This window comes from Excalfactoria chinensis, chromosome 4, assembly GCF_039878825.1.
Source record: "Excalfactoria chinensis isolate bCotChi1 chromosome 4, bCotChi1.hap2, whole genome shotgun sequence".
NCBI lineage: Eukaryota > Metazoa > Chordata > Aves > Galliformes > Phasianidae > Excalfactoria > Excalfactoria chinensis.
In genome coordinates, this window is record NC_092828.1 from 80317648 (window position 1) to 80370443 (window position 52796).

At 42.2% G+C, this 52796-nt stretch overlaps 2 protein-coding genes and 1 long non-coding RNA gene across 6 annotated transcripts; 2 read left to right on the forward strand and 1 right to left on the reverse strand.

Annotated features, from left to right (window-relative positions):
* Window positions 1-8520: 8520 nt before the first annotated feature.
* Window positions 8521-24360, reverse strand: ZC4H2 (zinc finger C4H2-type containing). Of its 4 annotated transcripts, none has more exons than XR_011903513.1 (6): window positions 24087-24355; window positions 15262-15433; window positions 14093-14265; window positions 13384-13546; window positions 12191-12432; window positions 8521-11484 (listed from the first exon to the last, which is right to left on the reverse strand). XR_011903513.1 is itself a non-coding variant. In XM_072336273.1 (6 exons), exons 3-6 carry the CDS (start codon window positions 15415-15417, stop codon window positions 12319-12321), a joined length of 606 nt encoding a protein of 201 aa, XP_072192374.1. In that variant the 5' UTR covers window positions 15418-15433; window positions 17713-17883; window positions 24087-24356; the 3' UTR covers window positions 8521-12318. The 4 variants fall into 4 exon arrangements, 3 of the variants coding, with proteins under 3 accessions (XP_072192374.1, XP_072192373.1, XP_072192375.1); XM_072336273.1 differs by adding an exon at window positions 17713-17883 and having other exon boundaries at window positions 8521-12432; window positions 24087-24356; XM_072336272.1 differs by having other exon boundaries at window positions 8521-12432.
* LOC140252013 (uncharacterized) lies at window positions 22447-24028 on the forward strand. Its single transcript, XR_011903514.1, has 3 exons — window positions 22447-22483; window positions 23245-23352; window positions 23432-24028. It is a non-coding gene; the product is annotated as an uncharacterized lncRNA (long non-coding RNA).
* A 15233-nt stretch (window positions 24361-39593) lies between the features above and the next one.
* ZC3H12B (zinc finger CCCH-type containing 12B) lies at window positions 39594-49654 on the forward strand. Its single transcript, XM_072335571.1, has 5 exons — window positions 39594-40353; window positions 43914-44053; window positions 45418-45652; window positions 45742-45848; window positions 46344-49654. The coding sequence occupies exons 1-5, from the start codon at window positions 39743-39745 to the stop codon at window positions 47759-47761; spliced, it is 2511 nt and encodes an 836-aa protein (XP_072191672.1). The 5' UTR covers window positions 39594-39742; the 3' UTR covers window positions 47762-49654.
* Window positions 49655-52796: the final 3142 nt, after the last annotated feature.

A 52796-nucleotide genomic window follows, 5' to 3' on the forward strand; every position in this document is an offset into this window, starting at 1 on the left:
AAAGGGAAACGAAAACTTCCTGCAGAGACAGAGGATGATTGGCTGGAAACACGTGGTGTGGGGGCACGCCGGATTCTGTTCCGTCTCTGATTTTCCGGGAGGGAGATTCACCCTTTTCCAGAGTTTTTCCTTATTTGGAGGGTTATTTTTCCACTTTTCCTCCTCATCTCCTGACCACCCCCAGTGTTCCCTGATGTCCCCAATAGCTCCTGATATCCCCCAGTCCCCCAGCATGTCCTCATCACAGCTTCAACGGTGACTGTGGTGACGTCCCCAGCACCTCCCCAGCGTCCCCAGTACTGTCCTGCCGTGTCCCCATGCAGGGGATAAAATGTTGTTTCTGCATTCAAAACTAACACACGATAAGTGTTGATGTTGGGGGGCCAGGGGTTGATATCGGGGAGTGAAGCTGGGCTGACACTGTTGGTGTGATGCTGCGGGAAAGCTGGGGTGACGTTTAGGGATGACATTGTTGGGCAGTAATGTTGGGGTATCACTGGGGGGTGACATTGAAGGGTGATACTGAGGTTACAGTGGGGTGATACTGGAAAGTGTCATTGGGCTATCAGTGGGAGGTGATATTAGTGTTGGCTGGTGACACTGGGGAGGTGATGCTGGAAGTCACTCAGCTGCCTGTCCCCACAACCCCAATGAAGTGCCAGAGGTGTTCCCATGTGCTACAGCATGGAAGTGGTGACCACCTGCTAAGGTGGGGGAATACCCCCAGGACTCTCCTGTGCTCCACAACCCCCAAAGGGGACCCTGGAATGGGAATACCCATGTGCCCCACATGGATCCAGGCAGGAGGACTCTACCCTGTTCCTTAAGAAGAGGACAGACCCACATTGCAGCACTGTGGCACTGCTATCAGATGCAGCCCCCCTGCTGCCCCATAGCCTGCTGATCTCACAAACATCTCTCACTAATCTCCCCCACAGCCCACAGCCCCACTGATCCTACTGGCCCCACAGCCCTGCCCCACAGTTTCCCCCCAGCCCCTCTTCCCCTCAGCTCTGTTCCAGGTGCAGAGAGTGTCACTCCTGCCACACGGTGCCCCCTCTCCCCAAACCTCACCACCTTCATTCTCCTCCCCCCCAGCCTGACCTGGCTACCCCGCATTTGTGCACTGAGCCCTACAGCTTCTCATGGAGCCCACTCCCACACTGTGAAGCAACACTGCGGGGCAGTGAAGAGGGCTTAGTGCTGACCCTTAGCTGTGGAGCTGAGGATCACTGTCCCTCCCCCAAAGGAGGATGGAGCAGAGTGTGATGAGATGGAATGGGGGAAGAGGACAAACTGGGGCTGCAGTGGGGCCTGGAGCAGGTGAAGGGTGGTGGGTGCTGTGAGGTTGATGGTGAGAGTTGGACTGGGGATCTGTGGGGCGCTCTGGGTCTTGCTATGGGTCTTTCTTGGTCTCACTATGTATCCCTATGGAGTGCTATGGGTCTTTCTGAGTCTCACTGTGTATCCCTAGGGGGCGATATGGGTGGCCATGCACACTGCTATGGTTGTATTATCAGGGTTCTATGAGGGGCCCTATGAGGCGGTCCCTGGGGGGGCGGATCCCCATGGTTCCTATCATGATGATGGAGGCACAATTTGTTGGTCACCACAAAGGGCAGTAATTAATTAAGTCGTTAATTAATCCCTCCCCAGGGTGTGACAGAAGTGAAGCTGCTGCCCACTCCCCTTACTGCTGATGGGTGGGGCAGCAGGGGGAGCACTGGTGCTACTGCTGGGGGCAGCCCTGCTCTGGGTAATTAGCAGTGGGATAATTAGGTGCTCGTTAGAGTGGGGGACTGGAGGTCATCAGTGGGGGAACTCGGGGGGGGGGGAGGTAGTAATTAACTAACTCATTAATTACACACCCTTTAGTGGGGGAGCGATTTGGAGCAGTAATTAAGAGAGTATTAATGAGTGCATAGTGAGTTTGGGGTTAATTAGTGGAAGAGTTAGCAGGAGAAATAATTATTGAGGAAAATAATGGGAGAGTGAAGGGGGGGGTCATTAAGGTCTTAATGGGGATTAACTGGAAGGTGGAATGGAATATTAATGGGGATAAATTGGGGATGCAATCCAGCACTGCACTCACCAGCCTGTGGGGTTGGAGTCACTATGGGGTGGGGAGAATTACTATGAGGATGTAGGGCATGGGAGTGCAAGGTGGAGCTGGGTATGACACAGGGCTGCTACAGGCTCCCTGTCAGGGCTGGAAATTGCTATGGGGCCCCACACTCATCAGTGCCACTGCAGCAGCCCTTGCCTGCTAAACACTGCTGCTGCCACGAGGACATGGAAACTGCTTGCCCAGTGCAATGTAGTCATGTTCTCCACCTCCTGCAGGAATGTGGAAGGCAGCTGAGAACCTGGCCCCAATCCCCTCATCTCAGCCCTACAGGTTTGCCCCTGTTCTCACACCTGGCCACATCTCTCAGCCCCAAACCCCAGGTATCTACCTCATACCTGGTCCCAAACCCAACATCTCATCCTCAAACCTGTCCCCAAATCCCAAATCCAGGACCCCGACATATCCCCTGCCCTATAGCCTGACGTCTGAGCTCCAGACCCAAAATCTCATCCCCAAACCTGTCCCCAAAACCCAAATCCAAGGCCCAGACATATGCCCCACCCTATAACCTGACATCTGAGCCCCAGACCCCAAATCCAGGCCCCAAACCCTCCATCTGCACCCCACACCCCGAGCCTCATAACGGGCACCTGGGTGCTATGTCACAAACCTGCGCCCCATATCCCACTCCTGAACTCTAAATCCTCCTATGGGTTCAGATTCCGGTTCCAGGAGAGATGTGGGGCAGAGGGGATGAGATGTGGAGTCTGGGTTTTGTGCTTGTAGGATCCCTTCCCCCGCCCCGCACTGACCATGTCCTACACGCTGAGTTCCCCGCCCCAGCCACTCCCGCCACGGCTCAGCTCCGACTCCGCCGTGGCGTTGTGTATTGCTGACAGCAGAAAACACAGTTAGACGGGAAGGGAAATACGGGGGGTTGGAACCCAAAAAACTCCAAGAGAAACAAGGAAAACTTCACAAGCACTTAGCACAGGTGTGCTGGTTTTGGAGAATATCCGTAAATAAATCAATCAGCATCGAATCGATGTTGTCATTTTTTCCCCCGTCCCCCCCAGGATGTGGGATGATGAACAAAGCTGGTATCAATTGGACCGATGCATGCAGTGAAGCCCAGGATGGTTTGGAATGGATTAAGAGAGCAACGCAAAACAGCTGAGCAACTTGTAGAACAAACGGAGCGGAAACAGCTCCCGTCCGTCCCCGGCCTCACCACGTGGGGTCACCCAAGGCTTGTAAACACCCTCTGGATCAGTTTTGTTACCAGGCAGTTTGTCACCAGCTCTTTCATTTGCAACTGTTGCCAGCCTCTGCCTCAGGGCGCTCTGACCACGGGCACCATTTGAATAACAGCGGGATTCCCAGGCACAGTTTCAAGGATTAGGTCTAATTCTGACCCAAGGAGGAACTGATACAAAGCACGAGGCTGATAAAAGTCATCATTAGGCGTGCCTCTCAGCATCACTTTTAGGAAACAGATTTGTAATAAAAATCTCAGTTCAGCAGCAACATACAACACTACCCAAGAATGATATGAGAACACTTCTCAAGGAGACAAGGAACTTTATGGCCTCCATCGGGGAAGTCCAGCACTGTTTGCCCATAGCCACCTCTTGAGCAACTTCTCCAGCTCCAGCTGTCTGTTCTGTTCGAGAGTACAACACACAAAAAAACAGCTTAACATAGACAGAAGAGAAAGATTGGTATGTTTCTATCAGTATTTAAAACAGGCAAGTAAGCAATCAGTGACTGAAGCCATTCCTATGTTCCGCCATGGGAAACAATAGCAGCAGAGAATGAAGCATCTACTTTTAGACACTGCCTGTTTGATGGCATCTTCCATCCTCATATTTTAAAAGTGTGGGTATAAAAAGGTGGCCAAGAAGGCCAATAGCATCCTGGCTTGCATCAGAAACAGTGTTGCCAGCAGGAGCAGAGAGGTGATTGTTCCCCTGTACTCAGGGTTCCCCTGTACTCACCCCTCACTGGTGAGGCCGCACCTCAAGTACTGTGTCCAGTTTTGGGCCCCTCACTGCAAGAAAGATATCAAGGCCCTGGAACGTGTTCAGAGGAGGGCAACAAAGCTGGTGAGGGGTCTGGAGCACAGGCCATATGAGGAGAGGCTGAAGGAGCTGGGAATGTTCAACCAGGAGAAGAGGAGGCTCAGGGGAGACTTCATTGCTCTCTATAACTTCCTGAAGGGAGGTTGTGGTGAGCTGGAGGTCAGCCTCTTTTCTCATGTCATTAGTGATAGGGGGAATGGTTTCAAGCTGCAGCAGGGGAGATTCAGGCTGGACATTAGGAAGTATTACTTCTCAGTGGTCAGGCACTGGAATGGACTGTGCAGGGAGGTGGTGGAGTCACCAACTCTGGGGGTGTTCAAGGAAAGACTGGATGTTGTGTTGAGGGACATAGTTTAGTGGGAGCTATTAGTAATAGGTGAATGGTTGGACTGGATGATCTTTTAGGTCTTTTCCAACCTTGGTGATTCTATGATTCTATGAAAAACAAAAAGCAGAGTCATCTCCTCCGACATTACATGTATTTGCTCCAGACAGCAGGTGGCGCAACTCGGTATCACGGAGAACTGAAGCCATGAGCACCAAGCACCCCAGCTCCAGCCAAAGTAAAGCCCGAGCTCACAGCCTGCTGGAAGTTCTTGTAACTGGACAGCAGAGACTGAGATTGTACAGAACTTTAGGAAGGTGTTGCACTGGATCAAAAATAGCACCTGAGTCACAAAGTATGGGGCTGAAGAAAAATGGCTTCATTCCTAAAGAACTGAAGAAGACTGAATCCACAAACCCCACAGATTTGCTTTGAGGCATCTGAAACATCTGCCTGCCCAACTACACCAGGCTGGTCAACGACAAGAAGAAAAACTTCTCGGTGCTCAAAGCTTTCACACCTTCCCCTTTTGCTTGCTCAGCATTGTCACGTCAGAGAGCTGCTTCTTGTTCTCCTTAGAAAGCTTTTTGCTGTGAGAAAGAACATCCTGCAAAGAACAGATCCCACACTTCAATATTCCTAAACAAACAGTGCTGGAAAAAGTTGCACCTGAGAGGCCGCTTTCTTGCATGTGGAAAAGTCAGAGGAGAGGTATGTCTGGGGCTGATGAAGGGAAACATCATTTGTTAGGGCTGTGAGTTCTCCATCCCATCCCCAAATTCCTGAGTTGGTTGAGAACCCCAGAAGTACTAATTGCTCTGAGCAGCAATTACTATCAGAGCTGGTAGCGTCCTGAAGATGCCTGAAAATGCCTTTCTTTCTAAGCTTCAAGCTTTCTTTCCAAACTTCAAGCCTCAGCCTGTTTTCTGTTTTGCTGCCTCACTTCCTTAGAGAGAGCAACGATGAGAACGATGAGAACGATCTGAGAACGATGGCACTTTTTGCTGCCAGCATCAGCGCAAGAGCTGAAGCCTCCTTCAGAACTGAGCTTCACTGCTGTCACTCTAAATGATCTTCCTTACTATCCTGATGCTATACCTCAAACTAGCATCATGTCTTGCAAAATAGAGATTCAAGACATATTGTATTCTTTCGGCATTACTTACTGAGGGTTTTGTAGTCTTCTCATGCATTGTTTGATCAAATTAAGGCTAGAATTCTTATTATGTTGTTTATCCGGGATAAACCACTTGTTTGTGTTGTCACTTGTGTGACCGCTTGTTAAGGCAGCTCCTTCTGGCAGGAGCCAATCGCAGTGGTGTAACTGACTGGATACAAAACTTTCCATCTACCCCTTGCCTTTTTCACCACTACCAGTCTGAGCATAGCACACCTTCCAGGCTTTTTCTGCTCAACCAATCAGAGCCTAGCACTACTTCCTACCTCTTGTCAGCCCAGCCAATAACAGCAGAGCACTACATCCAGCCCCATTTCAACTCAGCCATTCAAATCACAGTGCCACATCCCATCCCTCAGCATTGGAGATCCCACCCTGCCCCCCTTCAGCCCAACAATTCATTGTGCAGAATAGCTTTCTGCCCTTTTCAGCTCTACCAATCAGAGAGCACTGCCATATCACATTTCCCCCTCCCCCCTTCAGCCCAATCAGAGTACAGTGCTACATCCCACCTCTTTTTATCCCTGCCAATCAGAGAACATTATCAGATCTTACCATCTTTCAGCCCAACCAATCAGAGGACAGCAAGACTTTTTTCCCTTTCCATCCCAGTCAATCAGAGTGCAGCATTTCATCCTGGCCTTTTCAGGTACACCAATCGTAGCACTTTACCACCTCCCACCGTTGTCAGCCCAAGCAATCAGAGTGCACAGCAACATAGCGCTCTTTTCTGACCAACCAATCAGAGTGCAGCAGAGCTTCCTGCCAGTCTCAGCACAACAAATCAGAGCACGACTCCAGTTCCCTCCTTTTTTTAACCCCACCAATCAGAGGGCAGAACAGCCCAACCAATACTAGTGCAGTACAGCTTTATGCTGTTTTCAGCCCAACCAATCAGAGCACATTGCTGCATCCTGCCGTTTTCAGCCCAAATAATCAGAGCATTACATTGTTTTGGGGCTTTTTCAGACCAATCTACCAGAGAACAGACTTTTTTAGGCCAACCAATCAGAGCAAATTGCTGCAACCTGCTCTTTACAGCCCAACCAATCAGAGCAAAGCATAGCACGACACCCTTTTCAGCTCAGCCAGCCAGAGCCTGGCATAGCTTCCCAGACTTTATAACCAAACCAATCAGATCATGGCTCTGCTTCCAGGTCTTTTCAGCCCAATTAAACTGTGGGCATTGGTGCTTCCTGTCCTTTGCAGACCAACCAATCAGAACATGGCACTACTTCCTGCTTTTCGGCCCAACCAGTCAGAGTGTGGCTCTGCTTCCCGTTCATTACCACCTCATCCAATCAGAGCATCCACTGCTTCCCGGGCAGAGGGAAACCAGGATGTTGGGACTCCTCTGTCCCATAGCCAAAGTCTTGTCTAGCATCCTGGGGGCAGAGAGGGACCTGCAGGATCACCCCTGGAGCTCTGTGCGGGAGGGAAGGAAGCTGCAGGCAGTGTGCTCTGGGCTGGAGCGGTGCAGCTGGGCATAGCTACACAGCCCACAATCTGGGCACACAGAGAAAGCTTATCCAAATGAGGCCTGGGGGGCCGTCCTTACCAAGCACTCCCTGATCCGAAAGGTCTGAACGGACTGCACTAGTTCCTTGAGCTATCTACTCTGCAGAAGCTCAGAAGTCCTTCTGCCCTCCGTTCCTCCAACCTTCCTTCTTCCCGGTGCTCTTCCCCTTCCTTCCTCCTGCCATAGCCCGGCGTTCTGCTTCTACTGTAACCTTATCACACCTTGTAGCTATTAAAAAAACACTTTTCAAACACAGACTGCATGCTACCACAGATCAGAAAAGCAACTGCTGAAAAAGGAACATAGCATTAAGTATTAATAATAAACTCCTACCTGCTTGAAAACTATTGAATAATAGTTCCTCATCCTGGAGTAACTCCTGAATGCAACCTGGACTTGTGTTAATGGATTCAGCATCAGAAATTGCTCCAGCACTGTGGGGGGAAGATATATCTGTGATTGAGTCCCCCAGAGAGCTTATCAGACTCTTTGATGGACCTGTGAAACCCTGGAAGACCAGAGTGTGAGACCAAGAGCAAGCAGTGTCTGCTTGCTTCTAAGGGTGGACAGGAGTTTCCATTGATATGCGTTGTTAATCCTGTTATTCTTAAGGAACCTTTCATCCTTTATCACTTTGTTTGGGAGAAGCTGGGACCAATTAACTGATTAGAGAAACTGTTAGAGGAACAGGAATGTCTTGTTTGTAAGTGAATGGTATATAAGATTCATGCTGAACTCAATAAACAGACGATCCTGATGCAACAAGAGAGCTCTACCTGACTGAGCGCCGACACAGCACATTGGATGTGAGTCTTTGAAATCTACTTTGAGCTGCAGGGTAATTCAGAACACCGTTGGGGAACGTTGCTATGAGAGCACCGATCTCACAGAGGTTCCTACAGCTACACAAGACTGCTCCCAGAGCTCACCGGCCACACCGGAGCATTGTGGGGCACACTGAGAACCTCTGTGGTGCCATCACATACGGTGAGTGCTCACGTTTGCATGCGCTGCCCGCACCTCTCTGGGTATCCAACAGCCCGTCAACAAAGTCGGTTTCAGGCTATTGTGGGAAATGTGACTTTCCAACGCTGCGCAGCACGGGAGTAAGTGGAGGCGCGGGACGATGAAGCGGGGGTCTTTCCCACCGCTGCCACGGGGTCCGTTCCTCCGCCCGCTTCCCTTCCCTTCTGCATGTGCGGCAGCGCCTGCAGTACCGGATTCCGTTCAGCAGGGGGCAGCGGTGAGGACCGCAGCGCTAGCCACGCGCTGAGCGGTTAGGATGAGAGACGCTCCCTCCACTAATTCGCCCGTCATTGCTGAGGGCGGTGGGAGAAAGAAAGCGTGACGTGAAGGAAAATTTTATTAAAAAGCATCGTACAGAGAAGTTAACAGGTTAATCCCGGCCAGAGGAACAAATTAACACAGAAACCACTGAAACACTCCAGGTATCTTTAAAACACCTAAAAGCTAAAAGAAAACTCTACTTCGAGGGACGTAGCAAGCCATAAAATAAGCAAAAGCACTTTCTGTTCTTCATTTGAACTGCTCGTACAGCCCTGCCTTCTTAAATAGCCTGGTGACCAGAACAGCATGCCAGCAGCTATTCATTTAAAAGCAGGTAATGAAACTTGAAGCCACGTGCACTGTTTAGAAAGCCAAAGTTAAATTCATTAACTGCAATTATTAGAATTTGGCTTCCATTTTCTTTATACATCATGGAGTCCTTGGCAGTCAAGTTTTAGTAACTGAATATTTTTTATAGTAAAGCCATTTTACACAGTAAAATGTTTTCACCCTTTTCATGTGAACATTGGGTGGTGGGGATAGGGAGACGCTTGTGAACTCTTTCCCATTTGGCTGCAGAAGAACAGGACTGCACCATTCAGGGTAGATGAAAAACTGGGGAAGGACCCTGGAAACCAACTACAGCAAATCCTGGGATTCTGTTGCCACTTGTATATATGTGGAAAGGGAATGACGGGGGTCAAACCATGGGTTAGAAATATAAAAGTCTTCTAAAGGATTCAGGGTTAAAACAGCCTCTTGGCATATGTGGCAAGGGTTTCTTTGTGGCTATTAAGATAATTTAACCTGAATATGAATGAATTTAAGTGAAGAAATATCCTGAAAGAACTTTAGGTACAATGAAGTGGCCATTTTTGCTTCAGAGAGCAGAAATACCATAGTTTCATAGTAAAAACCGTTCTTCAGACAGCTGCCTCCTCTGACAGAGCAAGAAATCGATATTGTCTCTGAAGTCTCTGAAGAAAGCTGTCTGAGAGGAAAGCACCAAGGCTGTCACCAGAGGAGCTCTTCAGCTTTCCTTAGAGAACTGCCTGCCAGATAACAGATTACTACTTCCCCAAGAAGATGCTTCTCTCCATCCCTCTGCCCCGAACACCCTTTAACGTACAACATGGATTTTTGTCTCATTGGAAGAGTTTGACTCTTTCTCAACCAAAACTCACTTTTCGTATGACTGAACTTGAGAAAGGATGTGCAAACAGATTTATAAACTGAAATACGTGATTGACAGAAATACAAGATGTCATATACATATTATTTTGTTTTTTTTCCTTTTTTAAAAATAACAAAACCTTGTTCAACACAAGGGCACAAGAGACTAGTTTAAAACAAAAGCAATAATACTAAACTGTCATACAAAATTAGGAAATGGGGCATTCTTAAGCATGCTCCAGTCTAGACCTCTAGAGATCCCCAAGAAATAAAGAACCTGGCAAAGCAATAGTGAAATAAGAACAGCTAGGACTAACTCCCATCTATTTCAGGACTGTAAATCAGTCTACACTTCTACACACACTACTTCATTGCAAGCCATTCACTCATTCTTCAATGTCACTAGTTCTTAAATTTAAGAATATCTATCACAAAAGTATGCTGCTTTAATGCATGCAGATTGAAGAAGTCCATATGATAGTCTTCAACCCTTTGTATATCCTCCTTTAATCTCAACAGGAATTGCTCTGAGCAAGGTGTAGAGCATACAGTCTCTCTGACATATAAAACCAGAACACAGCTTGTGTTAGGAAATATGCATAGAGAGTTGGGGCACTACTGCCATGTGGTAAAGGAAGCATCAGGTCACACCATCTTCCATCATCACTAACTCCCAGTGAACAACCTTAGGTAACAGAGCTTTCAGAATTCATTCTTTACATCTTTTCAGTGGCATATAGTCCACATTCTGCCTGCCCTGCTTATAGATATTTATTTGGTTATGAAACATTAAAATGGGAGAATACTGACTGAGCTTGGCATAAATTATAGGACTACAGTCAATAAAATACTTGTGTATTTTATGTCAGAGTTCAGAAATTAATGGCAATATATGTGACTTGGACAGCAAAATCGTTTTGTGTGAATTTATACAGTTCCCACCATATGGAATAGTTCTGACCAGCGACTCAGGGCTTCATTCTTCTTTTTTAACAAGCAAATTTCCCCAATATCACAATGCTAGTATAGTAGTAGAAGAAAACTTGGTCTAAAATTAAAGGGAGGGAGGGGGGTAGGAGGGGGACACACAAATGCAAACAGGAACTCCCTGTCTCCTGAAGTTAGTGAAAATAATATAGAGTTCCAAAGATCAACTATGTTGGTGACAAAACTAGAATTAGAAATAGCTAAGTTGTGAAGTCCAAGCTCCATAGTTGGGTTGCTACTACTCTCCCTGTGGGAGAAACTGTTATGTGAGATGAAAACAGATACAGGCAGGTACCTACAGGATTCTGCAGTCAGGATTCTTCTGGTACACATGCAGAGAAAGTAGAAAACATGGGCTGAAATAAAACTAATTTCAAAATGGCTTATTAAAAGATAAAACAATACGAAGTTTTGGTTAGGGGAAAAAAAAGAACAAGACACAAAAACACAACAGCTCTGGTGAACTGCATGATTTTTAAGTTGGCACTGTTCTCAGTACATGTTATTGAACTTCCCTGTAATCCAGTCAAGGATATGTCTGCCAAAAGAGATTTTTGCTGTAGAATCCAGAAAGAGGAGCCGTGCAGAATGGCTGCTGTTGCAGTCTGTGGACATATTGGATTTATCTTAGAGCCTAGAAGGACCACTAGTGTATTCATTTCAGTTTTCCGACTGCTGAAAATAAGACCACCTTATCATGTGCGAAGCTTTATCATCTTGTCATTTTTAGTTAATTCATACACAGCCTATGACTGGATCCCTTTTCCAAACTTTAAGCCAAATTTGATTGAAAGTACAGTCAAACTCCAGTAAATCAAAATTCACTTGTGTCCTTAGTGCACTGATTTCTTGTATAAACAGTTTTTCCTGTGAATTAAAAAAGAAAAGGGAAAAACACACAATATTTGATACCTAAGGCTATGCTTGGAAAATAAATTGTTCGTTAGTAACACAAACCAACCATTTTTTTCTGCCTTTCAAATGGTCTCCTGTTATCAGAAGAAGACTGAATAATCTTTTAGTAACATCTACCTTTAAAAAGTCAACTATTTGAAAGGGTTGGTAATAGCAGGACAAGGGGAAATGGCTTTAAATTGAAGGAGGAAAGATTTAGTTTGAATGTCAGGGGGAAGTTCTTCACAGAGAGAGTGGTGAGGTGCTGGCACAGGCTGCCCAGAGAGGCTGTGGATGCCCTTTCCATCCCTGGAGGTGTTCATGGCCAGGTTGGATGGGGCCTGGGCAGCCTGGGCTGGTATTAAATGTGGAGGTTGGTGGCCCTGCATGTGGCAGGGAGGGTGGAGCTTCATAATCCTTGAGGTCCCTTCCAATCCAAGCCATTCTATAATTCTATGAAAAACAGGACATAAAAGTATCTGTGGTAATTGCATTTGGCCAATAAGCATAGCCTGATACCTAGGATAAGAATAAGAATTAAGAAAAATTCTATATTGCTTAGGAATCCAAAAAAATAGAATGATAGAAACATTAAACTGTAGCACCATTAATAATTATTTTCCTAAAACATCCTAAGAATCAGAACAAAATTAAAACAGAACAGGAACATTGTGCTTACGTTGCATTGATAGAAAACAATAGGTTGGTTGTACTTGTGTCTGTACTTCAGTAAAGTCTGGCCACATTTACAGTTCTACTGGAATGGTATTGGAAAAGGTCACACTTTGCTCAGCAGTCTTCTGAGTTTCATTCGTCCTGTTTCCTTTTGGGCTTTTTGGGATTCCGAGATCGACTTTTTGCTTTGCAAAGCGGGCATATTGGTGCATTCCGATGTATTTGTTGGTGACAGGACAAACAGGCCTGAAATGCAACATTGCAGCCTTTCGTTATAAACATTTAGAGTGGCACTGATAAATTAGTTATTGGGTATCATATTCTAAGATACAGTACAGAAAAAAAATAACACAGACTTCTTGCTTTCAAAGGCCAATTTGGATTTTCAGATCTCTGAAAAACAAAGCCAACTGAAAAAGAAGACATCTCATTGAAGTGAAGCTACAAGTCAGCAAACGTGCTTCAAGCTTGAATTTAAATTTTCAGCATGAAATTTTTTTATTATTACCATTATTTTTAAGCTTTTTACATGTTTTAAAGATGTCTATGTGAGTAACATCTCACTGAGTCAGAAGTTAAAGCTGACTGCAGTTCCACAGAATTCAAGGCAGAGAGGTGGTTAGATGAATTCTACATATTCAACACAAGATACAGCAGTCTACTGTTTTGTTTCATACTAAACCCTTTAACTTCCATTTGAATGCAGCATATTGCTCTCAGAAAGGTTTTTGCTAACCTAACCCTAAACTTGAAGTACCATGAAGTACATAACTATGAAATTTACTTACCTCAGTTTAACCCGTCAATCAGTGAATCTTTGAAACCTGATTGGGATAGATACCCCTATAGAATTACTTCTTTCTTTTTTTTTAACTGACCACAGATAGAGCTGAGCATAACTGTTGATGATAGTACACCTCCCTTAAGTGCTTATGGTTAGTTTGAATTAATCCATACATTAGTCTTTTATTGCTATGGAGTGTCTTGGGTCATAAACTAGTCAAATAAAGCAGAGCCTTGTCCCTAGTCCTCGATGAGTTTAAGTCAACTAGGGTTGCTACTGATTTGAGCCTCTACAGAAAGGATCAGAATCAGAGCACATTGTTTTTCCTTTTTGTAAATACTGATCAAGTTTACAAGCACTGCATATTCCAGTGACACAAAAGAAAAAAAAAACAGCACATTCAATTTCCTAACCTTCATTGGAGGTGGCTGTTGTCTGAACGTTGCTGTCTGTCTGGTATCTTGCTTCCTAGCCACCTGCAGTTGTTGGGCAGCTGCCGCAGCTGCAGCCAGAGACTCTGGGATGGGAGGCTCCTGTGGTTCTGTCTGCCATTCTGCTTTCTGCTTTTCAAAGTAGCTAGACCAATAAATAAATAAATAATTAAAAATAAGCACCTTCTGGACTACGCCATTATTATGGAAAGATTTGTGTTAAAGTACAATGGTTTGTATTTCCATGTTACGTTCTTCCAGTAGAGTCAAATTGCCTACATTTAGACACATTTAGTCTGCAAATATAATTGTTAGTATTTTCCTCTGCATTTGTACATATCAGAAAGATTTCAGAAGAATGGCAACGACTCTAAGTTTCTAATGCATCTTGATTTATAACTGAATATAAATCTAATAGGCTATAAAATGAATAATGCACATACTTAATGTTTAATAGTGTTAGATTCACTTCTGAAAACCTATGCTTATACTTCATTCTGTTGAAGTTAATATTTTAATATAATAGATGCATAAATACTTTGTAGTGTCTAGCTGCTTTCAATGGAAAACTATTTCTGAACAAATCCAATGCCTCTCAAGTCCTTTCTTCCATCTGCCAACAAAAATAAAATGGCAAAATAATCAGTAGAATCAAAAAATGGTGTAAAGTCTGACAGCTTTAGAGACTTACTCAAGGGACAGTTTCTCTTCTTCCTCACATAAATCTGGCAGCCTCTGCAAGCCCAGTGTCATTCGCAGAGCATCCACATGCTCCTTTAGAGGTTTGTACTCCTCATGCAGGCGACGAGTTGATTCCAAGAGTTTATTGAGATCATTCTCAGACTGCTTGATAGTATTCTCCATCTGAAACAGAAGGATAAATATGTTTTTAAAAGGACAATTCTTTCAATAGCTCTCTGAGCAAAGAAACTGTGTCAAAAAGAAAAGCTATTTCTCACCCAAGTTGGAAAAGACAGAAAACAACACAATAGCGAAGCAAAGAGTTTTGGTTAGGAGTTAATTAGCAAGCTAAAAAAAGTTTCCTGCTCCTCTTACTGCAGTAAATGGAAAAAGAGGCAGAAAAAGACCATGTTAGAGAAAAGAAAGAGAGGATGAAACTTACTGAGAAAAGTTACACAACTGGGTAGAGGAACAGAAACTTTCATGTGCATAGCTCGTACTTGCTTGTAATGTGAGAATGTTTTGTCTGTGGTGCAAAGCATAGATACCTTCAGAGCTAAAATTCATGGTACAGTCAGGTCAGTGCCCTAAAATAATGAACTTAGCCCTTCTAGTTGACCAATATTCCTTCTTTATAAGCTGTTTTTCTCTTATTTGTATTAACTCCTTTCAGACTGGTCCTTCTTACTGTACTGAGGTAATGTCTTGTGGTTCCACTCAGTGATGAAGATCAGCTCTTTTTGTAACAGCTTCACAAATATCACACATTTTCCCAAAATATCTTTTCTTCCAAAACAACAACAACAACAACATAAAAAAAAACAGTCAAAAATCCCAACTAGCTGCCTCTAGCTGATAAATGAGAAAAGACTAAAAGAATCATTTTCTGCCAGAAACTGCCAGAATGAAGTTACTTTGACTACTGGTGACATTCTACAATGGTCATCTTCATCCAAATACCTTCCATGCCAACATCGTAACATACCTCAGGCAAAGCAGACAGGGAACAAAAAAAAAGATTTCCTATATTAAATTTACTTTGTAGGATCCTAGAATGGCATTGTGTTCTAAAGTGCTGATAATTGTACCGGTAATTGTACACTGACATGTAATTCTACAACTTGCAGCCTTATTCACATACAACTGTCATAGACTGTCTGCACCTGGACTGCTGCATACCACATTAATATCAGCATGAATCAGACGCAGCTCCTCCACATGTGCCATCTTCTCTTGCAAAAGCAGGTCCATTTCTTGTTTGTATTCTTTCAGGTGCCTCTCCTCAGACTCCAGGGCTTCAAACTCTGCTTTTAGTCGTGCCTTTATTTTTTCCATCTGTAAAGTCTTATTCCTGGATCACAAAAATAATTACAAATACAGAGGGACAGCAGTAAGTAATGGTAAAATATTTTTGTGAGGCGTCATGTTGTAGGTGAATGAACATACAAAGCAGGCATCAGTAATAGACATGGGTGAAAAATAACACCTATCGAGTACCTCCCATATATTTGCAAATGTTTCTGCACACATCCTGCATTCTGGTTTGTTTTTTATTTATCCTTAAGAAGCAGAACAAAATACTGCTGTCATGATCCAGCAGTTGTCCAGTTTGCTGAGCAGAGCAAACAGCATGTTCTTGCTCTTGGTCACATTCACAACGTGTTAGTTATTTTTTCTGTACCAGAGGTCAGAATACAACATGCCATAACCAATAAGTCAACAACAGTTCAGCATTTATAAGAACAGCCTACAATATCACTTTTCAAACACGTAATAAAGACTTCTGGGATCCCTTGCTTCACCTTGTGTGAATCAAACAAGAATGCAGAATTCCTTTCTAGTCACATAACACCTACTACATCGATCTCCAGATTTGTTTTCAAGTTCACTACACAGCAGACTTCCTATGGACACAATGTAAGAAAGGGCAGGGGAAAAGGGAGTTTGTGTATTGTATTTCAGTTTCCTCATCCTCACGCAACGTGGAGCAAGTTTGATTCAATTTCAACATGAAGAGCAAAGATGACTAGAATGTACTCTGTAGATTACAAGGAGTGGACTTCCAGATGAGCAGTAAAAGCTAAGAACAAGGATTTCACACCAATCCTGTTTCTTCTCATTCCAACAAAATTTTAGAGCTAGTCTGAGTGCTAGTCTTTAAAGTACATGGCAGACATCTATAATAGATTATTTTCTTTGACCAGAGCTTCCCCTCTGTCACCCTTCTTCTTGGGAACACTCACATTGTGACTGTGAATCCTCTCAGTCCCCTTGCTCCTGTTTTCCCAATTAGCCTCAATTGGTGCAACATATGCTTATGCCCCAAGTTTTTGCAACCTTTTTATTGACTGCCTGAGACATCACTGAGACACCACAAGGAATCGGCACAACAGGCTTCCACCACTTGCTGAAGACCAAGGCAGAAAGCTTGGTCAGTCCCTGGGACAACCAGCTGTGGTCATCTATTCCAAGAATTACAGCTCCAGACGTTCCCTCTCTTACTTCAGGAGCTTATGAAGCTACAGTAGATAAAAACAGTATCATAAATAACTTTTTTATGGTGGATATCAGGAAGATTTTTTTCTCAGATAAAGTGGTTAGGTATTGGACTAGGTAGCCCAGGGAAGTGGTGTAGTCACCCACTCTGGAGGTGTTCAAGGAAAGGGTAGATGGTTTAGCAGGCAACATGGTGGGGTAGACAGCTGGACTAATTCCAACCTTCGAAACTTGATTAGGAATCAAAAGTAGGGTGAAGATGACATGTCACACAGCTAGAGGAGGAGATCACCTAAATATGTAAAGTTTCTTAAAATATACACAGTATGTTTTTAAAAAGAAACCTTTGAACAAAACCAAGCTGCACTTATACATACCCAATATTTACAGGGATTTATGGACAAAGATTTATTTAGCAAGTTGTTTTTTTTTGTTTTGTTTTTTTTTTTTCATTTGCTGTACAGCAATACTTACTATAAATATTGAAGTTATACTCATAAAAGAGGTCATTGCTTTCCTCCATTTTAAATGTGGAAATACCCCATTAAAAGTATAATCTAAACATTTACACTTGTTTTCACCAGACACCATTTATTTAAAACACTCATTTATTAGTGGCAGCTTTGATTGCTGAAACTAGGAGGATTTGTTTCGAGTTTCCACTCTTGTGTTTATGACACGCATTCACCTAACGGGATGGAAACAGATTACCTTCCACACTGTTACTAGGCATGGGCAGCTATCCTCTGCCAAACTGCTACACTAAATGAATTACAGGGGATTATTTCAGTTCAAATGATTAACTTTTAGTATTAGGAAAGAAAAAGTGCACATTATTAAAGCCCCTTATATTAGCATCAGGTAACAGGCAATGACACTCTGAAACAAAAACCAATATTGTGATTTCTATACTGCCTAATAAATTCTGCCCTCTTGTTCTTTGCCCTTTTATTTAAGTTCTTCGACTGCAAAGATAACAGTAGTAATTTGTGTCCCAATATGACATTAAGCAGTGAAGCTGGCATCTGCTGTGGATAAGTTCACACACACTCTCTGATCTTCTCCTGGTCAGAACACTAGGGTCCAGTCTTTACACATTTGCTTAATTTTACAGCTAGGATTAAGTTAACTTACTTAATGCATGTCAATAAGTATGTGCAGATACATCTGGACTGGGGGCTTACACTTTTACTGACAGCAGTAATTCCATGCTAATTGTATATATTTGTACACATCCAGGAAAGTAGGTTTTCAGAATCAGATTCCAGGATTCCATCAAACACATTTGGCGAGCCAGCCAGGAGCCTGTGGATACAGGAAAAAAGATGTCTTTCTTATGGAATATGTTTAATTGGTTCAAGGGGGAGAAGGTCACCCCCTTAGGAAAGGGGCAAATCCCTGGATTCACGGGATCCCCATATTTCCAAGTTGCAACTATTGTTGAACAATGGGGTCCTTTACAAGTGGTGGGCAATATCATGTTCGACAGCCCCGACATGGTAAAATTTTCTGCGGGGATGAGGGACCTAATATTGCAACAAGCTCCCTCACATATGTATGGAACATTAGTTTCCATATTAAATTCATTAGTGGCTTCGGAAGCAGCAGTTCCACAAGCTGCTCAATTGGTAGCGGATCTGGGGGAGACAGAGCGTTTACAAACTAAGTGCAATAGTAGGGTAATAGAAGATGCTGAGGTCTTTCCAGTAACTTGAACTAGGAGACCAGCCCTGCGAACCCCTCAGTTGGGACCCATAAGAGTGTCCCAAAAACAAATGTTTAATGATCTTCTTTGGGCAGGCGTTCAATTTACAAAAATTGATCGTCAGCCCAACCATATTCTCCTTCAGCTGTGGAAGCAGCTGAAGAATGAACAAAAATTCCAAAACTACCCTAAAAGACCAATGGTAAGAATTATAGAACGACAGCCAACAGTAACTTGGAACTTGGAGGATTTCATTGTTCCCAGTAGAAAAAAGAAACTGCCTCAAGTGTCTCGGGTCACGATACCTGAGACATCAGAGGTAAAAGATTTGAATCTAGCCCAGTTCATGGCATGATGAGGGATGTCAGTCCTCCTAGGACCTCCAGATGGGACCGGAGACCCTATGTAGAACTAACAATATATTGGTCCCGGAAGAATATACAAAAAGTTATGGCCCTAGTGGATACTGGGCCAGAAACATCTATAATATATGGAGACCCAACAAAATTCAAAGGCAATAGAGTGATGATTGGAGGCTTTGGGGGACAGACCATTCCAGTCACCCAAACCTGGGTAAAACTGGGGGTTGGGCGCCTCCCACCATGGGAGTATAAGGTATCCATTGCCCCAATTCCAGAGTATATATTGGGGATTGATATCTTGTGGGGCTTGGCTCTCCACACAACGGTGGGAGAATTTCAGCTCTGACAGAGATGCATTAGTATCCAAGCAATACAGACAATATTGAGAGGCCATGCAAAACATGAGCCTATTTGTCTGCCGAAGCCACGCCAGATTACTAATGTAAAACAATGCAGACTCCCAGGTGGGCAGGATGAAATAACAAAGATGGTGCAGGAGTTAGAGAAAGTAGGTATTATAAGACCTGCACATAGCCCACACAACTTCCCAATATGGCCAGTGCAAAAGCTGGATGAAACATGGAGAATGACAGTAGATTATAGAGAACTGAATAAGGTCACGCCGCCCATTCATGCGGCCGTACCCAATATTGCCTCCCTAATGGACACACTAAGCAGAGAAATTAAAACATACCACTGTGTCCTAGACTTAGCAAATGCATTCTTCAGTATTCCAATCAGTGAAGAATCATAAGATCAGTTTGCATTTACATGGGAAGGCAGGCAGTGGACTTTCCAGGTCCTACCACAACGGTATGTGCATTCTCCCACCTATTGTCATAATTTAGTGGTGTGTGATCTGGCTAATTGGGAAAAGCCGGATAATGTCAATTTATATCATTATATTGATGATCTCCTGTTAACATCCGATTCATTAGAGGCGGTGGGACAAGCAGCAGATTTGTTGACAGCTTATCTGCAGAAAAGAGGGTGGGCTATAAACCTACAGAAGGTGCAAGGTCCAGGGTTATCTGTGAAATTCCAGGAAGTAGTTTGGTCTGGGAAAATCAAAGTACTACCCAGCGCGGTAGTAGATAAGGTCCAGGCATTTCCAGTCCCTACGACACCGAAGCAGCTGCAAGAATTTTTGGGTATATTGGGGTATTGGCGCTCCTTTATACCTTATTTAGCACAGCTACTGAGGCCATTGTACAAACTTACTAAGAAGGGTCAGTCATGGGACTGGGGGAAGGTAGAACAGGATGCTTTCCAACAGGCAAAACTGGCAGTTAAACAAGCTCAAGCATTGGGTATATTTGACCCTACCCTCCCTGCTGAATTAGATGTTCATGTTACCCAGGATGGTTTTGACTGGGGCCTGTGGCAACGCCAGAGTTCTGTTCGAGCCCCCATTGGATTTTGGTCTCAGGTTTGGCACGGAGCAGAGGAAAGATACAGCATGATTGAGGAACGGTTATTGGCTGCCTATTCAGCGTTACAAGCAGTAGAGCCAATAACACAAACAGCAGAAGTCATAGTTAAAACTACGTTACCAATCCAGGGGTGGGTAAGGGATTTGACCCACCTTCCTAAGACAGGGGTGGCCCAAGCACAAATGGTAGCACGATGGGTTGCCTATCTGAGCCAGAGAAGTAGCCTGTCTTCATCTCCACTTAAAGAACTACAGAAAATCCTAGGCCCAGTGATGTATCACAGTGATGCACCAAAAGAACTGATGGTCACTCCACCAGAGAAGAGTCCCGTTCAGGAAGAAAGATATCCTATTCCTGAAGATGCCTGGTATACGGATGGATCCAGCAAAGGCAACCCAAGTAAGTGGCGAGCGATAGCATACCATCCCTCTACTGAGACAATCTGGTTTGATGAGGGGGATGGTCAGAGCAGCCAATGGGCAGAATTGCGAGCCGTGTGTATGGTTATAACTAAAGAACCTGGTGACAGTATTCTGAATATCTGTACAGATAGTTGGGCTGTGTACCAGGGGCTTACTCTGTGGATTACGCATTGGGCTACCCAGGAATGGACCATCCACGCCCGACCGATTTGGGGTAAAGACATGTGGGTAGACATTTGGAATACAGTCAAACACAGGACAGTACGTGTCTACCATGTCTCTGGTCATCAACCCCTGCAGTCACCAGGAAACGATGAAGCTGACACACTGGCCCAAATCCGATGGATTGAGAACTCACAATCCGAAAATGTTGCCCGTTGGTTACATCAGGAACTACAGCATGCTGAACAAAAGATAATGTGGCAGCCGCTAAAGCATGGGGGCTGCCTGTACAACTATCTGATATTGTCCGAGTGTGTCAGGATTGCGACGCTTGCTTAAAGATGAGACCAAGACCGTTGCCCGAAACAACATCCCACATTGTTAGAGGATACAGTCCTCTTCAAAGATGGCAGGTTGATTACATTGGGCCCCTCCCTCGGTCTGAGGGGGCAAGATATGCCCTGACCTGCGTCTACACCGTAAGTGGACTGCTGCAAGCCTATCCAGTGCCAAAAGCAAATCAGGTGTATACCATCAAGGCACTTACTAAATTGATGTCTACCTATGGGACACCTCAAGTTATCGAGAGTGACCAAGGGACTCATTTTACTGGTGCGATGATACAGCACTGGGCAGAAGAAAACAACATTGAATGGCGATTCCACCTACCATACAACACAACAGTGGCAGACCTTATTGAACATTACAGTGGTATCCTCAAGGCTTCCTGAAGACAGACTCCCAGTCTCTGCAGGGGTGGACAAAAAGACTATACGAAACCCTGCGGGACCTGAATGAAAGGCCTCGAGATGGCAGACCCAGTGCCCTAAAAATACTGCAAACTATATGGGCCTCCCCTCTTAGGATCCAAATTATGGGTACTGATAATCAGGTAAGACCACAGGTTGGTAATGAAAATAATCTTCTGCTCCCTGCCCCTGAGAATTCAGAATCAGGAATCCATAAGATAAATTGGCCCTGGAAGGTGCAGGTAGGACCCAAATGGTGTGGCCTACTTGCACCTTGGGGGAGATTATTGGAGGTGGGGGTTCAGTAACCCTCTTGGTGGTAGGTACATGGCGTACTGACATTGTGGTCAATACTCCGATCTTCATTGCTAAAGGGACACCTATCATGTCCCTATGGCAGATTAAGACTCCTCCTCTGGTGCCAGATAGTTATACAGCCACAGATATCTTGCCAGAGGGTATGGTATCAGCAGCTGGGGCATAATCTGGTACAAGCATAAGTACTGACCCAAGATAAGAATACGGCCTGTATCTTGCCTTGGAGGGTGGACCTTCCCCTCCTAGTACCCTTGAAACATTTGTATTACTCCCCTTAGACTCTAAGCCTCTAGAACCATCAGAGGATGTTTCGTTTGGACTGATGAAATGCAGATAGACTTGCACCTTAAGATGGCTTGTCTCCAGTAACATCTATCAAGCACTGGCCCATGGAAGATTGTGAACATCCATCCAATCATCATCCGAATTACATCAACATTCATTGCGATGGGAAATTGTATCAGTGTCACGTTGGGTCTCTGTAATAAGGGAAAACTCACCTAATTATTGGTTCATGCTGTGAAGGGGTGGAGCGTATGGGAAATCGGTAATCACAGCCTGAACCTCTGATTAATCAGCTGAGGCAAATGTTGGGTCAGCTGCGGGAGCACAGGTGAGAGTAATGTAGCTGTGCTCCCAGAAGGGATGGAGCTTGACTCCACCTCCTCTAAGACCTCATTTAAGGGCTGATCCCCACTGAGGCAGCTCCCCAGTGAAGGCTGCCCCAGCTTTTCCAGATGAGGCATCGACATAGGTGAGTTTTCCTTTGCATATAACCTTTGAATATTTACCATCATCTTTGTTAACATCTTTATACTAGCCACCCTTACAAATGTAAAAGAACATATCTGAGTAGAAAAGCACTGTTCTTACTCTGCAAAGCAGGTACTATCCCAGCTTTCCCTACATGTAGTCTTGGAATGCTAGACACATGAATATTTTTGCCTGATATTTGTTCATCTTCATGGTATAGCACGAAAACAGCGAAGGTCCATACACTGTTGCCTTCTTCACCTCATTACATGGGTAAAGAGTGCTTATTAGAGGTGCCAGGCAGAAGGACATCCCTAAAGCAACTTTCGTGCAGAGACAGGCAGCAGCTCCTTTGTCCACTGCCTATTCTGCAAACATACCCACCAACAGCCTCTCTTCAGCTGTCATGCTCCAAAACACTTCTTGCCATTTGGACGTTTACCCACCTTCAGCTCCCAGCTTCATTTCAGACTGCTGCCCACACTTTCTTTGTAAGATGTTCTGGCTTTGGATACATTAATTTCTGCTAAATATTGACAGCTTAGGCCTTACTTAGTCCCAAGTCCAAGAATGATTATGTCACACCTAAAGCTTAGAATAACATATCTCTGAGCAAATGATGCCATGAATTGTTGTGTATGATCCCTTCCTCTTTCAATGCATCCTGTTAGATATGCTGTATGGAGAGCACTATATACAAATTCCTGTTGTATCACATTGCACAGAACAGCAGAGCAAGCCAGCTGCCTGCCTTTATTGCAGATCCTCCAGATGATGACAGAAAAAGTCTAGTGCTGGTGTTTCCCTGTTCATCACCACCTCGGCACACAGCTCTGATCATCTCTTCGGAGTGGTAGCCAGAAACAGCAGGTAGGAAGGCTTCTGCTATCTTTCCCTGCCTGTCTTAAGCACTGACTGCTTCACAGGCTCAGACGCTTCCCTCTTCCAGCAGACACACACACTCCACGCTCCCCAACAGGCCGCAATCTTAGAGCAGTACAGCCTCCTCTGCCCTGGCAGCTGAGCAGCCCCACGACCACCCCCGAGTCTCAGCCTCACTGCACTCAGCCGTCCCAGTCCTGCTCAGACGCTTACTCCATGCCATTCCTTGGGGCACACCCATCCTCAGCTTTCCGTGACAACCCCTTCATTTCCCAGCCTGTTAAGGCTCCTGCCGGCGGAGGGAGAATGGTGAGATCGGATGAGGCAAAATAGTAAATTTACAACAGAGAGACCTGGGAAAGAGAAATTATAATCCGAAGAGTTTAAGAGAAAGCATCCACAGCCGAACACCTCTCCCCCAGCTGCACGGGGCTGAATCTGCCTTTCCCACCTACATGCTTTTCCTTGTTATGGTATTAACGAGCTAATTCTCTGGAAACCTACAACCATTGCTGCCGTTTGCTGCACATTCCACTACCATTTCCCAGCTCTAGATGTGCCTTTTCTAACTAGAAAAATGTATTTTTAGCTCTTATCATAAAGCCTGGGGTGGTTTTCTTTCCCTCAGTAGCACAATAGCTACTTTCAGATCGATGCAACTACTTCACTTCCCCGAGGAGAAAGCTGCTTCACGTAACTGATGCAGCACAAAGCAAACATACCTGATCTCCTTGATGCTCTCGAGTTTGCACATGATCTCTTGCTCATCTGCCATACTTTTCACTCCGGATTTAAATCTACTGTGGAATGTACAAAATGCCAGGGGGAAAATAAAAAACACATACAATAGACACAACGTATTCACCCCCTCCTAGCGTATGGTCTCTGAGCCTGTGCGGTAGGCTCTAGTGGGAGCTATGGGACTTAGAGTCCAGCTTCCTCAAACTGCCTAGGCAGACAGTCGGCAGAAAGACTACAACACCCACAATGCAAAGCAGAGCTTCTCCTCATCCTTCTTCCTGCAAGTGCATTTTAAATCAGCTTGTCTCTCCTCCTTACGTCAAAGGTTGTTAGGAGTGCAAAGAGGGAATGAGGTGCCCTCCTTGTCTGTACAATATTAGGCATTTCATTAAAATCATGGAATAAGCGTGAAGGGATTATTTGATGTGATGGTGATTTTGATGTACATTTCCTTCCCTCCTCCCGCTCCCCCCCCTCCCCCCCCCAACGCATGCTATAGCCATTATTACTACTATGCTGTGTTCTTCTAGGTGTTCTGATTTAGGAGAGAATCTGGAGTTCAGTAGAGTTATATCTTGTTCTTTAGAATTTTCTTTTGTATTTCTGCCACTATTTGAAGTATTTTTAGTTTTGAAAAGAAAAACAGTATATGAATGCCAGGATAAATTGATGATTCTTCACAAGTATACCCTAACAATTACCCAGTAGTTTCCCAGTTTTTATGGTCATGCTGGGTTGAAAGATCATTATAACAAGTGAAATCTCAAGGCCTACACAGCAGGGAAAAATGAAAAATGGATCATACAGTCTTCAGCTTAAGTGTGTTTATGTGTACAAGCATTAGTATCATAGTCTAATGAATACACTGGACCACTCATCAGTCAGTAGCATGAGGCCAATGAGTGGGATATATTACCAAACTGTTACATATGAAAGGCAAGTAAAAATGGACATAATGTAGAGGAAAGCAGCAAGACTGGTAAGAGCTTTGGGGAACATGAAATGCACCTATATGTGACAGTGTGGCCAAAGTAACATGGCACTTGCTTGATCTGCTTGAGTCAGGACTTGCGGTCACAGAACTAAATGTCTTGAGTCTGTTGCATACACAGTTGCAGACTAAAGGAAACCCGGTCCCCCTCCCATGTGAATATTTGTGCCTGGAATACTAGCAGACTAGAATATGAGGTAATAAGCAGAACGTGAGCCACAGTAGGGTCATGCTCTGACTCCAGCTCTGAGCAACTCTGGATGGAATAGATGGAGCCTGTAATAACAATAGCTTTCCCCCCTGTAAAAGCTGTTTAAAAAGTTATCATAGTAAATAATCCACTGGTCAGATGAGAAAGAAGTCTACAAATTATTTAATAAACCAAACAGAAAGGTTGGGACAGATTTCAGAAAAAATTTCTGACTACAGTTTTTCAGTAGGAAAGCACATCTGGACAGCAGAGGAGTTTCAGAGTCATTCTTAAGAACTATTTACATAACACTGTTCACATTAACCCAGGTACTGCAGATCCCTGCTTTGAGGCAGGGGTTTTGCAATGATCAGCAATGAGTTACCATTACAAATGTGGCATATAGCCTTCTACAACAGCCTGCTCTTTGTCATCTTTTTTAGTGTCCTTTCAGAGATGGCCAAAAGCCTGGGAACTGGATGAGCTCTCATACACGGACATGAATTCAAGCATCTGTAATAGGTTTTCGTGTTAGAGAAAGCACTCTTGAAAGGGCCAGAAAATTAAAGAATGTGTCACAGAGCAGGACAATCCATCACCAAGAATTACTGAGAATGAGCTAAGGCAGGCAGCCAGGATGGTTGTCTGGAGAAGAGATGAGGTGTGAGATTCATACGGCTTCTTGAAGGGCTGGAAAACAAATCTGAAAAAATACCTAATCTGTAATTTTTATTTGCTTGGGGCTTCAGAGAAGTAACTCCCATTTATCTGTAAATATTTATATACCCATTCATTTAATTTCAAGAAACTAAGCTGTATTCCCATTCAATTTCTTATGTATTTATATCAAATATTGTCAATAACAATTTGTCGTGAACTAAGTGTCATATTGAGGAATCATACAGTTTTCTCTTACATACTCAGCTGAGCTAAGATGAAAACTATGAAAGAAATATCACTTGTTTCCTTTGGAAATGACATACATTCTTCAAAACAAACACAAAGAACCTACTGAAAAACCAGGCACACAAATTAAAGCAAACGAGAATATTGTAAAACATTCTGTGTAAAAAAAGGGATTCAGGTTCGTAGAAGGGAAGGTGACAGGTTGCCATCAGGTCATTCATGCGCTGCTTGTGTATGATGACATCAGAAGCAGTGCACTGCAGCTCCCTGATTATTTTTTCCACTGACAGCAATATAGTCATTTGTGCAAAACTACAAAATATAGAATAACAAAAGGAAGAAACAATCCTTTGAAGGATTCAAAATAAATTAAGGCTTAAGGCAGACTATTTCATATCAACAGAGTAGCTAGCCATTGCTTTCAGCAGGCTTTGAATCAGTCTCTAAATAAATAGCAATATTTAGTAGCATGCAATTAGCTTTAGCTCTGCATCCACATGAAGTCAGGGCCTGCTGTGGTAACAAACATATCCCACTGTTCTCTCAGTTGTGAAATCATCACATCTGTCTTCCTGGACCCTCTACCCTATGCTGGCCATGAAGCACAGTGAATTTGCTTTGCATATTACAATCATAGAATCACAGAATCACAAGGTTGGAAAGGACCTACAAGATCATCCAGTCCAACCATCCTCCCATCACCGCTGCTACCACAAACCACTAAACCACATCTTCTAGCTCCTCATCCAGATGCCTCTTGAACACTCCACCACCTCCCTGGGCAGCCATTCCAGTGCCTGACCACTTTCTGAGAGAAAAACTTTTCCCTTATGACCAATCTAAACCTCTTCTGGTACAACTTGTGGCCATTTCCTTGGGTCCTGCTTGTTGCCTGGGAGAAGAGGCCAAGCCCCTTCTCATCACAACCTCCCTTCAGGTAGTTATAGGGAGCAATGATGTCTCCCCTGAGCCTCCTCCAGACTGAACAATCCCAGCTTCCTCAGCCAATTCTCATAAGACTTGTGCTACAGACCTCCCACCAGTTCTACTGCCCTTCTCTGGACATGTTCCAGGGCCTCGATGTCTTTCTTGTAGTGCAGGGCTCAAAACTGAACGCAATATTTGAGGTGTGGTATTCTTTCAACTCATGCCGATTTGGAAAATGGTGCTTTGTTCCCCCCCCCTTTCCTTATCGATGAGTAATATGGACTTTTATATGAGGTCTATTACAGTCAAATTTCTGAACACTTTTTCAGAGTAACTTATAGCAAACTGACAGAGGAGAAAGAGAGGAGTACTTGCACCACTGCTATCAGTTGAGGTGACCATGTGAGGAAGAGCCTGGAGAGATCTGTCTGTATCCTGGTGTTTGTACACTCTGGGATCCCTAGTGTCACTAGAGATAGAAAAACATTTTCCAAATTGCAAAGTAAAATCTGGACGTCGTGAGGCATGTTGCTCTAAAGGCAGAGCAGAGGGCCAGGGATCTGTACATCCAGATTACTCTTTCAGCTCTGATGTTACTACTTGCAGTTCAAACACTGGTGGTCCATAGCTTTTGTTTCACAGCTCGGGACAAGTGCCTTCACATGTCTGTGTTTCACATTTCACTGTTGTTATGGTTTTGTAATTTGGTTGGTGTCGCTATTCCACATCAGAACATCATGTAGGATAATGGGAGTTAAGGGGACAAGTTTTTTGTTTTTTTGTGTTTTTTTTGCTGTGGACTGCCTTAAATGGGCATGTGGGGAGCGGCACCGAAGGGGACAGGGTTTCTGGCCCAGCTCCCTGTGAGGAGACAGCGTGGTCGGAGCTTCCCGCCTCCCGCAGCCCGTCGGTGAGATGGGGACTTGGTTTTCTCCTTGTTGAAACTCTCTCGTTGTTGTTTAGTGTTACTGGGTTTATTAAAATGCCGTTCGCTCTCAGATCATCCTTTCTTTCTTCATTTTTTTTCCTCCTAGTCCCATTCGTGGTCTCCCTTCCCCTCTCCCGGAGCGCACGTGGCCGGGCCGCGCCGCACTATTAGGGAAGGGAGGTACTTTTGTTCCTGCTCCCCTGGGTTTGTCCCTCTGTCATGAGGGACCTCTAGAGAGAACTCCGTGACAACTGTATATAAAACAGGTCTGACAGTTCTTTGTATGTTCTGAAATCACTGCACTGATGTATTGTGCCTATTCTGGTGCTATCTACAAACTTAGATATAGGAAAATAAATAATGGTTCTCTCCAAACATACATTGATTCATTTTCCAACAGAAACTAAAGGACTTATACACACAACTGCTATTAAAAAAAAAAACACAAACCAACAACAAAAAACAACAAACAAACAAACAAACAAACAAAAAATCCTCTTGATTTTCTGGTCCTGAAAACTTCAACCTTGCTTCCATTTGAACCTTTAAAACCAGGCACTAATAGACATACGCTACAGACAAAAATCAGTGCCACCATACTAGCAAACTGAGCACAAGTTTGCAAGAATAACTTATTTTCCCCACATGTAATACTGTAACACAATGCAAAGCACAGCAATAACAGCAGAGCATCAGAGTCCTTTGCTGCAGTAAGCAACCACTTGCTCAAATGCAACAGCACAGAAACAAAGGAAAGAACTTGTTACCTTCAGAAGACCTCAAGTACAAAGGGACCTCCACTGCCAGCCCTTAAATGAGGTCTGGAAGGGGTGCATCCTGGCTCTGCACCTTCCATCACTTGGGTACACTGCATGCACCTGAGCTGGCCCTGTCTTCCCATCAGGTGCTCCATCACTGCTCCAGGCCATGACTGAGCATTGCCACTACACCACTTTGTAATCAACCTCACTAGAGTAATCAACTGTACAGTGCTGGACGCAATGGTGACTTTTTTTCTCCCCCCAGTATGTTCTGGATTTAACATGTTACCGCATATCTTTTTATTTATTCACTATTTTCTTTAAAAAAATACCATTACATTCTTACCCCATTACAGAAAGCTCATAACAACATAAAGAATATCCTGATAACCTATTATAATTTCTTTAAAATTAGTTTGTATGACTGAATAATGTATACAAGTGAAATATATATAATAATGTAGTACATTTTGTCTATACTTTCATCTGAAACATCCTTCTAGATAATATCAGAGAGTTAAAACAGACTGTATTGTTTCTTTTTTGATGATAAAACAGACATTTAGTAGTTCATAATGTTGCCCAGCTGACAGTAGGAATTTGGAGACAGGAAGGAATGTGAAACTTTGTATGGACTGCGTGCAACATGCTTTATGAAAGAAGTAGCATGTATAGAAGTAGCAAATGCATTGGAAGAAAGCCCAATACCATCATGGAACATGAATGGAAAAGATCCCTTGTTAAAACATACAACAGGACTGAATTTTGGTAACATACAGCTGGATTGCAATGTGTAGAATGAGTAGCAGTGTTGCCAAATTTAAACATCAAAAAACAGACAAGTCAAAATTGCGCATCCTAAGTCATCAAATATACTTCCAGTTCCCGAGTTTTTAAAATATAACTTGATTTTTGCTGTACCACATATGTTTTTTGAGCCTTCAAAATATAATCACATCTGCTGGACTTTTTCCCCAAAAGCGGAGGGGAAATATCTTAAACAAAATGTTGTTTTCAGGAAGATTTAGGAAGCCAAAGACAGTCACCAGCAGTGCTGACAGGTGTGAACAGCATACCAGCTCTGAGATCTTAAGTTCATTTTGTCAGCTCTTGAAGCATCGGTGATTTCTTTGGTTAATCCTTCAATGTATCCTGTGAAAGCATCCATCAATAGCTTAGATTTGCCAGTTCACAATCCTGCAATATGTTACTCTTGGCACATTACAAAGGTGGGCTTAAATGTTTGACAAAATCACAGAGTTGCAGGGATTGGGACCTCAAGAGATCATAGCGTCCAAACCCTCTGCTAAAGAAGATACTCTACAATAGATGGCACAGGTAGGCATCCAGCTGCGTCTCCAATATCTCCACTGAAGGAGACTACAACTTTACAAGAGTTGCTCTACAACTTTACAAGGAGACTCTACAAGCAGAGCAGAGGAGGAGGATCACTTCCCTTGATCTGCTGGCAGCTGTCTTAGTAACACACCCGAGTTCAGTCTTTTATTTCATCCTCCATCCCACTAACCTGCACAACTCGGAAAATGCCCCTAATACTGCACGTCACCCTTCCTCCAACCAGACTCATGTCAATAAAAGCACCAGATAACCTTTTTCCCATTCTTTTGCGTAACTCGAGCACATCACCCGCTCGAGGACTTATTTCCAAGGGACTCTTGAGCTGTAAGACGTCGGTAACGCGCAAGATTACAACTTAATAGCGGCCTTCCTGGGCAAAACGCGCCGGAGAAGCCCCGGAGCAGGCGTAGTAGCGCCGCGCGTGACTGGGATAGGCGGGATGGGATAGGCTGGATGGGATAGGCGCCTGCACCGCCCTTGCGCAGGGCAGGAGCGGAAGGCCGTGCGCGCTCCTACGGCCGGGCGACGCGCGCGCCGCTTACGGGAGCGCGCGGGTGCCGCGAGGAATCGGGCGCCTGCAGCAGAGGGGGCTGGGCGCGGTTGCTAAGCGACGGCGCCCGGGCAGCAGCGTTGGCCCGGCAGAGGCGCGGGCAGGGATGAGGCGGAGGCAGCGGCCTCCGCGCTCCCGCCGGCGCTGAGCCCTACCGCCGTACCTTTCCCCGTCTTTCCCTTAACCCGTCCCGCCCGGGCTTTGCCTCCCTCTTCCTCTGACCCTCTTCCCTCTCCCCTCACTCCGGACTCTCCTTCCCCCTCCATGCGGCGGGAGCGGTCGGCGTGGGGCCCGTGCCGCGGCCTCGCCGAGCCGCGCCGTCCCTCGCCGTTCCACCGCCAGATTCCGCAAGGATCCACGGGCGGCGTCTGCAGCGACAACAGCGGGTGAGGCCCCGGCTGAGGAGAGGGGTGGCGAGGGAAGCCGTTGGGCGGCCGGAGGAGCGGCGGCGCCCCGGCGGTGGCGGATGCCCTTTGCCGGCACGGCGGAGGGGCTCTGCGTGTCGCGAGAGGACGGCGGGGCGCCCCCTGCTGCCCGCCGGCAGTTCTCTGGGCTGCCGCGGTTGAGGCGCGGCCTTCCGCCGCCCGCACGCCCGGCCTGATCCGGGTGAGCCGCTGCTCTGCCGTGCCCCTGGGCGTGCCCTTCCGCGCTGTGGGCTCCGGACGGCCGCTTGGCCTAATGCCGCGTCCTCCCGACAGCAGCGCCGGTTTCTGCGAGTTCCGACTCGCTCCGCGGGTGCTTTGCGTAGCAGACCGGCGCGAGGTCGCGTGGGGAGCTAACGTGGTTATCCCAGCGGGGTTTGGATCCGGGGGTCTCTTATCTAGGCCATTTCAGACGCCGTTTGACCAGCTGGGTGCAGAAACGGGGTTATTTTCTTGGTTTCATTTAATAAGGGCAAAGTAGGGATTGTGAAGGCTTCAGTAGCGTGATGTTAAGAAGGTGTTCTGTCTCTGAACATAGGTAGCAAGATGGGTAGCAAGAAATTTGTATTAATAGAAGCATCGTGCTTAAATAAGGAAATTACTTTTACAGGGGGTACCTGATGATCGCTGCTCACATCCTTCCATTTTGCTTTATACTGCGAATGGGAATTAAATACTGATCATTTACTACAATACAGAGGAAGTTTATGACCATATTTCTAATCAGTTCATTCAAAAGTGTTATTTTGCATAGCTCTTTTCCAATTATTTAAACCTTTGGAGACCGTATTTCACAAGACTCATGTAATTCTTTCCCAAGCCACTAAACAATAAAATGGAATGCAAAAGCTGTATTGTGTCTTCGTAAGTTGATAAATGTGGATCTATGTTAATTCTGTTTGCTTAATACATGCGTTATCGTTTTTTGTTTTAAGTCTTCTAGTGTGTTTTTTTTTTTTTATATGTGCTGTCATAAGTGGAAAGGAAGAGTAGAAAGAGAATGAAAATCCTGCTTGTTCATGGATGTATGTTCAGCACATCGGCAGTACTGTGTGCCTGGGAACATGCAGCATTAGCATGCCAGAGCCATCTGATTTCATATGCTTGGTGTGTTCATTGAAGTGGATGACTGTGAAGTCATTGCTTTTGTACAGGAAGTACCCTTAATTATAGAAATACATCTTTTAATTGCTACATACTATAAATGCCACTGTGGTACATAGAGTTGAAAGGTAAATTTTACAAGTGTTGCAAATGAGTCTAGCTGGAAAACTCTGTTAGTGGGGATGTGGAGGTAATTCTCAAACAGAACAGTTTAACTGCTGTTGGAATGTGTTATTTCTTTGTCATGTTTTCTGTATGTTGGTTCTGTAACTGCTGATGTTTTCTGGACCTGTCCTCAGGTGGTCTTCTAAAATGATGCTTACTGAGTTTTAATGGAAGCCCTCTGTAAAGCTTCCTCAGTCAATTTCATTTGAAAAATCTCTTTAAAATGTATTTTAAAGTAAAAAATAAAAAATCTTAACAGCAACTGAAGTCACTAATGAGAAAGACTGGGAACAAAAGATGTTAAGAGGATGAGCGGATGCCAATGACAGTTTATGTGCAGATGAACTAGTAAGAGTCAATCCTTACTGTCAGCTGCAGTGAATGTTTCAACTTTCTGTTCTTTGATCTTTTAGGATGCCTTTTAACAGTGCAAATTATTCCACTGTAGACATCTATGACTTTCCTAGCCAACTGGGCTGTCATTTTGTTAAACGTTTATAGTTGTACTATAGATCTGTGCGTAGTAGTCGTAAGACAAATTGCTTCCATCACTTGCACTCCGTTACTGTTTACTTCGAGAGCAGAAGCACTAGAGCTCTTTGGAATAAGGAAGGCAGCAGGATGTAAGTTCAGTTATAGAAGCAAGGCTTGGAAAAGTGAAGAAAAATAATGTATAAACCCAGGAAAATTTTCTGGGTGTTGCAAGATTATAAACTGGTTTGATATATTGATTCATTCGTTCTCTTGTTGTAAGAAAATAAAATAGAAAGGCTGATACCTTGAGCTCACAAACAACCCTGAGGTTGCTACCTCTTGGTTATGAAAGCTGCTAGATGTAAAGGACTTTGAAGAGCCACATGTACACGACAGGACTAGTATGCATGTGTCTGTATGTTGTATGTATGCTTTTGTTTGTAAGTTTAATTTATAATACTATTTTCCCTGGCACTACAAATGAGAAGTATATTTGAATAGTAATAGTTTACATCTGTTACTGTGTTTAGTTTTGTTTTGATAGGCTGTATTTGATGTATTTATGATAACGCAGAAGGTTCATCTGGAAGTAAGAAAAACCACCCTTACAAGTATAAGATTTCTGACACCATGACATGATATATTTCATGGTTATATGGTTTGATATATATATAGGGAAGAAACAGGGAAGTGTGAAGCTAAGCAATATAGGATCTCTTAAGATTTAGCTTTATAGTTCTGAGATGAGCTGTTTGGTCATAACAGCTAAAACTTCATTTGCTATCAGACTCTGTGCAAATATATACATTCTTTCTATATTTAAAGTCTTTTGCTAAATGTCTTTTTGTTTTAAGGGTGGCTGCTTGTAATGCTATAATGTGATGGAAAGTATAGCAGAAGTAGCGGGGTGGCACAGTCTTTCTTTGGCTGCAGTAAATGAGGATAAGCCCAAACAAAGCAGCAGTGGGCGCAGAATTAAAGGGGGAAAAAAAAGCCTGCTTACTTTTGGAAGGCCTCATGTACACAAGGAACACCAGTGAAATACCCTCATTGCCACTGCCAACTCTTAAATGAGGTCTGTGCAGGAGTTGATCCTGGCTCCATCCCTTCCAGTCACTCAGATACACTGCATGCACCTGATCTCCCCTGGCTTGGCCCTGCCTTCCCACCACGTGCTCCATCACTGCTTCAGGCTGTGATTTAACATTCCTGCTACAATGCTATATTTAATTTTCATAAATGAGTTACTTTTGACTGTGTTTTCTAGCATCATGCCAGAAGAAAATCTAGTCTTTACATTGTTTGCTGTGTGACGCTTTCAGAATTTCATGAGGATATAGTGGACAGTGGCTTAATGTCCAGATGGAAATCAGTGATGAGTGGCATCTCTCAGGGAGGTGTGCCGGGGCTGATACTCTTTTTTATCTTCATCAATGACATTGAGAGTGGGATTGAGTTGCACCTTCAGAAAGTTTCTGGATGACACCATTCCTGATGTGGTTGACATGCCTGAGGGATGGGATGCCATTCAGAGAGACTTTGACAGGCTGAGCAGTAAGCACAGGAGAACCTCATGAGGTTCAACAAAGCCAGCTACAAAGACATGCACCTAGGTCATGGCAACCCCCACTACCATAACAAGCTGGGATCAAAAAATTTATCACAGCCCTGCCAAAAAGGACTTGGGGGTAGTGGTGGATGGTAAGCTGCACATTAATCAGCAGTGTACCCTCACAGCCCAGAAAGCCAACCATATCCTGGGCTGCATAAAAGGAAGCATGGTTGGCAGGTCGAGGCAGATGATCCTGCCCCTCTTCTCTGTGCTGGTGATTCCTCAGCTGGAGTACTGTGTTCAGATGCAGAGTCCTCAGCACAGGAAAGACATAGACATGGAGTGCTAATAACAGGGTCAGAATATCAACCTTATGGTAAAAAGTTTAAACTTTTGAGTTTTTTTTAGTAAGAGCATCCACAAGAAATTTAATGTATTTACCCCTTTAACAAGCCCACAGACACCTCAGCCAACTCATATAAAAGTGATTGTCTAAGACTTTTTAACTATGAACCACATGAAACCCTAATACTCCCCTCCTCCCCCATTTTTAGATTCTTTGCAGTGTCTTTCCTAATTGATACTTTGTCCTGGCCCATATGTAGGTCATCTGTCTTTAAAGAGTGAAATGTATGCTATAGCATAAGGATTTACTATTTCATTTTTGAAAGCAAAAGTTTATTTTTCTGTACTCTTCTTGGAGATGAACAGTGCTGTCACCACAGGAATGAAACAATCTGAGATCAAAGAATAACTTAGATTGGAATGGACTTCAGGTGGTCATCTAGTACAATGTGCTGCTTAAAGCAGATGAGTTAGTGACCCGACATTGTTTTTACAATACCAACAGACCTGAAAACCTCCAGATATAAGACACCGTTAAAACCTTATTTCTGTAAAGATATTGCTTGATGCTAACTCAGTGGGATGCCTTTTTCTGCTTCTAACACTTTGTTTAGTAGCTTCAGAAGTGGTTGGTTGTGTATCAGAAAGCACAAGACCTAGATGCTGAGTTCATCCTCCCACTTGGTGAGTGGCATAGCATGCTCATTAGGGTCCAGTCAATATATTATATTGAGAACTCTAGAACTGAATATCCTTTGTTTTCAGATTTACGAAAGATTGTTTTATTACGGGGTGAAATTTTTGGTTAAAGGAGGATTTGGTTTAGTCTAGCAAAGTAGAGTTCTAAATATTTAATTTGAAAATTATGGTCAAATTGGTGTGAGTTAAGATGTGTCATATTTGATGTGTCTTTGACTTAGCCACAAACACCACATTGTTCTTGCCTGGGGCATTAGTGAGTCATTTCAGACCTGCAGAGTGAACAGTAGAAAACAGCCTCCTGTCAGAATGTGAATTAGGAGAACAAGTGTCTGGCTTCTTTTGTTTTTGTTTTTAGGTCTCCATACATTATCTCACTTTATAAGGAACTGCCAACAGGTAATGTTTGTAGGGGTTATACTTATTGTATTTTACATATCAGCTAAAGTGTAAATGTTGCCTTGGTAGTGACAGCAGAATTTCAGCAGCAGTTGCACTAAACATGATTACGTAAGATTACTAGAAAGAAAAGATTGGTGGAAAGAGTCACCATATATTGCTATGATGCCTTTTTTTTTTTTTTTCTTTTAAATGTGTGTTTACTGTACAGGGTGTTTTGTTTTCTGTCTTAAGAAGTCAAGTTTAATAACTGATGCAATAGAAATAATGCCTTCCCTATCCAAGTCAGGCCTGTAATTGCTGTTTTTCTTGTGTTCAGCACTGCTTGTTTTTTCTAGGTCAAGAAGTTGGTTGATTCAATGCACAGATCATGTATCTTAAGAAACAGCTAAAGTATCACTTCCTGTATTTGTGATTTACATTATGTCCATTCTGCTCCTTTGAATTCCAGCTTGTGAATGTGACAAAATGAATGAAGTCTGGAATAAGATGATTGAGTTTTACACTACCTTTCTGTCTCTTTTCAGTTCAGACTTTATTGGTAGTGTATTCCTTCAGAAGAATATTTCAGGTACTCTATGTGACATGCTACACACAGTTTGCTTTTGTGTATAATCTCAACTGATATCGATGTTCATTTGAAGTACTTTATAGAAAGAAATTTGAATTACCTTGAACGCTGAGGTGAGGCATTATTTATAGTGACATTAGAGTTTCTTGCTACAATATTAAAGTTTAACAAAATTCTACGATATGGCAGCAATGAAAAAAGCATAACAGCTTTTCTATTCTTCTATGTTCTTTCTATCCTCTTTTGAATTAAATCCTGCAGTCTCCACCAAAGCAAAATAACTTCATTGGCAAGGCCGTAGATTTGGCCCTGGGGTTTCATAGCTTATCAGTGCAGCATTGGTTTGTTTAGTGTTCCATATCTACTGTGACCATATTACTTAAGGAATTGCACTTCAGGTTTTCAGAACTGGCCATGTTTTCTCAAAATTCTAGCTAATCAAAATGCTTTCACTCTTTTACCTGTTTTCTGTTAATTGGATCACGTTTTTCTTATTCTGGCATTGTCTGAAATAGTCTCTAGGTTAATTTCTGATTTTTTTATGAAAGCTTTGCTATGGAAAAGTGCCATAGGTATTCAGTCATGCATTTTAAAATTGTCAGGAAAACTTGAAGGGCAAATACATAATCAGCAGTAGAAAAATGAAGCTCTGAAGCACCTTCTATGAGATCTGATTTCTGTTGCAATGGAGAGTTCTGCTTTTTCTGTCTACTGCCTTTCTCATTATGGAGAAGTTGAGCCCAATTACCTACTGACTTAGTACCATTTTCTCTAAGTCAAATGAGGAGGTTTTCGTCAAGGTCAGCAAAAAAAAGATCTGAAACTTTATAACCTGCCATAACCCAATAATAGATATGAGAAATTAATTTTAGTCTTGATCACTAGGATTGTTGTGATATACTGCTTATTTATGTCTCTAAATGTGTAAAAGGGATGAAGATCTCAGGTCTGCAGCTTAGGTAATCTCTTCCAGCATGGAAAAATGAGTTGGTTTTGTTTGTAATACTAAAAAAGTACAAAAACTATTTGAATATATCTTCAGTTTAAGTATTGCAAAATAAGGGTATCCCTTCTAAATCAAGAAGGCTTACATTTCTCACTGCTTAGTGAAGAAGGTACTATAAATAATGCTAATGCCAGTTATCTTCATCAAAAGCCAGCTGCTCTGTAGGCCTTGCACTCTCTCAAATAGTTTTTGAGATAAGGAGCTGTGGGTTTCAATGTCTAAATATCTAAAATATAAAACTTAGAATGAATAAGCTTTGACTTCTGTGTGTGCTGCTGATTCTTTCATTTTCTTTTGTATCTTACAACACTTTGTAAAATGTTCTTGCTGTTTTTCAGGTAAAAGTACAAACTGATTTTTCATTTTCAGTACTTCTAGTATACAAGATTGTGTTTTCATGTTAAATTTGTCTTACATCTATATATTAATATATTCATGTCAGCATTTCTAATATTCTCTTGATTTCAGTGTTTACTTAATTTTGTTCCATGGGAAACATTTAAGATTATATTTTTAGGAAAAAAAAAAAAAAAAAAGATGCACCTTTCCCTTCCCCCTCACAAAAGTCTAATAACTATTTTCAGACCTTGAACTTAACAGTGCTGCACAGTAGAAGTGATTACAAAGTGAGGTGTTTAGGAGAGCCTATTAGGAAAGGACATATTTGGCTACTTTCATTCTGATGTCAAGGTCTTGCCTATTTTGTGTCACAAAAATTCTCATAGCAGTCTTGAGTAAGAGCTTTTTGTGCATCCAAAGCTTATATCAATCTACAGCATTTTTCAGAACACAAAGGTAACAAGCAAAAGTATATTCAAGAATAGGTGTCAGTACTAGGGCTTCTTTTGTGATAGCTTTTTAAATCCAGATCGTGTTTCTCACGCTTCTTCAGACTAATATTTGCTGATGAAAATATCCAATAGAGATGTAACTTTAGAAGAGTTGATTCTCTTTGATTGGATATGTTTGCCTTTTTATCTCTTTCACTCTCTTGTTTTTGTCTGTAGCTACATCTAAAGAAGGTGACTTTAACAAAAGCAAAATTTGCTAAAAAGAGAGATTGGATTTGAAATAAATAGCTTCATCATGAAATTACATTGTTTTTTGTTACTCTCAATGAATGCTCCATTCTCATTCTGCTATTTTATAAAGGAAAGCAGGACTTGAAACTTTCTGGAAGTAGGCCTCTTGTTAATTACTTTGGTTAGATTTTCAACTCTTTTGTCAAATAGTTGAACTACAATTGTGCCTTAAATGCTGACTTAGAAATTCCTTCTATTCTCCAAATATGTCAAGTAATTTTATTTAGTTGTCTATATTTATATATAGGTACAAATTGGCAATTTCCTCTATAACATGCGCTGCTACTGCTTTTAAAAACTGTTTTTCCAAGGCTCCCATGTGTCAGTTCAGCCTTTCGTAGGTCACCTTGACTTTTACTTTGTCAGAATTCTCAATGGGATTCCTTGAACACTTCTGGTGTAAGACTGAATCTGCAAACGTGTATCCTGGCTTTCTAACAAAATGTGGTAGAATCCATCCTTGATTTTAGAATGTTCAGTGCAATAGATATAGTAATTGAAAAGCACAAGATGATCACTGCTTAGAAACTTTCTGCATCTTTGTATTGACCTTTTTTTGCATGTCTTGCTGCCACTTTGCACTAAACTTAAGGAGGTTTCGCTTATTGACTCTGGTAGTAAAAATGTTTCTGGAAGAGACTGTTGTATTAGATTTTGTATGTACAGGAACTCCACATTGTGTTGCTGAAGTAGACAGGCTGTTCATGCAGTGGAAGGCTATAAAAGACAGCGTTCTAGAGAATGTTTTGGGTCACTCTTTACTTTTTAAATCCCACCTAAATATTAGTGAGATATTCTGTTAATTACAGCTGTGAGTGTATAGTGCAGGAGGTAATTTTTTTCATGTGTGGAGATATTGTGGGTGGGAAAAATAATCTAATTTGTGACTAAAGATTCAACAAAATTACATGCTTTACTATGATCAGTCTTAACATGGAAATATAAATGACTAGAGAACTCTCTTTACTTGTAAACAGAATTACTGTAGTCAAGTATTGCAGAATTTTACAAAAGCTCTTTTTTTTTTTTTTTAAAGGAACTTCATGTTGGTGTTTTTTATGCCAGAACATGGTAAGCAAGGCAAATTAGCTCCGGCCTTGCGTAAGGTTTGTGTAACTAGCAAACACAATGCAATTGAGTATGAAATCCAGGTGACTTTGGAAATGAAGGAAAATTTCTGAGCTCTCCAGCTGGAAGCTGAACGTGATGACGGCCTGGTCTATGGTAGGGAAACTGAAAATGGAGAAGAGGCGCTCCAGAGAAGACAGAAATGTGGAACAAAATGTTGGGGAATGCAGTGCTGAATCTGAGGAATGGACGAGCTCAGAAAGTGAACCTGAGCAACCGTACTTCCAAAGCAGCTGTAGCAATATTCCATGGAGAGAAAAAGAGGTTTCCACTAAACCACATCGGCCACTCTGTCGCTCCCCATGCTTGGATTGCCCAAGTTTTTCACAGAGCAGTATCACACAAGACTTGAAACTAGAGGAATGCAAAACAAATTTGGACAAGGAATACCAAGCTAAAATGGATTTTGCTTTAAAGCTTGGGTATGCAGGAGATCAGATCCAGGCTGTACTGAATAAACTGGGAGCAGATGCGCTCATCAATGATGTTCTGGCGGAACTTGTGAGACTTGGTAACAAATGTGAATCAGAGGGACAGAACAGTGCCAGCAGTACCACTAATACTCTGGTGCCAAGAAATCCTTGCCCAAAGGAAATAGCAAGCCCTGAATTGTCACTTGAAGATGAAGTTGTGGATAACAGTGATAACTTGAGGCCAATTGTCATTGATGGAAGCAATGTGGCTATGAGGTGGGTTTCCCTCTTGCAACATATGAAAAGAAGAAAATGACAAAAAATATTGATGTGAAAAACCTGTATTGGTGCTGGGGAATTTAACTGTGCTGTGTTTTGTTTTATTTAAGTCCTTGAACAATATTGAAAAATATTAATATCCAAAGGTGATCAAACAGGGGAGTTAAAATAGTCAAAAATGACAATATATGCTGATAGTGTGTGCTGGACTTGAGGAAAGTTGAACTACTGCTGACCAAGCCTATTCAGTCAAAGCAATTTAGCAGTGTCTGTACATGGCTGTGCATGAGCTTAACCTACTGACTCACACAGCTGAGGTACTTGTGAATTCAGATGCACTTATGCACAAGGCTACCTGAGTCTATACTAACTCAAGCTGTGGTTAACATGGATCTATACTGAATCTTGTATGGGAAGGATTTAACTTCCCCCAGAGCAGCCCATGCCATGTTGTGATTTGCCCTTATAACTAGAACAGCATTGATATCACACCAAAGTTTTGACTGTTGCAGAGCACTGCTGGCACAGCATCAATTCCTTCTCTCCAGCCCCCACCTCTCTTGGCCAGTAGCCTGAGGGTGGACAAGAGGTGCGGAAGGGACATTGTCATTAAGCTGACATGAGTAGACCGAACATATATTCCAGACTATGACATCATGCTCAGCAGTAAGAGCTCTGGGGAAGAAGGAGAAAGCCAACTGTATCCTGGGCTCCATAAAAAGCAGCATGTCCAACAGGGAAGTGATTCTCCCTTGCTAGTCCACCATTATGAAAGACAGCCTAGAGTACTGCATTCAGCCCTGGGTTCCCCAGCACAAGAAAGATGTGAACTTTAAGGTGGTTCTAGAGGAAGGCCACAAAATGGCAGACCTAGAACACCTGTTCTACAAAGAAAGACTGAGAGAACTGGAGTTGTTTAATTTGTAGAAGGCTCCAAGAAAGCCTTTCAGTACTTAAAGTGGGTTTATAAGAAAGAGACGACAGACTTTTTTTTTTTTTTTTTAATTTTTTACAAGGATATGTAGTGATAGGACAAGGGTTAATGGTGGTTTCATACTGAAATAGAGTAAATTTAGATTAGGTATTAAGAAGAAATTCTGCATTGTGGGGCTGGTGAAAAACTGGCACAGGCTGCCTAGATGGCCCATTCCTGAAAGTGTTCAAGGTAAGGCTGGATGGGCCTCTGTGCAACCTGATATAATGAGAGACATCCCTGCTCATGTCAGTATAGTTAGACTAGATGATCTTTAAAGGTCCCTTCTTCTCTTCTTCTCTGATTCTAATTACATGCGCATTTGTCTTCCCAAGCAACAGCTGTATGTATTCAGATCCTGCTTCCCAGTAAGCAGAGGAACATTGCATGCTGATGAGAAGTAGAGAACAATGCTTTTTTCTGTGTTTGCTTCTGTGCAGCCTTTGCTTTTATTTCATTAAACTCCTGTCTCAAACCCGCTAGGATTTATTTGTTTCCTACATCTCATTTTCTCCCACCTCTGAGTACGGTGAGTGAGGGAACAGCTTTGGTACTTGCCTACCTGTTATCATTAAGCTACACCACAATAAAGATATTTCCGTAAATCAACATCACCAATATTGATTTTACTATCTTTTTAATTTTTTTTACTGTAGTTTCTGTCTCTGCCTGAGTAACTCCTGACAGCAGCTGGCAGAAATTGTATACTCTTATTACCTGTGAACTAATACTCTGCTTATGAAATAAATTGTGTATGCATTTGAAAATCTAAAATATTAGTATATTCTGTAAAATCTGAAAAGGGTACAGAAAATCACTTTAGCAATGCTTTTTCATTAATGATTTAAGTTGCAAGGATTTGGAATATCCGTGTTATCCATAGGCCTTAGTTATACTTCTGATATTAGATACCTGACTGCCATAGATTTGTTTCAGTGTTACCTCCTCCAGTGTTTAGGAGGTTGCTCAACCACTCTTTGAAAGCAAGGACACTGTTCCTCAATACAGCAGCACTGATCTGATTGAGTTAACACCTTTTGCGGCAAATGAAATTATCAGAATAAATTACTGTAGAAGTCCTGGAAATTACTATAAAAGTACTATAAAACTATATAAAATTACTATAGAAGTACTGGAAATTACTATAAATTACTATAGAATATTGAGCTCCACTTCTTTCTCATGGTTGACAAAGAACTGCTGCTGCCTTGAGGAAGTAGACAATTTTGAATGAAGGCATTCTGAGAAAAGCATGTCAAGGAGAATAACATTGGCTTATCAGTCTGCTCTTTCCAATGCAATTTTAAAAGTAGTTCACATTGCTAACTAAAGTGTGACAAAGGGGGGGTTATTCTTTCCAGTAAGAGAGTCAACCTTGTTTTTTTCTTCCCCCTTGGTATTTTTTCTTCCTCAATGTCACCATGTAGCAACAATATATACACTCTTTTTCAGACAAAAAAAAGTACTAGCTTGAATCTAAATGTGAAATCCATCCATAATGCAGCCTATATGTCTTTCTTAGATATGTAGAATAAATACCAAGAACATAATATTTAATAGACATCCTCATACATTATTCAGGCACTCCTTAACTATTTCCTGAGAAGATTTATGATAAAATTGAAGAATTGTGTTCCATATTTAATGAATCAACCTGTAAGGTAGACTGAATGAGATCTATAATTAAGATTCTAACTAGTGTCTATTTTTCCTTTGCAAAAACTTTTAATGCCACTGTATGAATGGAAGTGGTATCATAGAGCTGTTTCAAACGCTCTCAGTTTTGTACAATTGTAGAGACCCCAGTATGTTGCAGCAAACAAGTTTTTGGTTAGTTGGAGAAGGGAAGGAGGAACTTGGAGAACTTTTAAAGAGTCGTTTCTCTCTAAATGATGTTTTAAAAGCATCTGTTCCTCATAATAGCCAGCATCACTAGCTCTTGTCTTTTTATTATTGCTAACTTTTTTACGGCACTATTTCAGGTGAGCTCAATTTTTTGCACATGGTGACATTTTTCAGTAGATGAGCTAAAAAAAATGAAAAAGACAAAAAAGCTTTTTGTAGTGTGATGGAAGGTGCAACAATGACAGCAGAGATACCTCCACTGCCAGCCCTTAAGTGAGGTCTGGAAGGGGTGGATCTTGGCCCCATGCCTTCTGGTAACCCAGGTACATCGCATACACCTGAGCTCTCCTGGGCTGGCTCTGCCTTCTCACCAGGTGTTCCATCACTGCTTCAGGCCATGACCTAGCATTTCCACAACACTTTTGCATTAGGATTATTCTATAACTGTTTTGTATTTGCCTGCTTGTTTATTTTAAATTTTACTGAACTACTATGACTGAAGTAGTAGTTTTGTAATCTGATGATTAAACAGCTTTGTCCAACTGTCATTTTTCAGTTAAGTAAGCTGGTCTGACAAAACAGTTTACCTTTGTCTACAAATCCTGCTTCCCTTATTTACCCACATCATGACAGCTTTAAAAGGAAAAACAACAAAACCCAGACCCAAAACTTTTATATTTGCTGTTTCTAAGTCTTCTGGTTGTTTTTTTTCTTGTTTCTTTGGTTCTTTTTTCTTCAGCCATGGAAATAAAGAAGGATTTTCCTGTCGGGGAATTCAACTAGCTGTTGATTGGTTTCTGGAAAAAGGACATAAAGATATCACTGTGTTCGTACCTGCATGGAGAAAAGAACAGTCTAGACCAGATGCACCAATTACAGGTAACAGGCCAAGATTTTGTTTGATGTTTTGGTTCAAGTAAATAAGTGTGTTATATTAAGACAGAACGGTGTCATTTGTTCTAATGACATTCTACATACTAAGCTGTGGTCATAGTGTTGCTTGCACTAAGCTGTTTAGGAACAACACAGTTTCACTGGTGAGGAACAGTTAAGTATTTGAATCTGAAAAAAAAAAAAATGTTTTTTTTTTTTTAAATATAACTGGATCATGTCAATGCTCTTGAGAGGAGATACAGTTTTCCACCAATGGCAAACTTTGTTAAGGGGACAGAAAATCATTCTCAGTTGCTGGGTGTTACTGTCGGTGTTACAGTTGGCGTGAAGCAAACAGGGAAGGAATATTCACCTGTATCTAAAGATCTAGGTTGACAGGGAATATTCCACAGAAAAAAGATCTCCAGAAAGAGACCCTTTCCATGTGGCAGTCAGTCAGCCCTTAAATGGGGTCTAGGATTGCCTTCACCTGTTCTCCCACGGCTGACTCACTCCTTTCCTCAGGTGATCAATCAGTGGTTCAGGCTGTGACTCAACAGTTCCCATACACTGGGCTAATAGAAAATAATAAGAATAGAAAACTGCCTGGCCAGGGACTCATTTAGCAGTGTTATCTTGAAGAAGCAGAATACCTTTTAACCCCAATTTTCAGTAGTTACAATTTACTAAGCTACTACAAGGCAGTAATAATTGAGTTATAGAATCATAGAATGGCCAATGTTGAAAAGGACCTCAAAGATCACATAGTTTGAACCCCCTGCTATGTGCAGGGTTGTCAGCCACCAGACCAGACTGCCTAGAGCCACATCCAGCCTGGCCTTGAATGCCTCCAGGGATGGGGCATGCACAGCCTCCTTGGGCAGCCTGTTCCAGTGTGTCACCAACCTCTGGGTGAAAAACTTCCTCCTAATAACAAAACCTCCCCTGCCTCAGGTTAAAACCATTCCCCCTTGTTCCATCACTGTCCACCCTCACAAACAGCTGTTCCACCCTCCTGTTTATATACTCCCTTCAAGTACTGGAAGGCCACAGTGAGGTCTCCCCAGAGCCTTCTCTAAGCTAAACAAGGCCAGTTCTTGACATGCACCTTTCCTAACTGTTCCTAAACATGGTTACTTACAGAGGACTACAGTAGTTATGAAGCTTAAATACAGGATATTTACTTAGTTCTTTGAAAGCTCAGAAATGTCATTCTCCTTCTAGGTCTTTGTTGTTGTTTTAAATGGGGATCATATATGCACATAATAAGAAAATTATTTCTCAGAAAAGAGAATTTAAGTTTAATATTTCAAGGGCTGCATTTCTTTACAAACATTTAAAGAAGTTGCTTAAGTAAACTTATTTTACAGATCAAGAAATCTTACGGAAATTGGAGAAAGAAAAAATTCTTGTTTTCACCCCATCTCGAAGAGTTCAGGGAAGAAGAGTAGTTTGCTATGATGATCGATTCATAGTAAAGCTTGCTTTTGACTCAGATGGCATCATTGTATCAAATGACAACTACCGAGATCTTCAAAATGAAAAACCAGAATGGAAGAAGTTCATAGAGGAGCGGCTGCTGATGTATTCGTTTGTGAATGACAAGTATGTTTTTTCTTCAAAAATTAAGAGAATTTGCCAATTCCAAACCCTTGGTAAAAACTGCAATTCAAATTTCATTTCTTTACCATTAGGTTTATGCCTCCTGATGATCCTTTAGGACGCCATGGTCCAAGCCTTGAAAATTTCTTAAGGAAAAGGCCAGTTATTCCTGAACATAAAAAACAACCGTGTCCTTATGGTAAGTGCTTAAGCCATATTGATATGCTCTATTCAAAGGTAGGTGAGGTGAGCGATTAACTAACATTTTGTCATTACTATCTGTCCTAGCAGCATATCTCTTTCTATGTCCATCATGCACATATTAATAAGAACAATATAGCAAAAAATTAAAGCTATCACAGCTTTTTGCTTTTTTTTTTTTTCTGGTTTGTATTCAATAAAAGAGATTTATAACTACACTAACTGTGTTAGGAATGTTGTGTTTTATATAGCATTGAGTATGTTGTCAGTATTGAACTTTTGATTGGTAGGAAGAAAAGTGATGTGCCTTGCCCTGCATGTGGTGATATACCTGGTTACAGGTAGTCACAGAGTCTGTGACTTCCTGCATATGTTATTATTCTTTACGGTGATAATACAGAAACATTAAAATTAAGAAACAGTGGAAGGTGTGAAGAAAAAGGTAGCAGGTGGTAGTATCAATTTATTTAACTTGAAATCACTTTTCTTACAGGTAAAAAGTGCACCTATGGGCACAAATGTAAATATTACCACCCAGAACGGGCAAACCAGCCTCAAAGGTCAGTAGCGGATGAGCTTCGAATAAGTGCCAAATTATCTGCTGTGAAAACAATGAGTGAGGGAGCCTTGGCTAAATGTGGCACAGGGCCCTCCAGCTCCAAAGGAGAGATCAGTTCTGAAGTGAAACGCATTGCCCCAAAGCGTCAGTCAGATCCAAGCATTAGATCAGTAGCTGTGGAGCCTGAGGAAAAGTTAACAGTAGCCCGGAAGTCCGAGGCCAACTCTGTCCCATCTCTGGTTTCTGCGTTAAGTGTACCAACGCTCCCTCCACCAAAAAGCCATGCAGCTGGTGCATTAAATACTCGTTCTGCAAGCAGTCCAGTGCCAGGTTCCTCACAGTTCACACATCAGAAATCCTCACTGGAACACATGTCCAGTGTGCAATATCCTCCAATACTAGTCACCAATAGCCATGGCACCTCAGTTAGCTACACTGACCATTATCCCAAATATGAATCATTAGGGGACCACGGCTATTATTCCTTACTCAGTGATTTCTCCAACTTGAGCATAAGTAGTATGCATAACACAGATTATTACGGGGCTGATATGGACCAGGGGATGTATTCTAGAAACTCAAGCCCCTGTCCTGATAATTGCTTAAGCCATACAAGTAATGATTCTTATTCCTCTTACAATGACTTGTATCTGGGTGTAGCAGATGCCAGTCCAGAAGATAATGTGAAGATCCACAGACTGACATCGCAAAATCGTCTTCAGCCTTTTCCCCATGGTTACCATGAAGCCTTAAATAGAGTTCAGAGTTTCGGAACTGAAGAGCCTAAATCCCTTCGCAAACAGTCTGTTTCCCACTTAGGCCTGCATGCCCAGCATCCAGTTGTTGGAGCACGGTCCAGTTGTCCGGGAGAATACCCTGTGCCTCAAAATATTCATCCATCAACTGCACAACCAAGCCGTGCCTTGGTCATGACAAGAATGGACAGTATTTCTGACTCACGGCTTTATGAAAGTAATCCTACAAGGCAGAGAAGACCACCTCTGTGTCGAGAACAGCATGCTAGTTGGGATCCGTTACCATGTGCATCAGACCCTTATACTTACCATTCATATCCATTGAGTAACAACCTTATGCAGCCATGTTATGAGCCTGTAATGGTAAGAAGCATGCCTGAGAAGATGGAGCAGCTGTGGAGGAATCCATGGATTGGGATATGTGGTGAGCCACGGGAGCCACATATTATCCCAGAGCACCAGTATCAAACATACAAGAACCTCTGCAATATCTTCCCGCCAAGCATTGTCCTTTCTGTGATGGAAAAGAATCCCCACATGACAGATGCACAACAGCTGGCAGCTATGATTGTTGCCAAACTAAGAACAGGGCGTTGAGATATTATAACCTCTTTTGTATAAATGAAACCATACAGCACATAGGAGCTGGCAGAAAAATTATAAAAAGAAGGAGGTAGGCAAATCTATTGTAAATATTTTCTAATAAGGTAAGATAAACTTCTGTACACAGTAGTTGTTGTATATGTATTGAGGCGCTATTTAAGAGTTGATTGTATTGTAAATTTTAAGATTTTTAAAATAGGGATTTTTAATAGCATTTTACAGGAAATGCATACCTTGCTGCATGGATATTTCCTTAAGAACTACAATGTCACATTCAGTGTCTCAAAGCTCTTAATACACAACTATTATTAGCAGTTATATTGCATGTATTAACGTACACTTTCAATTCGATTATAAATAACCAATTGGCCTTTCAAAGCATGCTGTATACAATCCCAGATGACCTCTAGGGTTTCAGCTTTGTCATCTGACCACCACCTATTAGTACCTCAAATATTGAAGAAAAGTAACTTGACAAAAATGATTTTTTTCTTAATGGTCTTTCTTAAATTTCAAAACTGATCCCCACAGGTTTATCTGTTACTGTTGCTTCGGTCCAACAGAAGCCAAATATTTCATTAAATTAGGACCAAAACATTAAGGAATATGAAGGCGTGCTAAAACTAAAAGGTGTTTTAACTGTAGCTTCCCTCTTCAGAATTGCCTATCAGAGGTACAGTAAGCAGCTGCTGCTCCAGACGATTTGAGAAGATGAAAGGACATTGTCAGTTGTGTATGAATTGGATTACTCAGACTCAAGTAGTGGGAAATGAATGTTAATGCAGGAACTTGTCAGTAACTACAGCCCTTCTGTGGGCAAGGATGGCATTTAGCATGCAAGATGGCCATCCAAGATGAACCCATGACAGAAGCAGGAGCGGCTGTTTCCTGAAAAGAGATGCTACAGTTGGGGTCAGTGGTGAAGCTTGCTTGGTTTTGCTCTCCAGATCCATGCAGAGGTGTGGCATTGTTTGCTCAACTGGTATTTTGCTCAGGGTGGGAACCTTTGTAGCTAAATGTCTCCAAAAGAGGCGTTTCTTGTTTTTTAAGCTGCACAGACTGAACGCCCTTTTTTGACTCCATTGTATATTTCAACATTTGGAACCATGACTAACTCGATATGTCTCGAGCTAGGACTTAATGACTTCTACTGTAGTTTTTTTCATGAAAGCTGAGAAGGCCTGGTTTACGGCCTCTTGTTTCTTCATGAGAAGGTGTGACACTGCCTAAATGTTTCTTACTGTGAAACACATGGAACGTGAGGCTGCAGTCAGGGTTGTTTCTGGTGTTTTGATAATGGCTTGCATGCTGCTTTCTCATTCTCTGTTTGTCTAAGGAACAAAATGACACCATTTTCACATTTGCATTACTGTATAAACGATTGATTGATTTGATTCACAATACTCTTCAGGCTATTTATCATGGGCAAAATGTGTTCCTGCAGGTCAAAAGCAACAAAGAAAACCATTATAGGTGCAATAACAGTTAACATACTAATAATGGATATCATTTCACACATGACCAATATTCTTCTGTTGTTACAGGGAACATATACAATGACCATGCCATTACATATTTAAATAAGGTGATTTGTATTTACACCCGGTGTTTAAAAATAACTGAGTTTGAATTAGTTGGTTATTACCTCTGTTAGTAGTAAAAAATAAATCTTTGGACACCTACAGTAGCTGGAGGAAACAGGTTGAACTCCTAAGCAATATCCCAAACCATTTCTTACTAACCAACCCATTGGATATTTAATTTGCGATTAATTCTTCTCTCGCATGGTATTAAGCAGCTGAGAGCAATGCCTCAAATAGCCAGAAATGACCTTTTGTTTGTTGATACAAATTGTATCTCTTTTTCTTGATTGTATAAAAACTGTTTAAAAAAATAAAATAAAATAAAAAAAAAAAAAAAAAAACACCCCAACCCCCCCCCCCCCCCCACCCTAACAACCCATAAACCTCCCCATTAACTTCAGGATTCCACCTTCTCTGTGACGTTTGTGACACTGTGTGTCACATGGAAGTAGCCCACGAGTAATGATGATTTCCTGTTATTTAAACTGGGCACTCATAGTTTCTAGAGGAGCAAGACAACTTATCAGCGCACAGATACTGTGTGTGCACCTCAAGGCATCACGTGGTCATCTTCAGTCTATGGAGCAGACTCATCCTTGCACTAAACCTTATGTAAAAATATTGCCGTTCACTCCTCTGCATGTGTTTGAAGTGTAACGGTAATTACAGTAAAGCCTGCTTTACTCTAAATGCATTAATTTATAACTTATTTTGGCTTAAAATGAAGTTTATATTGCACTCACATTTTCCATCTTGTATGGAATGTTGGTATGTAAAAACACGTTTGTCCCCTCTTCCTCCCATTACAAAGACAGGCTGTCTTGGGAGGCTTGGTGGGTGTTTTTGATACTTTAACATGTGGAAGCCTGAGCGGAAGGAAGTTGCTGTGTGAAGCTGTGTGTGGTTTATGGAGCCAGTCATTTCTGCAGGACTTGTCTGTTCTCATGTTTACCAAATGTCGGCTTCCTGATAAACAAGAAGAAGAGGGATTAATCTAACTGGAAAAGCTATGGTACTGCAAACATGGCATACCAACTGCGTGAGGCACTCTGAAAGCTGATCGATTGCCTATGTATAAAAAGCTCTTTGCATCCATCCCATGCGGAGTCGCTGAGCGGGCAGCGTAGCCTTGTGGAAATTAACTCACAAACGTTGTGCTTGTTTAGTCCACCTTAGAGGAAACGAAACTTTTGTATGTGCTGTAGTCTTTCCTCATCCACCAGTTAAAGTGACAGTTCAGATATCCACATCTGTTCTCAGACGTGTTTACAAGCCAGCTCAAAACACTGACACATGAATTAATCTTGAGCGCATAAGCTTAGATTTCTTCTTACATGGAAGAGTTGATCTTATTAACACATGATCACAAATGTCTATATTGTAAATATAAGACTTTGTATAAATGCTCTTTCTGAGAGCATGGTATTTAAATGTTTTTAAAACTGTTAAGTAAGCAGTTCTAGAAACTATATTTTAATAAAACCCATAAGATTCTAGCTGAGAAACTGCAAAGAAGGGGGAAAAAAAAGCGCTGAGATGCAATCTTGCAAGAAGATGGGATAAGGTAAGCAGAGCCAGTGCTTGCTCCAGGCATTCTGAATTACTGACCTTCAGTCTCCAGCTATATTACTTTCACATCAGTTATCACTTAAGAATGCACAATGTTAAACTCCTGATTGAAAACTCAGATGCTTTATTGGAAGTCAGCCTAATTTTATGTGTTTTTAATTACATGTTAGTAAGATATTAAGTTGCACATATGGAACATTTGACTACTGTTAGGCCTGTTGTTGTCTTATTCAGCTACAGTAGTGGGCTTTATTCATCTGTAGAATTAAACGTTACGGTTTAATTGTTGTAAAATTTTATAAATCTCTTTGGGTTATTTTGGTTGACCCAAATATAATGTAAGTCTCAATGACAAAATGAGTGGGGAAATAAAAATGGATGTTAGGCCAATACACGGTACTTATAAAACACTGTAGTAAGTGTGCAAATGCTCGAGGTGCAGCTGCATGGACATCATTCACTAGCATGAGGCTGTTTAGCTTTCAGTAATAAACGTTTTAAGTTTAAACTCTTACAAAGAGGAAGTGAACTATACAGTTGCTTAGAACAGAAGAATCCCCATTAAAAAAATAACAAACCAAAACCCCAAAGTTTTCCATACACGCTGGTAAGGCCAGTTTGCCTTAAACTCTGGATTTTGGAATTCTTACTGATAAAGCCAGAACATGCAAAGCATAAACGTGAGCTGGTGAGCCTGTTTAAAACTCGGTTGGTTGGTGGTGTGCATGCATACCTGTGACATCCACCAGGCCACAATCAAGAATGTTTTGGGGAGCATGTTTTGAGTGCAGCCATTCTGAAAATCCCACGCTAAAAAGGAGGTAGGAGCTTCATTTCTCTGCAGGTTTGGCCCACAGAAATACCTGCTTTTTCTTGACTTAGAAGAAGTGAACATGAAATGTCTCCTATTGACCAGATCATAAGATCTGCCACTATTACTGCTACAGTTAAGCATTTGGCAGTGTCCCTTTTTATGCACCCCCATGGCAGGCTGTGTGACAGTGCCAGAGCCATATTAATGGTGTTCCTTGCAATGTTTAAACAGGAAAAAAACAAACAAACAAACAAAAAAACCCCCCAAATTTGCTGTTACTTGAGCTATTCCCATGCCAGTGTTTGCTTAGCCTTTGAAGATCCATTATATAATCTCAATTATTTTGGTCTTTGGTATTTTGAAGTTTGTAAACATACTAAATTCTTTAGAGGAATCCAAAACTAATATAGTCTGTTACCTGTAGCCTCCCTGCTCTGTGTGGAAGGTTTGCATAACTATTTAATACACATGAAATGTTATACTTTATTTATCTATCTATATAAAACCTGCTTATTTAATAAAACTGAGAGCCACTGGATAATTTGTTTCTAGCCTCCTTTTTTTTTTTTTTTTTTTTTTTTTTTTTTTGGCAACCCTCTTAAGAGAAGTCTCAGAAGAGCTCTTAGTCCAAAACATCTGTCACAACACACCCAGGCTGCATCTCAACATTTATTCCTTGTTGATTTACAGGAAGAACACCCAACTTGTGAAGTCACACAGTGCTCAGCTTCCATGTTTCAATCTGCGTAGGAAAAGGATGAGAGTAAGGGTGCTCCGTGTCACTTTAAAAAAAAAAAAAAGCAGAGGAAAAACTTGTGTTCATTAGGTCCCACTTGGCACTAGTCTTTTTATTAAAACAGCTTTCTTTGTCTATTTCAAAGCCTCGTCATTTCATTTAGTTTGTGGGGGGAGGTAACAGCACTACAGTGATTCGACTTGAAATCACTGCAACCTTTTTGGGGGAAACTGGAGAAAGTGGAGAGTGACTGCTGTCACCATTCAGAAAACAAAATATTTAAGACTTGAACAGGCAGGAGTAAGTTATCCTAATGATTCAACCATT

Coding starts and splice junctions, on each gene's coding strand:
- ZC4H2 (XM_072336272.1), bottom strand. CDS start 24,139: ATGGCAGATGAGCAAGAGATCATGTGCAAACTCGAGAGCATCAAGGAG. Junction 15,434..24,086: donor GAGAGCATCAAGGAGATCAG/GTATGTTTGCTT, acceptor TTTGTGATCCAG/GAATAAGACTTTACAGATGG. Junction 14,266..15,261: donor TTCATGCTGATATTAATGTG/GTATGCAGCAGT, acceptor CTTCTGTTTCAG/ATGGAGAATACTATCAAGCA.
- ZC3H12B (XM_072335571.1), top strand. CDS start 39,743: ATGACGGCCTGGTCTATGGTAGGGAAACTGAAAATGGAGAAGAGGCGC. Junction 44,054..45,417: donor ACCAGATGCACCAATTACAG/GTAACAGGCCAA, acceptor CTTATTTTACAG/ATCAAGAAATCTTACGGAAA. Junction 45,849..46,343: donor AAAACAACCGTGTCCTTATG/GTAAGTGCTTAA, acceptor CTTTTCTTACAG/GTAAAAAGTGCACCTATGGG.